Source organism: Pezoporus flaviventris, unplaced genomic scaffold (genome assembly GCF_033815535.1).
Source record: "Pezoporus flaviventris isolate CSIRO_AGI_PZ_B2104156 unplaced genomic scaffold, CSIRO_AGI_Pfla_v1 ptg000006l, whole genome shotgun sequence".
NCBI lineage: Eukaryota > Metazoa > Chordata > Aves > Psittaciformes > Psittacidae > Pezoporus > Pezoporus flaviventris.
The window spans coordinates 1,159,959-1,229,719 of record NW_026892554.1 but is presented as its reverse complement, the minus strand read 5'-3'; the positions used below and the strand labels follow the sequence as shown (position 1 = coordinate 1,229,719).

General features: G+C 56.3%; 1 protein-coding gene across 9 annotated transcripts; it reads right to left on the bottom strand.

The window, feature by feature from the left end:
- Positions 1-42,395: 42,395 nt before the first annotated feature.
- TLE3 (TLE family member 3, transcriptional corepressor) lies at positions 42,396-66,896 on the bottom strand. Of its 9 annotated transcripts, none has more exons than XM_061446500.1 (21): positions 66,749-66,896; positions 66,228-66,379; positions 66,020-66,120; positions 65,873-65,936; positions 64,939-64,983; positions 57,329-57,391; positions 56,835-56,939; positions 51,515-51,719; positions 50,536-50,552; positions 48,348-48,467; positions 48,102-48,152; positions 47,776-47,931; positions 47,554-47,686; positions 46,985-47,181; positions 46,314-46,390; positions 45,906-46,155; positions 45,518-45,765; positions 45,051-45,198; positions 44,402-44,552; positions 43,722-43,798; positions 42,396-43,516 (listed from the first exon to the last, which is right to left on the bottom strand). In XM_061446500.1, exons 2-21 carry the CDS (start codon positions 66,249-66,251, stop codon positions 43,409-43,411), a joined length of 2,340 nt encoding a protein of 779 aa, XP_061302484.1. In that variant the 5' UTR covers positions 66,252-66,379; positions 66,749-66,896; the 3' UTR covers positions 42,396-43,408. The 9 variants fall into 9 exon arrangements, with proteins under 9 accessions (XP_061302484.1, XP_061302486.1, XP_061302485.1 ...); XM_061446502.1 differs by having other exon boundaries at positions 47,000-47,181; XM_061446501.1 differs by having other exon boundaries at positions 51,515-51,716.
- Positions 66,897-69,761: the final 2,865 nt, after the last annotated feature.

Here is a 69,761-nt window from a genome sequence, read left to right as displayed (position 1 = left end):
ATGGAAATCCAGGAAGGCTGAGGATGCTGGTATCAGAGTGGGCATATTACATCTGAATGTGTGACCACTTCACCAGAGGATGGAGGACCTGGGGAAAGGGCTGCTCTGGGATAACTGGTGGCAAAGGATGGAAGAAAGCTAACAGTGCTTGCTGAGCAGTGCACAGCTTGGGTTGGTACAGTCCCCAGATGATCCAGAGCTGGAATGAATGGGAAAGAGGTGTTTGTACAGGAAGAGCAGTAGTCAGAAAGTCATTATTACATGAGTATAGGGGAAAGTTACTCACATCAGCTGGGTGATGGGACAGCAGCCATGGTGTGTGAATAAGGAGGTTGTATGTGAGCTTTGGACAAGGAGAGCTCAGTTTCCATGGCTGTAAGTCCTGGAAAAATTCACCCCAAGGCAAAACAAAAGTGCCTGTTTGTGTTTGGGATGGATTACGCACACCCAGAGGGAGAAGGGTGCTGGGGCTTTGTAGGCTTGGGCTTTTTGATTGTGTGTTTTGGGGCTCGAGCTTGGCAAGGGAAAACCCTGACCATCATCAATGAGAGAGAGAAGGGGAAAAGCTCCCCCAGAGACGGCACCCTCCAAGGTATCTCTTGCTCCCCAGGCAGAAGGAAGCCTTGCACAGAAACTCACCCTTGGAGCGGAGGTTGGAGCCCTTCCTGCTGCTCCTTAAGGACCTCTGTGCTCCAGGGAAGCCCTCCTCATCCGAGCCAGCTCCATTGAGAGCATGACACCACCTTCAGCAAAACCATTCCTGGAAAAAGGCTGGTTCTCCCGCACCGCTCCATCCGCATCCCTACGGCTCCTCCTTCGCTGTCCCAGAGCCAGCCCCGGTGTTATTGCCAAGGCAGGAAAGTCTGACAATGAAAGGAGTCCATCATCACCCGCACACACGTTTCCTAAGGCTTGTTTTAATGCCTGAACATCTGGGAGAGATGCATGTTACGCTCCCAGAGTCATTTGCTTTGGCTGCACGGAGGCAGTTGGAGCGGCGGGGGGAGGCAGAGCCTGTGTGGGCCAGGGCTGTGCAGAGGCTGGAAGGGGGGAGAATGATTTTAGAAGTGCATGACAAGTCATTAACAGCTTCCTGAGAACCAGAGCTGGTTGAAAACGTTACTGGAGGGTTTTTTTTCCCCAAAGAAAAACGGCTTTGTGAGAAATGAATTCGTTCTCCTGCTGAGGATTTGGGAGGTTTTCCTAAAACACTGGGGTTTTTTGGTGGCTGGAAAAACCTCTTCCTCAGCCTGAGATTTTCTGCTTTTGGGAGATGATAGACAAGCCCAAGGGGGTGGAAAGTAAACGGAAGGGCGATGCTGACAAAGGCAGGGCAAGGCAGGTTGTTGATGTGAAGGGATGAAGGCATCCCCTCCCACAGCATCGCCCTCACTGCCCACTGATGCTCGTGTGTGCAGGGAGAGCCCGTCCACATCCAGCAGCTATGGAGAACCAACGGCAGGAATGGTTCTGGTAAATTCAATTATATTGGAAACAATTAGACTCCATAGCTAATTAACAGCAACCTTAGGGTGAGGGCTTCATTAGAGGTTATTGGCAGGGGTGATGGTGGATGTGTCTTCACCCTGCTGTGCAGCTGGGGGACATCAAGGCATTGGGGGAGGACCTGTGGGATGGCACTTCCAGATCCGGCTGTCAGGATGCTCATAGTCGGCTTTCTCTCGTTCTCTGTTAATTATTTGCACTCCCTAGGTGTCTTCAATCCATTAGTTACACTGGCAGGGATCGTGGCGGGCAGTCAACCCTCTGCTCCGCCAAGGGCTCCTGCACCATCTTTCTTAGGATCATCCCCCCCGAGCTAACGTTTATCATGCAATTGAAGCAATCCGTACCCGACCCCATCCCTCCGCCAGCTGCAGCCCGAGCCCTGCATCCCGGCTCCCCCGGGGCCGTGCCTGCCGAGCCATGATAAGGGAATCGGCTTTTCGCGGCGACGCCAGAGGTGAAATCCAAAGATCCCGAATATTTAGCGCTGTTTACCCACAGTAATCAGCTTCTCAAATAGATGTCACCGGGAAAGCTCGCGCTACATTGATTGCGCCGCTCCCCGCTCTCTGCCCAGGGGCAAACAGCTCTGATTAATATTTCACAACACTTCTTTCCCCCCCTCTCCTTCCCTTCCTTCTTTTCTGTGCTCCGAGAGCCTTGATAGAGAGGCACAGAATATTTTACCATCTCTCTTGTTTGCCCGCTCCAGTAATCATTGGATTCAATCACTCTCGCAATGTTTTTATGAATTAATAACAGGCACTTTGGAGGGCTGGCGGGGAGATGGGAAATGCAATCTGTACAACCCTAATGAGCACCGTGGGGACCCGGTGCCGTGGCTGCTGAAATCCTCGCTCCGTGCTTGGCTCGAATGCATCGTCTCCGAGCTGACCTGCTCCTGGCCGGCTCTGCGCAGCTCCCGTTGGGTGGGTGAGCGCTTCTGCCTCCTGCTGCGCCCGTCCTCGCGTGGCGAGGGCTCCGTTGGAAGCTGTCCCCGTTAATTCCTCGGTGTTAGTTAGGTGTTTGCTCGTTCAGGTTGTGCTTTCAGGACAGCTTGCCTTTGCTGCCTCCTCAGTGTTTGCTCTGCCCCAGCCGCCACCAGCACCGCGGGATGGATGAGCGCGCAGCAAATTCGCTCCCATTCTCCGCCAATGAACTTGAGAATGAAGTGGTTCGGAGCATTTTGCTCTGCGATTCCACAGGGCAGATGGACTTGGGTGTTGCTACGGCTCCGGTTGCTGCTGTGAAGCAGGGGTAAGCAGGGCAGGGCATGGTGGAGACCCCAGTGCAGTGAGTGCAGGGGCTCGGTGGGACGAGCATCTCAACACCCATCAGCCTCGATGTGTGACTGCACATCTCAGAGCTGTCTGAGTGGAAATGTGGCCAGAGGCAGCACAGTTGTGTTTCAGGCTTTAAACCAAGTGGAGTCATTAAAGCATACGCTGGATCCCTCTGGAGGAAGAGCAGTGGTTGATAGGGCATCGTTTTACAGCAGGAGTGCTGGGTTAGTGTTTGCATGAGTTCATCTCGGTGCATGGAGAGTCTTGTGCTGGGTCCATAGGAAGAAGAAGCCTTGGAAAGTGGCTGGGAGCCATGGGGAGAGCTGGGTGCCCCCTGAGGGAAGGACAAACAGAGCTGCTTGGTGCACTGGCTTACTAATGCCATCTCCAGGAGCCTGGATGCTCCTAGGGTCTTTAGGAAGTGATGCTTCCTCCTGTGGGTCATCAGCTGGTGGCTCAGCTGTGATGGGGGGGTAGTGCTGGTGGGGCCTCATGTGAGGGCTTGCTTGAGGCTGGTGGGTTTGTAGGGCTGGGGATTGGGGTGTCCCCGAGTTCCTGGCAGCATCCTGCAGGAAACCTGGAGAGGGGCTTGGGACAAGGGCCTGTAGGGACAGGCCAAGGGGAATGGCTTTAACCTGCCTGAGGGGAGACTGAGATGAGCTCTTAGGCAGAAGCTCTTCCCTGGGAGGGTGCTGAGGCGCTGGCACAGGGTGCCCAGAGAAGCTGTGGCTGCCCCATCCCTGGCAGTGCTCAAGGCCAGGTTGAACACGGGCTGGAGCAAGCTGCTCCAGTGGAAGGGGTCCCTGCCCGTGGCAGGGGTTGGAGCTGGAGGAGCTTGGAGGTCCCTTCAACCCAAACCATTCCATGATTCTGTGATCCATAGCTCCAGGTGCTCCCCACACTGGTGCAGGTACCTCGCGGTACTTTTGATTGAGGACTGAGGACATGCAAGAAGCAGAAACAGGCCCCCAAAGGCTGGTTCTGGACACATCTCTTCCTCCCAGGCAGGCTTTTTGCTGCCCTGAGACCCAGCTCTGCCTTCTCAGGGCACGGAGCCATTCCTTGCTGCAGAGCCCAGGGACATCCAGCCCAGGGAATGACAACCGCAGCTCCCTGAGCTCTTCACAAGAGCTCTGATTTATTCCACCCCCCTCAACAGGGAAGTGCACAGCGTTTATGACCGGACCCAGCAGAGCTCCCACTGGAGATGTTTCCATTCCCACCCTGTTCTGTTCGCTTCCTGGGTCTTTTTTTCTTGCCTTTTAGGAGCCTGCTCTCAGCCTGCAGCTGTTTGTGAGCTGTGGGACGGGGATCTCGGGCTCGGTGACTTAAGGAGTAATTTATAGAGCCTCCCACATTTGTGCCGGCCAGGCGGGCGTTACGGGGTGCAGATGGGTCGGGGCACGCGCATTTGAGCAGCACCTCCTGGCCTCTAACCGGCTTAGAGCAGGGGGGGATTGCAACAGGGGGACAGATGGGTCGGCCGGGATGCAGGGAGCGTGGCCCTGGGTGAGGGATGCTCTGCTCTGGATGCAGCAGTGCTGGGGGCACACAAAGTGCGCTGGCAATGTAGGGGCACGGCGCGGGTGCTTTTGCCAGGGGAGCTCATGTTCAAAGCATTTCCTCCCAAAACAAGGCCTGGCTGCACACCGGGCACTGCTTCCCTCTGATTTATGGTGTGTGGGGCAGGTCTGGAGCAGAGCAGCCGGCTCCCCGCTGGTGCGGGGTGCTGAGGCGGGCAGGATGTGCTCCTCTTTGCTTGATGGGGCTGTTGTAAAAGGCCTGAACAATAGCCTGCATTTATCCGGAGCCACCAGCCTGCCAGCTGGCAGCAGATCCCCCTTCTCATCCCCTTCCAGCGCTCTTAAAGACAACCGGCCCCAGAAGTGGGGGGTGCTTTGCTCTCAGAAGTCCCTGCTCTCTTAAATGCCTGGGCACTGATACAATTAATGTTTAGCACGGCATTCTTGTTTCCTGGTTGCCATTCTCTGTGAAACAATGGGCTGTTTTGCCCATGAAATTGCTGTTCTGATTAGGAGGAATATGTCCGTCATTAGACTTTCAAATGCGGTCCTCGTGCAGCGCAGCGCCGGCAGCCCGGCCCCGATCGCTCCGCTGATATCGCTGTTCCTGGAGGAAGCAGCAAGTGCAAATAGGGCAATTTTATACACTTAGGGGAAGGGGATTTGCGGGGATGGATGCTGGGGTGTTCACGGCAACTGCAGCTGGGGCCAGGGCACGCACAGGCTCTACCAGGACATGGCAAAGGCTGCAGCTCGTGCTGTCTCTGTATATATCATAGAACCAGGGAATGGTTTGGGTTGGAAGGGGTCTTAAAGCTCCTCCAGCTCCAGCCCCTGCCACGGGCAGGGACCTCTTCCACCGGAGCAGCTTGCTCCAAGCCCCTGTGTCCAACCTGGCCTTGAGCACTGCCAGGGATGGGGCAGCCACAGCTTCTCTTGGGCTGCCTCCATAGCAGAGATACTTGTTCCCTGTCAAGACAGGGAGGACCAGAGGTGCAGGTCTCAGGCTGCAGTGTGGGGTACACGTGATGGAGCAGCTCGGTGTGGGGTGTCCCGAAACACCACAGCACCCTGAGGTGTCTGGGGCTTCCCATTCCAAAGAGGTGGCTCTGCCAGCGAAGGGAAGGTGCTGTGTTGGTGGGGTTGTGCATCACCCTTCATGCCTCTGTGGGGTCTTGCAGTGGCTCTGCAGGGCTGGTTTTCCTGCAGGAAGGGGCTCAGAGGGAGCCCCAACAGGGCTGTTGGGGTCACCCCATGTCTCCTTCTCCTACCCCATCTGAGCCTCTCTTGCTGATGAAGTGCCCCTTCCTGAGCCTCGGAGAGGTTTATTCCCGAGTTCAGTCAATACAAATTCCCACTGGAGAGGTCGGGGCTGGCAATCAGCTTACTCATTCTTGGCTTAGCATCACAAACCTCTGACCTTCAAACAGGGCTGGTGCGGTGCAGGCCGAGCAAACTGGAATCCAAACAGACTGGGATCCACCAGCACTTCCTTAGTGCTGCATGGACCCTCCCTGCCACGCCACATCCCACCCCAAGGACCCCCACAGGGATACCATGCATCCAGGTGACCCCCAACTGGTCATACATGGGGCTGGTCCCATGGGTGGCCAGAGCCCACAGGCCACCAGTCGTGGAGCTTGTGTCTGATTCCCCTCTGCGCTGCAGGGTTGGGTTTTGATGGATGCTGGTGGTTGGGTTTGGCTCCATCACCCCCCAAAGAGCCACCTCGGGTCCTCCCAAGCCATGGGTGACCTGGCTGCACCCGCTCCATGGCGTTTCCCACGCAGATCCAGGGCAAAAAAGGGGGAAGCTGTGGGATAGAGGTGATGTTCCTGCCCCTGCCCCAGCAGGGATGTGGGTGAGGCAACTGGTGTGCCACTGGGAACGGAGGAATGCGGCAGAATGGGAAAGGAAGGGGGGGGGGGGATTAATAATGATCTAAGCCGCACCCCTATCACTGCTCATCAGAATGTGCCCGTGCTTCATCCCGGGCTCCTTTCTTCTGTTGCCTCCAGTAAGTGCTTTAACATCCTTTTTAAAAATTAAAGGGGGAGGGTTATGGAACAGATAAGAGATAATTGCTTCGCTTTGACTCTTCTATTGATGTGAAAATAGGATTGGAATTACTCACTCTGGTTGAAAGGTTAGTTGAAGGTTATTACAGGAAAATTGTTATTCATACATTTTTTTCTCTGCTGCTGGATAGCCTCAAAGATTAAATTCACAGAGTGCATAATGACCCATCACAACGGACAATGGTGGGAATAATCTCCAGGGACTCCCGATAACAGAACAGAGACTTCTTTGAATAATTCATGGTTCCGCAGACATCTCTCACTAACAGATTACATGTGAGGTTTCATTAGAAAGGAGATAATTTAAAGTAGCTTTAAAAATAACCGGGATTTGGGACGGAAGTGGAATTACCATAAACATCTCTGCAGTTTGTTTATGCTTTCATAAATCTACTTCCCTCCTGACCTTCGTGCCATGGGAACAAAACACAGAGGGATAAAGAAAGTCATTGTTTGTGACATCCCCTCTGTCCCCGTGAGCATCGGTTTCACTTCAGCCTCGCACTTGACCGCCTTTTACATTCGGGATGGAGGATGGAGCAGTGCTCCCGGCTCAGGGATGCTCAGGACATTCCGGACCACCCGGCGCCGGGAGGGGATGCTGATGGAGGTGCAGGGATGTCATTTCTCAGCCCCTCCGCTGCTCGGCTCCCTCACCCACCCTTGAAATCCCGCCCCGGCTCTGGCTAATCGTCTCATGTCACCTCCTGCACTGGCTATTACGCTTGAAAAGCGGATTGTTTGTTAAAGGATGTATTTATTACGGTTTAAGGGAGGCCTGATACACATCTACGGCATTGTTGTGAGCTGCGACAAATAGATCTGCAACCATTAATTGATATTTAGTAAACATATCACCGTTATCCTCTCCAATCTAAATTAAATCCTAATTAAAGCTATTTAAATCACTGCTGCAGGCTGCTTAGATCGCAACTTTTCCAACACAGGGGGGGGTGCAGCCCCGCGGTGGGGGTTTGGAGGTTTCATCTCTGCTTTTGGATGTTGGGATCCTGCCGGGGCAAGGCTGGGATCAGGGACAAGCTGCAGGTCCCGAGGGCAAAGTGCATGACGGAAGCTGTAGTCCGGGTGCTGCTGCTTCATCATTTCCAGGCTTCGCTGCCTGTCGTGGCTTTGATGCTCCAAGTACTCCCGGCATAGAAGTGGTGGGGAGCGGTGATTGCAGGGTAAGGTAAGATAAAGCAAATATTTGCAGGGTGATTCATGCCCGGCGTCGCCGAGCGATGCACGAGCATTCCTGCGGGACAGCGCCAGCCCGGGAAGTGTTTACCTTCTCCCACCGGGTGGGTTGGTGGGGAGGGACTGTTGAGTGATGGAGCACGGAGCTGCTGAGCAGGCGGCTGGCGCACGCGAAGCCTCCTGCCTGCAGAGCATGCATAGGGCACGCCAGGCTTGGCCCTAAAACCGCTGTGGAAAAGGAGCATGGAGCAACTTCGCTGCCGTCAGCGGCATTGCCGTGGACTCTCCCGGTGTTTCCAAGAGCAGGCGCGGTGGGGAATCATAGCATCCCAGGCTGGTTTGGGTTGAAGGGACCTCAAAGCTCGTCCAGCTCCACCCCGCTGCCACGGGCAGGGACGCCTTCCACTAGAGCAGGGTGCTCGCGGCTTCACTTCGATTTGGGGATGCTGAGGGCAATGGGAAGCCCTGTGGGCAGGAGGGGCTTTGGCAGGACCCGGTCTTCCCCATCTCCACCAGTGTTAGGTCACACTGGTGCAGACTGGATGACTCCCAAAGGCCTCTCCCAGCCTTGGAGACGCAAAGTTGAGGTTTTAACATCATCAAGTACCGCAGCGCGCGGCTGCTGTCCCAGGGGGTTACGTGCTGCGTGCTCTCAAGGACACTCAAAGCCTCCTTCACAGTGGCACGCAGCAGTGTTATTTATCATCCCCTCCTTCCCTCCCTGCCCCTTTCCCTCCCCAGCTCAAGGTATTCCTGCCCTTAGCTGGCCCAGCTGGGCTGTGCAGCAGCCTCCAGTGATGCAGGGAGCTGAGATGCTTGGGTTTGCCTCTGCTAAGCAAAGGAAACCCTGTGATGAAGTGAGAGACTGAAGCGATTCCTCAGGTCCTATCCCGCCTGAGAATTAACTGAGGAGGATTTATCCCCATGGGGGAAGTGGAGCAGGGACAGAGACTTTATTCTCACTCCACCCCTCTAGGTATAAGGGCTTGTTTAAATAATCCTTGAGCCTGAAGGATGTGAATGAGGACTTTGAGAGATTTAACATGAAACTCTAACATCTTCTTCCACTGAAGCTTATGTCAATAAATCATTTTTTAATTATAAGCTTAAATTATCAGCTAAGCATGTCTAAATGATCTCTGGAGTGATTTCTGCCTTCACAGCAATGTTAAGGAGGCCTGAGAAGAAAGCTCTCCTTCCTTTTAAAATGCTCTCTTTTTTTCCCCAGCTCCTGGAAAACCAGCCACCCAATGCATATGTGTCAATGGTATGAATGAAACTCAACCCACCCCTAAATTAGGGACTGCACAAAACCATTACCTAAATGTTTTGGCTCAGTTCTACCTCTGATGTACAACGCGAGCTGTGGCTTTGATTTAGTGCTGCCTTCTGTGACGAGCTCGAGCAGCAGAGTCTTGGTGCCTTGGGAGTTATTTCCAGGGTGGGAACTGGTGTCACTGCTGGGTGGGGGGTTCCAGGCAGCAGCCCAGGGATCCCATTGGAATCTGCACATCCTTATTTTACCTACAGGAGCACACCTTTCTGAGGTCTGCAATCCACCATCCGGAGCAGGATCCTTCTGATTCTCCAGGGAAATCCTTGAAGCCCAAAGGAAGAGGCATGGAAAACAGATGGGTGAGGTGCTGCTGCAGGTATGTTGGTGGTGATGGAGCTGGAGAGGTGCATGTGGGGCATCATCTGCTCTTCTGGGGGCAGGCACAGCCGCACCGAGGCTGTTCCATTCACTGGAAGGGGAGAGCTCCTCATGGCCATGATGTGCTCCTCATCTCACGTGGCCATCAGAGCAGGGCCCTTTGCCCTGCAGATTGCTCCCTGGGCACTCAAAATCAATCCAGGAATGATTTTCCTCCTCACAGGAAGAGATCTGTAGCGTTTCTCACCCCTCATTTTCCCATGTTCCCCTCATTAATGAAGGCTCTGTGGCCCTCTGACCAGGTGTGGGCCGTGCACAGGGATGCAGGCGAGGATGCAGGCAGGAGCTGCACCCAGGGGCTCTGTGAGCTGGCATGAAATGGAGACAATTCCCACCATTTTCTGGTCCTTTTTCTGCTCCTGAAGAGGAGTCTTCCCAGTGGATTGCTGCTGCAGACCCTCACATGCTGCTCCTCCTGTGCAGGAACAGCCAGTCTCTGCGTGGTTTAAGAGGTCTGGAGATGCTCAGATGAGAGGGCTGTTGCTATTCGATGGCAATCCTCCCCGGCTCCTCTTATCCGCCCCAGCTAGGCTCTGATTTCTCACTTTCTTTTCCTCTGCCCCGATTAATCTTATTTCATGGATTCCATGACAACATAAAGCATCTGAGGATCTCGCTCTTCAGACTGTTATTGAATTACGTGCAGGGAGATGGGGCTTGCTCAGCCCCTGAGCCACATTAACCAGATTATGCTATGAAGGTCGAATGCAGGAATTAACCGGAGTTTGAGCAGCACATCATTTTGCAAGGAGGGGCAGTGGCTCCTTGTGCTGTAATATAACCTCAGCTCTCTGGATTGCCCTGGGGAGGAGGATTTGATCTCTCCTTGCACCATTCTTCCATGCAAAAAGAGGCAGGAGCCCACCCAAGCCCCTCTGTGGGGGTCTGGGTTGGTGAGCAGGCTCACAGCACAATGATGCTGGAGGGTGGTATCCTTGTCCCATCTTTGTGACCACTAGAGCCATTGCTAGTTTATTCTACCTGCTAAGTATGAGAAATGAGAAACTGCCCCTCTAAGGAAGCTGGGAGCATCCTGGCTCCCCTTTCCCCAGCCATGAACGCTGGCTTTCAATGGAAGGGAGCCTGCAGCCGGGGAGGGATGAGAGGAGTGATGGATTAGAGGATGGATAGTGATGAGAGAAGGAAGGATGCGGGGCTGGTGGGCCCAGGGGAGTGATGTTGGTTTTTCTGGGTCTGCCTCCCTTTCAGCCCTGTTCTGCTAATAGGTTTCAGTGTCACAACAGGCAGTGGTGACAGGATCAGGGTCAGCTCAGCCCCATGTGGCTCCTATGGATGAGATTGCTCCAGGATGCTCCACTCATCACCAGGCCTCCAGCATCATGTGGCCACCCTGGGTCTGCATTCATGGGGGGCTTAGGTCTGTGCCCACCTGCATCCTGCCCCATTCCAGCCAGGTGTGTATTCATGGGCAGCTTAGTTCTGTCTCCCCCCTCCACCCCAGCCAGGCTGTGAATCCCCTGCCCCAGCCTGGTTAAAGGCTTTTGTCCGTGCTTAATGATCTGGCTGCAAATTTACCCTTGAGGAGGTAGGAGCTGTAAATAATGTTGTTTTTTAGAGAGAGAAAAAGAGCCTTTTGAATGGGATGCTGTTAACCCCGAGCTTTCCAGAAGGGCTGTTCCTGTGAGGTGCTGGGGCATCACGGGCAGCTCAGCACCCACAAGGATGGGGTCTGATTGTGCCCCTTCAGTGCAAAACATCAGATGGGCTGCATGATTAGAGGGGGGGAGGACACAGAGCTGGGGGATGCATAGAGGTGGGAAGGATGCATGGAGTCAATGGGATGCACTGGTCCAGGAGTTGCTCCTCCTGTCCCTGAGAGCCTGGAGGGTGGGAGCAGGTCTGGACTGATGTTTGCAGTCACTGAATCAATACAGCGAGGCTGCAGGAACTGCATCATCTGAATTCATCATAGAACTGTGGTCTGGGTTGAAGGGACCTCAAAGCTTATCCAGCTCCAACCCTTGCCCTTCCACTGGAGCGGGTTGCTCCGAGCCCTGTCCAACCTGGCCCTTAAGGTCCCTTCCAACATAAACCAGTCTAGGTCCCTATGAAATGTAGAGCCTTTGACATCCAACCCCCTGCTCGGTACCGGTCCACATTTCCCCTTCCTCCTTCCCCTGAACACATGCAGCCCTCAACAGGTTGCTTTGTAATTTCCTGGGTACCTGCAGGGCCCCCTCCTCCATCTGCAGAGCTTCCCTTGGCCAAACAGAGCCTCCTCCTGCGCGTTTGCTTTGGGGATCGAGAGGATTTGGGAAAAGGAGGGGTTTGCTCTCATTCAAACAGGAGCTTCCCCTCTGCACCGCTGACATTTGCTCTGGGACCACCGGAGCACTCGCTGACTCCCACCCAGGGCATCTCCTGCATCCCTCCCCGGGGGGGGGGGGGGGTGTGGCATTTCGAGCTGCCCACCCTCGCTTTAAAGGGTGCGTATCCAAAAATCCCCTTGGGAACCGTAAAGCACCGGAGCTCCTGCGCCTTGAGGGGCTGCAGGTCTCCGGGGTAGATCGCAGGCTGCAGGATGGGGTTAGGAGGGTTTTCCCAAGCCAGGTCCAGTGTCAGCTCTGAGCCACCCCTGTCACCCATCATAAACAGCCCCTGCATTGTGTTTTGTCCTCCCTATTTCAATGCAGGGCAGCTTTGGACAGTTTCAAGGCACCTTTCCCTTTGCCAAGGAGCTCTCTAAAAGGAACAGAAATAGGGCAGTGGGAATGGAGCCTGCCAGCAGCAATCTGAGCATCCAGGTAAGAGCATTTTATGTGTTTGCTTTCATCTCGTCTGGCCGTGCTGCTCTGAACATCCCAAAGCCTGGGGGTAGGAGCACATAGGCCGTGCCTTTTCTATGGCCAGCCCTCCAAAGCCATAGGATCACAGAATGGTTTGGGTTGGAAGGGGCCTAGTTCCAGCCCTAGGGACAGAAATACCCTCACAGCCCTTTAATAAGGAAGAAAGCAGATGATGCACGAGGCTGTGAGCGCTCCTGTGTCACTGCTCAGGAGGTTATGAAAGAGAATGGGATTAGTGGCCTGGAAGCAGAGCAGTTTCCTTGGGGCGCTGAAGTCAAGGTGCTGGGAATGGAGGAACCCTGTTTTGGGGGACACCTGGGGCTTGTTTGGCACCAGGACCTGCTGAGAAGCATTTCCAACCTTACCAAGTGACCAGCCAGCTCTGCCTGGTGCCACTGGCTGTTATTGCACCGTGATGGTGCAGGCTGTGGTCACTGATTGTTGTTGCTCATTCGTTACAGCATCCTCATGCCTGCATCTCCCCGCACCCATCGCTGGCAGAGGGACAGCGAGGCAGGTCCGTGGTGGGTTTTCAGGGCACAGGGAGCTGTGGTGGGTCTGTGTTTGCCCCCTCTCGTGTGCTGAAAGGCCCCTGAGGTGTTGGCTGAAAGGCAGAGCCCTGGAGCCTTTTGGTGCTCTGCTGAGCCCAGTGTTGTGAGCAGCGTCTCGAGCCCCAAGCACCTTGACTGTGTGTAATCAGTAGCACAGCTCTGGGGCTGCATATGCGTGGCTTTCCTCATGCTTCACTCAGGGCTCACAGCTCCAATGGAGGTCTGCACCTGAGGCTCTGTCAGAGGGGCTTCAGAGGAGGTTTCTATATCCAGCCCTCCTAAAGCCAGATTTGGATGCCACATCCTGCAATTATAACATGAGGTCGTGGCTCGTTTCCTTCTCAGTCTCCAAGCTGCTCACCATAGCCTGCAGGCTTGAAAAAGCCACTGATGCTGTGCCTGGTGCTGGGGGCCGTGCGCCCTGCCTGCTGGAAGAGGCATCCTTTCCTTGGCGAGGCATTCATTTGGTATTGTTAATACTCAGGATAGAAAGGGTTATGTTCTTGCAGCCTGGGGACCGTCCCTCTGAGGTCCCACGTGCAGGTAGCTGTGGGGCTGGGAAGAGAGGAGGGGGACCCCTTCTTTTGAGGCACACAGATGTGGGGTGGGAAGAGGTGCGGCTTAAGTGGTGAATAACACAGGCAGGGTAAGGTGCTGATGGGGTCTAGGGACCATCAGCAGGGTGAGCATGGAGTGCACCCCTTGGGCACAGATGCTGTAGGAGGGTTTGGCAGCTCCCAGTCCCCCCTTTCCCAAAAAGCTGGTGTGCTCTCGCCTCCAAGAGGAAGAGGATGTTTTGTTCCTGCCCTCGCCTTGCTTGGGCTCTGAGCTGAAGTTGTATCTCATTCAGAAGCACCAAGTTTTCTGCTCCAGCCCTTGTTTGCCATCTGCTCTAATGGGGAGTGAGGGGCTTTTGCACTGTTTACTATTCCCCTTGTTGCTCTCGGACCAGACCTGGACCCGGGGAGCCTTCAGTGTCAGCATCCACGTGTGTGCCTTTATGCACAGTGCATGCAAATGCTAGGTAATTTGTTCTATAAAGCTATTCTTACGGCAGCTCCCCGTGCTGCTGGTACCAGCTGCGGTGAGAATCACTTGGATGTTGGAGGCTGTTGACAGAACTGCTCCCAGCGGCACGCAGGCACAGCTCCGTGTCTCCCTCCTGGTCGAAATTCGGGGTACCAGGAGGATGGAGGCATCGATGCAGCCGAGCCCTCCAGAGACACACAGGGGTCATGTGGGGACAGGGAGCCTTCAGCAAGCAGCTCCCTGGGTGCAGGTCCGGGGGAGACGTGCTCAGACTGCAGGAGCTGCTCCAGCAGCCTGCCAGGGGATGGGGCAGTGCCGGGCTCATGGGATGGGGAGGATGCGGCTGGACCCAGGGAGCAGCTGAACCTGGCTTTGGGAGAGAAAGGCTGGTTTAGGGAGAGCTTTGCTTTTAATTCATTCCTGCGGAGCGCTGCTCGCCTGCAGGGCATCCCAGAGGCACGGCGGGGCCCTGCTGCTCAGGCTGGGTGCGATGGGGAACATCCAAACACCTGAAGCCCCCAGAGCTGGTGGGGTGGCTGGGCAGGAGCACAGGGGATGAGAGTGGGATGGGGTCCAGAGGGGATTCCGTGGTGATCTGCTGGAGGGAACCTGGCGGGGGAAAGGCTGGAGAGGGGCTTTGGCCAAGGGCCTGTAGGGACAGGCCAAGGGGAATGGCTTTAACCTGCCCGAGGGGAGGCTGAGCTGAGCTCTTAGGCAGAAGCTCTTCCCTGTGAGGGTGCTGAGGCGCTGGCACAGGGTGCCCAGAGAAGCTGTGGCTGCCCCATCCCTGGCAGTGCTCAAGGCCAGGTTGGACACAGGGGCTTGGAGCAAGCTGCTCCAGTGGAAGGGGTCCCAGGGCTGGCTCCAGGATGGCTCCAAGGATGCAGATGGAGGTGCTGGAGATGAGAAGGTTTTGTCGGGGTCCTGTGTGTCTGGAGACGCCCTTTCTGGCAGCGTGGGGCTGCCTGTCCCCACTCCTGCCTGCCCTGTAGCAGCTGTCAGCACAGCTCTCCCCATCCGGCCCGGCTGCTCCGTGGATCAGGGGTGGGAACGCGGTGACAGCCGAGTTCGGGGAGGAGGAGTTAACAAGCCAGGAAAATAGGAGATAAATAGCAAAAGAATGCTCCAGCCCATTCATCCTGGAGCCTTACTAAATGTACCATGAATGATTCCTTACAAAATTGAGCTGTATGTACACTTGCTTGATGGCACTGCAGTGAATTGCTTCTTTAGTAGATCTGTCATGTATGCAGAGACTTTATGGCTCTTCCTTCCCGTCAGAACTGTGCATCTCCTCAGGTCGGATATTCCTTGCCAGGAGCTAAATTAGATCCCAGAGTGTTGTCCAGAGTCCATGGGGTTCCTGCTGGCGGCTGGGGCAGGGATGTTTCTGCTCCAAGGGCATCCAGTGCTTGCCTCGGGTGCTGTGATTTTAGCCGGTCCGCTGTGGTCGTTGTGGCACCCTTCACTCCAGCACCACGATGCAGGAGCCACGGTGACTGGTGGGCTGCGATTGCTGCAGCAGGGCCCCAGGAGCACGCTGTGGTGATGTGCGGGTGCTGTGTCTGGTCCTGAACCCAACCAGGCACCTCTGCAGGGCCATGGACCAGACAGCACCCACCTGAGTGCCATGGAGACCTGGCATGGCTCTGGGTGTCCATCAGTGTGGTCAGTGCTACTCATGTACCCAACTCCATCCAATGTGGAGTCCAGCACACGCAGCTGGCTTGCACATCCAATACATGTACCCAATGCATGCATCCAATGTGTGTGCCCAAAACATACTTCCAATGTGCGCATCCAACACATGCGTCCAACATGTCTCTGACACATGCATCCAATGTGTGTACCCAACACATGTATCCAGCATGTCTCCAGCACATACATCCAGTGTGTGTGTGTCTAGATGTTCATCCAACACACGCATCCCACATGTGTGTCCAACATATGCAGTGGGTCCAGCACTGGGTACAACGTGTGCATCCGATGCAGCACCCCCAGCCAAGGGTCCTGCCGTGAGGTGATGGAGCTGTTCCTGCATCCTCATCCTTGCCCGCGGGGTCACTGCGCGGGTACCATTTGCCGACTGCATCCAGCCTTTTCATGCCCTGAGTTTCTCCTTGGCTGCTTCAGGAGGAAGATTTCTCCTTTCTTCTCGCAGGGTCACCGGCAGGGTAAATGCATTAGCGCAGCTCCTGGATGGATGGTGCTGTTAAAACACAACGGCTCGGTGCTCTTTGGACCATGGATTTTGCTCGGAGGGCTGCCGGAGCCAGCCCTTGCCTCTGTATTTCCACGCTGTGATTCCAGTCCGTGGGACAGGGTGGACATTTTCTCTGGGTTCCTTTCTTTTCCATAAAGAAACTTCGGATTGCAGTATTGACAGAAGCTCTGGTGGAAAAGGGCAGGGAAATATTTCCAAATGGTTTATCTGGCAGCTGTAAATTTCATCTCATGTTGCTTATTGACCTCTAATTGTTTCCAGTAGCAGTGGGAGACAGGAAGATCAATAGGGACAGAGAGATGGTTAATACCCTCCCGGTGCACTTAACCGTAGTCGGGAAACACTGGGCTTCATCTTCCCGGGATTTTTAGCGGGTCTGTAATGGGAACGTTGGGATCTTGGAGTTCTCCGTGCGCTGGGGTCTGGATGCGACATTGATTTCCCTGCTCACCCCTTCTCCTCGCCTGGCCCTGGGGCTCTGAGCAGCCTCGTGGGGTCCCAAATGCCCTGCCCTGGTCAAAGGAGCTTCAGGCCTTCCAGAGATCCCAGTCCAGCTCAAACTCCCCTCCCAAAGAGCCCGACCTCCTCGTGCGCTCCATGGCAGCGCTGTGCTGTGTTTGCTGAGCAGTGAGGACATGGGGTGCCACCGGCTGCACAGCAAACATCCATTCTGCATCTATTTCCAGGCACTTGCCCGTGCTGGCTGCCAAGAGCATTCCAAAGGTCTCCAGAGCCTCATTGCTTCTCTGTTTCTCCTCGTGCTAACCCAACCAAAGCACCTCTCCCCATGCCCAGCAAGCTCAGCAGCTTTTCCATCCAGCCCATGGCACTGCAACCTTCCCGTGCCATAGAGAGATTTATTGCAGTGCTCAGCTTATGACTTTTAATGCCAAGATTAGTGGGATGATTTTTCCATTGCTTTATGAGCTGAAAGATGTGTGTATCCATCCCGGGCACATTGCCTGCCCATGGAGGTCTTGCCTTCCCAATGCTCACATGGAATCATAGCATCATCACGGAATGGTTTGTGTTGGAAGGGACCTTAAAGCTCCTCCAGCTCCAATCCCTGCCACGGACAGGGACCCCTTCCACTGGAGCAGCTTGCTCCAAGCCCCTGTGTCCAACCTGGCCTTGAGCACTGCCAGGGATGGGGCAGCCACAGCTTCTCTGGGCACCCTGTGCCAGAGCCTCAGCACCCTCCCAGGGAAGAGCTTCTGCCTAAGAGCTCAGCTCAATCTGCTCCCTTTCAGTGTTTCTTGCTGTGCTGATGGAACCACTTCATCTCGTCTGGTGAGTGGTGGAGTTGGTCCGTCCAGCGGACCAGAGATGAAGTCCAACCGGGACCTTGGGATGGAGATGGATTCTGGAGGGGGAGCAGCCAGCAGAGGCAGCCGGCTGGCCTGGGCCACCTTCACCTGGGGAAGGAGCGATGCTTGGGGTAATCCTCGGGATGTGATGAGATGGGATGCGATGGGATGCCTTGGGAGGGGGCAATGGGTGGCCGTCAGTTGGCCGGTCCCCTCCCCAGCTACCTGCAGGGCCACCAGTGGTCCCCTGCCTGCGGACGGGCCACAGGGGGATGCCACCGTGGTCCTGGTCCAAAGCCACTGCTGGTCCTGGGGCTGCAGGTGACGGGCTATTGTCTGCCCGGTGAAGCACCACCAGCTCCCAGCTCTGCTGTCACCATGAATCACGGCAGAGCAGTAATCTTTCATTAGAGCATTCAGCACTAATTGCTGGCAAAATGCCACGTGCCTATTTTCTCATTTTAACAAAACATTTATGCATGAAAGATTTAATGCCAGGTATCAAGCATATCATTGTAAATTTACCACTAATTAAGCCTAATTAAAATAATTAAATGGCTGTGGAGTCACATTGTGAATGGAAATCACATTTCCTCTTGTGTGCGCCCCTCTTCCCGCTGCCCTTACTCCGAATCGAAGACACAAATATTTCCCTATTCAGATTCATGAGAAGTGGCTGTGTGGCAGGGGGGATTTCATGGCGAAGATAATGCTGGGATGCGATGGGAAGTTTTTCAGTTTCGGGCCCTCTTGGGATTTGTCTTTATCCGGATGAAGTATGGACAACTTGACAAATCTCTTCTTTGGAGCAGGCGCTGCCGTTTTGCATATTCATTACTCCTTGGGTTTTTAATCAAAGTGGCTGATGGACCCTTTTGCACCACAAATAACTCGGTCATGAATAATGGATGGTGCTGAGCTGCGGCACCACCACATGGCGCTGCAGATGTTCGGGTCTCCCATGTGCACGGCGCATCCAGCCCCGCTCCCAGCCGGAGCCCACGGCGGGAGCGTCCCTCGTGCCATCTGCTTCCCGCCCCATCCCAGCCTCGGGAATGGTGGGAGCAGGGTGGGAACTTCCTGCTGCTGGTGCACGAGGTTTCTCCTTGTTTATTCCTTTGGCTGGGGGGGGGCTGTAGCTGGGATTTCTGCCCTGTTTTTCTAGCCATGGGTGAGCAGGGGCTGCGGAGCAGCATGGGATGCTCTGGTTCGCGTCTCAGTGGTGGTGGGTATCTCTGCTTCCTCCCCCTGGGCTAAGGTGGGAGGATGAGGATGGTCCCCAGGGACATCTCTTCTGGGTGCTGGCTGCGTGTCCAATGTGCCCGGATGCAGGCAGGGTACCAAGGAGTGTCTGATGTGTTTTGGGAACCATCATTACAGGTGCTGGAGTCAGGCAACCCATGGGATGCTCACAGTTGCCTTTCAGAGCCATGGGACATCCCCATCACACCCAAACCACTCACCCCATGGCTGGAGAAACCCCGAGGCTATAAAGCACTGGTGTGGGGTGTGTGCTGGGGGTGTGCAGTGAGACCTGCACCCAGTGGCCCTTCTGCTCCCTGGAGCAGCAGGACAGGACCCCACGTTTCGCAGCCATGCCGCTCTCTTGCCTTGGTTTTGCAGGAGAAGGGATTTGCTGCCTGTTATCCCGCGGAGCTCATTCACACGGGCAGCCTGGCACCGGATCTGACAAGGAGCTTGACAGGGTAAAAGGAAGGGGAGAGGAGGGAGGCTGGCCGGGGCGGTGATGCATTATTTACTGCTGCTCTCACATGTGTGGTCTCCTCCAGGTCTCCGATGCAGCATAATGGATTGCAAAGCCCCTTTGTATGCTCCCTGTGGCCACCGCTATATTTTAGGCTTGAGGCATTCAAGTAAACCCTGGGCAATGCGAGGCAAGGGCTGATTAACCTTTTCTTTCCCAGGAACTGCCTCATTTTCCCTCGCAGCGTGTGGCATCCCTCGTTCAGCACCCTCAGCCCGCCCTGGATGATGGGGTCTGCCCATGGGGCAGGATTGGGGCTGGAGACCCAGTGCAGTGGGGGAGCAGCAGGTCGGTGCTGCGGTTGTCCTGCTAATCCCAAATGAACTCCCCTGTGCTCCTTGGCTGTGCTGCCTGCTGCAGGCAGGGACGTGGTGGTGGCGGCAGGGATGGAGATGATAGTCATGGGGGGGACCAAGCAGGAGCAGGCACTGGTGAAGCAGATCTGGGAGCAGATGCAGAGGGATACAATATCCTGCTCCAGCAGGACTGAGGTTTCCCAGGCTGTAGCATGGGAGGTTCATCCTAACCTGGGAGGAAGAGCCACACATTCAACCCTCCTCCTGCCTCGGGCTGCAGAGAAAAGGGAGGGAGGTGGAGGTTATGGGAGGTGTAAGGGGACAAGCACAAGCCTGTGCCTCCCCCCTTCACCCTGGGAGCTTGCCTGCACCCCCAAGGTGCAAAGTGCAGCCCATTTATCCCCTTCATCTCAGTGGCTCACAAGATGAGGTTCATTTCTCCCTTTATAACCCAGGGAAGAAGTAGTTGGGTTTTTATCAAAAGAAGCAAGCCAGGAGGTGTTGGTGTTCTGAAGGGAGCTGCTGTAATTGTGTCTGTGAAGGTAGATGCTCTGCAAGCCCACAGGGAAAAAGCCCCCCCACACCCCCAGGTCCATAAATAATTCAGCTGCTCTGACACAGGCTGAAAGCACATCGTGGAGTTCCTCTGCTGCACAGAAAGCTGCTGAGCCTTGTTTGGAGCATGGGCTCTGCCATCACCTTCCTGCAGAAGCAGAGAACCTCAGCATCCTCCTCCTCCCAGTGACGGGGGTTTCACAGCAGCTTTGAGCCACCATCCCCGTGAGAAGCATCTGCTGGCCTCCGCTCCTAAGGGCCATGTCACTTTATCACCTCTCCTCTTAATTGTGGGATGAATAATTAACTCCTCTGCTAATGACTCTGGAGTTCTGCATGGTGAAAGGGAGCACCTCTGTTCCCTATTGAAAGTAAAATGTTATGGCACTATCCCCTTGGCCCAGTGGGACAAGCGGTGGGCAGAGCTGCATGCCTTCTGGTGGCTACAGCATCCTTCTGTCACGACAGCGTCCTCCTGCCATGGCAGCATCCTCCTACCACAAGAACATCTTCCAACCACAACAGCATCCTCCTGCCAAGACAGCATCTTCCAACCATGACAGCATCCTCCTGCCACAACAGCATCCTCATACCATGACAGCATCCTCCCTCCACAACAGCATCCTTCAACCATGACAGCATCCATCCTCCTACTGTGACCTTCCTCCTACCACAGCAGCACCCTCCCAGCACTGGAACCATCTGTGCTGTACAGCCCTGAGAGGAGGCACATGTCCTGCAGCCATGGGCAGCTTGTCTTCTTGCTACGGTCCAATCCGCAGCACCCAATGTGCACCATGACAGCATCCTTCTCCTACATCAGCATCCTCCAACTATGAGAGCATCCTCCAGGAGTATTCACCCTTAGCAGCTCCACTGCACCCACAGCCTGCACAGAGATCACCCATGAGTCCCTGATGGGTCTCACTAGCTCCATGGGTGCTATCTGAAAGTAGTTCAAGTTCTGAAAGGCAGGCAGATGGTGAAAACCATCTTTTCCTTGCTTCCTGAGCTGCACAATTCACCACGAGGCTCCATCATCCCGTTGGTTTGCTGGGCACCACCTTCCCCAGGTGATAAAGCCATCCGGAGCCCTTGCACAGACACAGGCAGGATATTGTAAAGGTATCCCAAGTTACTCTCCCCCTTATGGGAGGCACAGAAAAGGTTCCAGTGCTTCAGATGGATGAAGCATTTGCTTTGACTTGGACTCGTTTCTTCTCTCCATGAATATAAACCGTTTTGCATTCCGGAATCCTTGGGCAAACAGAGCAGTTTGTCTTTGTGTTTGCTAATTTAAAAACAAATATTTGCCTGCCAAGCAAATCTAGTCTCTGAGGATGTGCTATTAATAGGATAATTAGGCAGCCGGTAATGAAAAGGATTGCTGGTAATTATGGCAAGATTTGTTTTGGCATTTGAAGGCAGAAAGGGAGGCTGAAGTGCTAAAATCTACCTTGGAGTTAATTACTGCTATTAGAATACACCTGAAAAAATAGGGCAGCTAATGAACACTCCAGGTTGGTTTTAAAGAGGCCACGCAAGGCTTTTCTGCTGCGAGATACCCAACAGAAAGCAAAATCCTCTTTCTTTCAGCTCCCCACCTGATGGAATGGCCAAGGAGCCCCAGAGGCTCAAACCAGGGCGAGTCGGGGGGGTCCCTTCGCAGCCCTGCAGGGGTTGGGGGGCAGGTTGGCTGCAGAGGGGGAGCCTTGCTGCTGTGTAAAGCCTGCCCCTGCTCACAGCTGAGCCTTGTGTGCATTTGGTGGTAGAGAAAAGAAGCGCCGGGGCTGGCCCTGAAATGATTAATTAGGAAATTACATTTATATAACCCTCTAATCTGTGTTTGTGCGTTGCCAAGGGCAGAGGCAGAGGAAGGGGAATTACATCCAGATTAGCTCTGAGCCAGCGAAAACCCAGATCTGAGATCATTTTGAGGGCAGAAATGGTAAAATTGTACCAATTCGGGGAAAAAGAGCCAAAATTAGGGTGGGTTTTGTTGGGTTTTTTTTTTTCCCCTTAATTCTCCCCTCCCAGGATTAAAAACAAGAGAGAAAATGAATGGAGCGAGGTGGTGCCTTTCAGGGGTTACTGGGTAACGGCCCAGGAGCCGGCTCTGAGAAGCGAGAGGTGAGTTGATAGAAAAAGCTTATTTCCAGCTGAACATGGCCTTCGGTTTCCCAAACAAAATTGCTTTTATTCTTCTCAACATGTGTTCCGAAAGATTAAAGAGCTGTAAGCTCGCACAGCTTAATAAGAGTCTGCATTAGAAGCTGAACGGCAGCGCCGAACAAGTCCGCCCCGGTTTGGGGAGGGATTTGAAATCCTGTTTATTGAATTATAAAGAACCTTAAAGGATAAAGGATATTGAAGTAGGGATTTGAATACTTGGTGGTATTTGGGGGAGTTATTCGATCGCAACAAATCATCTGAGAAGTGGTGTGGTGGGGGTTGTTTTGGTGGCGGAGGAGCGGGGCGCAGGATGAAGAGGTAATTGCAGATTGGGACGTGGCTCATTGCTGGATCGATTTGGAGCCTGGTTGTTATAAAGGATATAGGGTTTTGCTTGAATTATATGGTGAAATTAAAGATGAAGCCTAAAGGCTTTGGTAGATGCTCTGTTAATGGGCAGAGTCGAGCAGCAGCAGAGCCCTGTGTGGGTTTTCCTGCGAGGAGGAAGCGTTGGGTTAAGCCAGTTCTGGAGGGCAGAGGGAGGTGAACGCGTGCTGTTAGTGTGTCGGGGTGGTATTTAAACCCTAATGACATCCTAGGGGTGGGCAAATGGCCTGAAAGCACCAAAGGGGCTCAAAGCCCTCAAGTTCTGCTCCAGCCTGGGGATGCTGGGGCTTGACCCAGGCTGCTCCTTGCATCCTCTCCTTCCTCCATCGGGATGCGCTGTGGCAGGAGCGGGATTAACGCGGAGCCCAGGGCTTGGGGTGGTGGCTTTGCAGCCCGAAGCAGCCCTGTTGTCTGTGATAACTTATGCTGTTCTGCTCCCTAAGAGGATTGGGCAGATTAAATGAAATCATGAGACATGCTATGCAAATTACATCCCAAATCTGATTTTCGCTCAGGGATTAGGGTTAAAATGTTGGGAGCTGGGAACTTTTCTCCTGGTCTAGAGGGTGCGCTTCCCAAATGAGCCGGGACCCCAGCTCCGGAGTCCCAGCTGGTTCCGGGGGGTTTCAAACCCAGTGTTTAATAAGAATGTGACTAAAATACCTCTTTAGCCTTCGTATGGAGCCTGGTGGCTCTTGTGCCATCTCCCGTGTCCCACCAATGGAATGATCTCCCTGCAGTGTCCTGGGAGCAGGGCAGGGATGGGAAGAACGGGCAGAGCAGGAGAGAGAGGTGGCACCAAGTGTCTGGGTACATAAATAGATAAATGATAATAAATCGGAATCTTTCCATGACTCAGGTTAATTTTCAATGGAAAAATGGTTTTTTAGGAGTCTCCATAGGGTTTGGCAGCCAGACACGAGAGACTGGGGCTGTCCAGCCTGGAGAGGAGAAGGCTCAGGGAGACCTTATCCCCATGTTCCAGTATCTAAAGGAGGCTACAAAGGTGGAGACTCCCTCTTTACAAGGAGCCACATGGAAGGGGTGAGGAACACAAGTTACTGATGGGGAGATTCCCACTGGGCACAAGGAAGATTTTTCCCAGTGGCAACAACCAGTCCCTGGGGTAATCTCCCCAGGGAAGAGGTGACTCCCCAGCACTGGACACTGTTAAGGCTCAGCTGCACAGGGTACAGCTGGGACACCCACTCTGGGTCATGCTGGGCCTGGAAAGGTTGGACCAGGTGGTCCTTGAGTTCCCTCCCACCCCAGTATTCCATGATTCCATAACAGAGCTGTGCCATAGGAGCGGGGGAACAGACACAGGCACCCTCCCGTTTCCCCAACCACCCCATCCCACTGCTCCCCCCTTTATGTACCTCTGCTCAGGCTGTCTGTGCCTGGAATAACTCTCATACCTGCCAGATCCCTGGCCCCTCCAGACCTCCTCGTGCTCACTGGACTTTGTTTTCTCTTTAAAGAGCCCAGATTGCAGCTTGTTGCAGCGCAGCCAAACGCTTTATGGTGCCTAAGTGTGGGGTTTGCAGGGCTGGAGCCTGGGCTCCTGCAGAGCATCCGTGGCTCCTGGGTCCTTCTCCATTGGAGGTGATTCCCAGGAGTAAAGCTGGGGTTCGCTATGGGGAGAGACGAGGACCAGAGCTGTGGGAAGAGAGGCTCCTCCCCATGGGCTCTGGTGCGCCGGGCTGGGGACCTGCTTTTTGTGCATGTGCCAGGAAGGGACCATCCCTGGGTTGCTCTTCCTGCATCTCAGGCACGGTTTAAGGATGTGTTTGAAGGAAGAGGGGCCCGGCAGGGCAAAGGCAAGAGCCACAGCATCTCCCTGCGTGCACTGTGACGGGGCCGGAGGGCAGGAGGGGTTGGATGTCCCGAGGTCTGGGGTGAGAAGCTGTTCCGTGGAGCACAGGCTGTGCTTTTTGGCTCCGTGTGTTTCTTTTTAAGCATTTCCAGCCTGTTTCAATTTGTTTTCTATTAGCATCAGCTCCGGTGCCTGTGCAGTTCTGTTGATCAAAGCAGAACACGTTGGCTGACATGGAAATGCTTCCAAAATCCAAGGAATGGAGGGGGGGGGGGGGAACATGGCCTCTCCGTGAACTCGCTGGAAAACCAGCCTCACTGTGGGGCTGTTAATGGGATGTTCTGGGAGGTGTTCGGTGGGACCTGGTGCCGTCACTTCATCACAAGCAGCTGAGGCCAAAGCGGGTGCACACGCAGAGCTTTCCCTCTTGCGTGTCCTGCATCCATGTGGAATGGGCTTCAATGGAGAGAGGAGGATTCCCATGGAGGGAGTGTGGGTCTGTCCCATGGGAGAGGTCCCCAGGTCCCTCCCCAGCCCCTTGGCTGTGCTGGCTGGTGGGATTAGGCAACGTTTGTGGCCTCAGTTGAAGGTTTCCAAAGGCAGATGTAGGAGCTGGCATCACCTCGACAGTTTTATTTGGGGTTTTGATCCGTTCCTGGAATGTAAATTAAGGCAGAAGAAAAACATATGGGGCCAAATCCTACTGCTAGGTACATGGGCACCCGTCCTGCTGGCTCCTGCATCAAGGGGGGCTGCACGCGATGCTCTGCCGGCTCTGGCAGTGGCTGCTCGTGGTGGGGAGAGGTTTGGGATCCTGGGAAGTGGATCCCAAAGAGCCTGAACACAGAGTCAGGGCTCCCCCCTCCCCTTGAAGTCAGGAGCCCTGCCTGAGGGGATGTTGGAGGGAGAGGATGTGGGATGGAGGGGATGCGGTACCCAGGGATGCAGGAGGGAAGGGATGCGGTACCCAGAGATGCCACCAGCTCCCTGTTGACCTCAGGTTTCCTCCAGTCATGGATGCCATCAGTCTGTCACCACTGGGAGATTCTTGTTTAGGGTGATGATGCACTGGAAGAGGTTGCCCAAAGAAGGGGTAAATGCTCCATCCTGGCAATTGAGGCTTGGACAGGGCTTGGAGCAGGCTGCTCTAGTGGAAGGTGTCCCTGTCCATAGGTGGGGGCTGGAACTGGGTAAGCTTTAAGGTCCTTTCCAACCCAAACCATTCTGTGGTTCGGCGTTCGAGCACAATAATCCCTGCTCCATCTCCAGCTGCCCAGTTTGCTGGCAAATCCACCCTGGAAAAACCCCCGGCTGGACCACAGGGCAGCCCCTGGCCATGCTGGGCTTCACCCAAAGCAGCGCGCCAGCTCCGTGCATCCTTTGTGTCGTGAGATTTTCCTCTGGAATGAATCTAAACATCCCTTGGAAGTTTTCATTAAGGTCCCATTTAATGTGGTGAAGGGGAGGCCGGGGTGGGACGGTGCCGAAGGGCGCGGGCAGCCAGCAGGACCTTTCATGTGGTTGGAGCTATGCGCGCTCTAATCTTATTAGGCTTAGGGGCTTGAAGTTTAGAAGTTTAATTCAAGCCCCGTTATTATGAGTTACCCTTTAGGCTCCCCTTGCGGTGATTAATCCGTGCAGCTCCAAAAGCCCTCCCCCCATAAATGCACAAGGCACAAAAGAAGCAATAAGCCATTTTCTGCAATGGTTTCAAGTGGGTTTGGAGAGAGGCTTTGCTCCAGCGCTGGGGCACATCAGAGGCGCACACGGGGCGGCCTTGGCTCAAGGCAACCTTTGAATGCAGGCAGTTACATTTTAATCCTGTGTTTGAATAACGTGACCGAGAAAAGATCTTTCCCATTAAAAAACAGAGAGGAACAAAATACTGAGCCCAAGCTGGAGCTCGTGGGGTTGGTGCTGAACCAGTTCAGGGCTTCAGGGAGAGCTTGCAGTGAGGGGAGCCATGGGGACGAGGACCCCAGCTCCTTGTAGGACCCCTGCAGCTCCCTAAGCTAAGAGTAAAGCTCGTTTGGAAACTCACTCTGGAGAAAGCCCAGACATGGGGCTGAGCATCACTGGGGCTGCCCATCCCGTGGGTCTCATACCCATCTGAGACTCAAGCATCTTGTTTCTCTCTTGGAGGTAGGAGATGTAATCCCATTGGCATCCCTGTAGCAGGAGATGGGTCCCCCTGGTCTGTTTAAGCTCCAGGATTTTCCCCTCCAACCCTCCAAATACGTGTTTCTTTTAACCTAGACGCAGAGGCAGCGAAGGAGTTTATGTGCTGTGGTTTTTCTTCCTGTCAAACAGACTAAGGAGATTACTGCGCTGCAAATCTGATATAAAAGATTTCTTTTAAAGTCACTGATGGAGCTCAATAAATAATGAGCTCAGTGTCTGCGACTGCTTCACGGTGATATTAGACTATAAAAAACCTTAAATGGCTGTTACTTACGGCGAGCAGAAGAGAAGTACCAACAGGAAAACAAGCCCCAAAGTGCAGAGTGAGGCACGGGAACAGCACCGGAGGGAGAGGAGGGGAAGTTCTGTCTCCGGGAAAGAAAAACAGTTCAAATTGCCATCCCTTCACACCTGAATGTGTAATGGGCTCGAGCTGCGAGTTTACGTACGTCTGCAGGAGGAAAGGGGGCTTGGAAAGGGAGAACCAAGAGCGTGCGGCTCGTTCGCAGGAGACAAGGAGGAGGTGGCTGAGGGATGGTTTCATGCTGTGGGTCTGATGGCAGGAGACACAACAGCTTCGGGAGCAGCAGGTCTGGGTGGCCAGACCTCCTCCTGGCACGTGCTGTGGCACTGGAGTCCCTCCAAGCAGCCTCCTCCAGCACAGATGGGTATGAACCACGTTTGCCTTCCTTCGAGCCCCAGAGCGCAGCCTCCTGAGGGGGGAACTGTTTTCTTTATGGCTGGGAACTGCCCTTGAAACACTTTCCTATCCCAATATGCAGCTTGGGAACAGCCTTCCCAGTGCAGGAGCTGCAGCGGGGTGGCTTGGAAGGAGTTTTGCCTGAGCTGTGGCAGGCATCCCTCCGTTCCATGGATGGGGGAGCTGCTCCCAGCATCCTTCCGTTCCAAGCGTGCACAATGTGCCCTGCTTGCCATCACCCCATGGCACCCTGGGCCGCAGCACCCAGCGTGGTGGGAGCCACGAGCTGCCAGCACCTCATGCTGTGATGCTGGCTGGTGGGCTGGGGCTGTTTTGGGGTCAGCAGCTGCAGACCAGCTGGGTTTTGGGGAGGCAAAGGAGGCTGTAAGGGTCCAGTCCTCCCTTCCCTTTGCCCTGGGAGCACATGGACTGGCTGAGCCTTTGTGTCAAGATTCCAAATGATGGGGTTTTGGAGGCAGGGTGGCCATGGAGGTTCCCCGAATGCCAGGAACCAGGGGATGCAGGGATGCCCAAGCCATCCCTGCCAGCTTGAGGGCTGCAGCTCCTCCTCAAGCACTGTCAATAGGATTGGCTTTGTGCGGCTGGGAAGTCGATTAGTCCAGCAGCATCCCGGCTGACCAGGGAAATAACTGGAAGTGTAATTAAATGTTTAGAAGGAATGAAACAACACAGAAGGAGAAGCATCTGCGGGGGTAAAGCCTGGCGATCGCCTCGCCTGGCCTTTTATTAAAAGCCTCTTGGTGCTCAGCCAGCTTTAGCTGCAGCAGCAGCGTGGGCTTGTCTGTGTGACCGTGCTCTGCGGCGCTGGGCTCTGCTTTTGGGGCTGTTTCTATGGGGTTTGTGCCATGTCCAGGGCTGGGGCATCAACTGCAGCTTCTCCCCTCATGCGCTGGGAGGGAGATGTTGCTCTGAGAGTTGGGGTCTGCACCCGGCTGCAGCTGGGGCCGTGTCTGTCAGCGCAGAAAGGACTTTCTCCTTGAACAATAGCTGTGTGTCTGTGTGCCAGCAGCAGTGACGCTGCTGGTGTCAACACAGAGCTGCGAAGCTGCTGCTATGGAACAGCACTGAAAGCAAAACCCGGGTTTTCTTTCTGGTTTGGGGCAGCTACGAGGTTATGGGGCGAGGTTTTTCCCTCCTCTTGTTTAATCGGCACCTCGTGTCTGGGAGCCCCAGGCCTGGGGTCCTGCAGCTTGGGGACCTCTGAGAGCATAGAGGAGAAGGAGGAAGAGAAGGGGTAGCAAGGGGACAGCAGAGGGGGGGAGCATCACGGGGCAGAGGAGGAGCCTCTCCCATGGGGAGAGAGGATGGGGCACGCAGCAGGACCAGGGCCACCCAGTTTGGGGCTGGCAACCCCACACTGGTTGCCCAGATCATCAGTATCCTTCCTTCCAGTGTACAGGAAGTGGGGCTTTGTTTTCCTCTTTGTTTTTGCTTTTCCCTGTGAAGGATGCCTGCATTGCAAACCCGTTTTAGCCCGGCCTGCCCCGGGGGATTTATTGCCTCTCCAGTTTTATTGTTGATACAGATCTTTATCTGCCCTGGGCTTATAACTGACATTTAAATTACACTGCAAACAATGAATCAATATTTATGGATTACTGGTCCAATACATTCGCCAAACGAGTTGTTATGGGATTCTGTCTCCCGGCAAACAGGACAATGAGGTCAAGGTCAAGGCTTTGTCTAATGAGAAATAGGCACAGACAGGAGCTGCCAGCCCAATATTGACTGCCTAATCGGAATGCATTTATGTTGGTCATTTAGCCGAGGGTATTGAGCTCTTTGTTAATTTTCCCATTCTTGTCATTTTCCTGCTGATAATTGTTCATAATTTAAAGCCCTGGGCCCGGAGTGTTTCCCCCTGCCCGTAGCAACCCGGGGCTGCAGGAACAAGGGCTGGATGCCAGCATGGGAGCAACGCTCCTTATGCACAGGGTCCCTCTTGGGTTGTCCAGCCTGGCTTTGCGGTGGGAGCAGGACCCCCTGCTCCTGGGGATGGGTGCCAGCATCAGGGGCAATTGGGGTGTCCAACCTTGACTGCAAGAAGCTGGAGGAAATCCGTTCCCATTTTGGGTGCCAGCCTCAGCTGGGAATTGCCCCTTATTCCCCCAGCTGCAAGCAGGAGTCAGGCTGGCAGAACAGAAAGTGGCTTTTTGTTGTTGTTTTCTTAACTTTGTGGGTTGGTTTTTTTGCTCTGTTCCTGTGTAATTCTGGTACATGTTGTGTTTAGGTACCTCCTGCCTTAAAGCAGTGTTAGCACTGTGGCTGCTTGAGCTTCCGTGCCACTTAGGGCTTTATAGACACTGATTTATTATGCTTCATGCAGAAGAAGGGAGGATTATATCAAGAGGGGAGATTTAGACTGCATCTCAGGCAGAAGCTCTTCCCTGTGAGGGTGCTGAGGCGCTGGCACAGGGTGCCCAGAGAAGCTGTGGCTGCCCCATCCCTGGCAGTGCTCAAGGCCAGGTTGGACACAGGGGCTTGGGGCAAGCTGCTCCAGTGGAAGGGGTCCCTGCCCGTGGCAGGGGTTGGAGCTGGAGGAGCTTTGAGGTCCCTTCAACCCAAACCAGACTCTGTTTTCCTAAAGAGAAGGCTAAAATCTGTTAAAATTCAGCTTCTGGCTCCCCAGAGCAAAACCGGGGTCAGGCGCCTGCTTCGCTCTCCCACACAGCTTCCCCAGGCACAAGTGGGTGAGCATCCAAGGGCACGCAGCAGGGAAAAACCATGGCAATGCCCTCCCAGCCCCCTGGGAAGCTGCACCCGGAGTGGGAAGGGGCAGAAGGGGAAAGGAGGGGTTGGAATTTGGGGGGGGGGGAAAGCTGTGTTTATCCCCTTGTTAAACGCCAGATGAAAAGTTTCAGGCCTTAAACGAGTTTTGTCCTCTTCCCTGCGTTTATTTACATTAGAATAATCCCGAGCCTGCGAATTGTGTCAATTATTCTTTCCTCCGGGCGAGCCAAGAATTCTTTGTTCCTCTCTAGTTTACAAAAGTGAAATATAGGTGAGGTTTAGGACCTTTTAATCCTCCGATGTAATTACTGTTCCCTGCAGACACCGCCGCGTTTTACCAGCGCTGCGTGTAGCTGCTGGGCTCAGATTAGACACACAAAGTCCCTTCACTCCATCAAAGGCTTCCTTATCTGCCCAAGACAGCGCAACAACAAACGCTGCCCGAATCTCACAGGACCTGGTGTTTATTTGACCACGGCTGCAATAAATAAATGGGCTGCAGCCAAACAGGCTGGGGCTGGTGGTTTCCCTGAGAACGGGGCTCGGCAGGCGCCTGGGTGGGAATTCTCAAGAGCGTGAAGGGCCGGAGACTACAGTGGGGCTTTTGAAGTGCTTTTTTCCACGTTTTATGAGCCCAAATGAGGATGGGACTAAAATGACACGAAGAAATAATCCCCCATTCAGCCCTGAAAGGATTATTCTAATTACTTTGATTATTAAAGATCAGACAGATTGATTTTTTTCTCCTCCCCCCCCCCCCCCCCCCCCCAGGCTCCGAGCAGGAGTAAACCAACCCCGCAATACAAATCCTCGCTGGGAATTGAGGAACGTCTTAAGTAAACAGCGGGAACAAACGGGCTGTGTGACGGATACCCAGGGTCCAGCAGCCGGGCCGGGGGGGGGGCCCCCTTTGTGCCGGCCTCAATAGGGGCTAAACGCCCCCCGAGACCCCGCTCGGCTCCGAGCGAGGGGCCGCGTCTCGCCCCTTTCAGATGCAAATGCGAGTGGGGTTCGCCTTTATGCCGGCGGTAGGATGGTGGTGTCAAGCTGAGCCTGCATGAATAAACCGGAGAATTTGGGCTTTATTGAGATCTGGGGTGGGTTTTTCTCCTCTCCCCCCCCCCCCCATGCCGAGGAGGGGTGCGCAGATGGTCCCTCCCGACTCCCTATTTATCAGCCCCGATTCCTTTAAGGGCTCTGTTTGTTTCTGCTGATGAGGACTGTTAATTTGCGCAGCGGTCTCATTAGGCCTAAACCACCAATTAATTTCTTTTGTTCTCATTAAACGGCTGATTCCTAAACATTTCTGTAGCCACAATGGATGGCTCCGAGCTGCAGCCTCGGCATCATTCCTGGCAGCCCTGGCATCCATCCCGAGAAATCCCAGCATCCTCCCCAGCATCCCCAGCATCCTCCCTGGCATCTTCACCATCGTTCCCAGCCATGGAGTGGTACCCAAACCACGGATGCACTTGATGCTCTGGGACTGAATCCCAAGCTGCAAACCCAGGCATTAAATGCATTCATCCTGCCAACAGCCTCATCACCAAGCTGCAAAATGAGCATGGAAGGAGTCCTGGAGCAGGGGGGATGCACTTGCTGAGCAGGCAAGCCAAAGCACAGAGCTTTTCCCATCACTTCCACATGGCAGAAATGAGGGTTTGGGGTGGGATTTTTTTGCTCCATTGTGGGTTTATCTGATTACGGGTGCGTTCAAGCCAAGAGGAGCTTGTGGCTTGTGTTTTCCGGCTTGGCCACACAATTTGCAGCCGCATTGAAGAGTCCTTGACCGTCTCTTAACGATTGGCTGCCAGAAAGTGTCAGCTTTTGTCTGGGGGTGATGCTGGGGCAAGCACTTGGCCTCACTTGACGTTTCTGCAGCTCAGGCTGGCTTCGGAGAGTTAAATACCCAAGGCGAGGCTGCAGAACAGCTCCTCTCTTACCAAAAGCCTCGCAGCTCGGTTGGGATGACCTCCTCACAATGGCCTCGCACCAGAACCCGCTGCAGTCTGCAGCAACGGGCTCGCTCGTGCAGCGTTTGCCTGCACCAGGCGCAGCTGCTCTGTTAAAGCCGGGATGCGGCGCAGGCATCACCGGAGGCCGTGGCACGGCGCGGCGCTCAGCCGTGTGCCCACGTGGATCCTGCCGCTTCTCTCTCCCGGTGGCGGTGCCTCTGCGCTTCCCTGCGTCAATATTGCCTTTCCTCTGCTGCGCACACTTTGTGCTTTCCCAGCAGTTCAAAGAGCTGCTGCAGGGAGATAAAACAAAAGCCGAGCAAACACAACCCTCCTCTGTCGCTCCCAAGCCTTGGGTGCGAGCACTGGCTTTGTCCATCAGCCTCGAGTCCTGGCTCTGGGTTTTGATGCTTCTTTGTTAGTCGCTTGGTAGTATCAAAGTCCCACCAGCAGCTCAGCTTCCAGCAGGGTCAGTGGGGAATTTCCTTCTGGAGACCTCTATATTGGGAAAAACGTGCTCCGAAGGACCCTCTGGAAGTATCCCCAGCCGCTTGTGCTGCTGCTGCTGCTTGTCCAACCTCCATCTCCAGCTCTTCTCACAGCTGCTGGGATTGCAGGTGGGTAGAAAGGGCTGTGTGGGTTCCTGCTTGGTGCTGCATGGGCTGTGCTGTTCCTCCATCTGATCCCAAAGGGAAGAGGAGATCCCAAAACCTCCAGCCTGCTTGTCCGCTTGGGGCTATCACTGGCGGTGGCCCCAGTGGAGAGCCCTGGGTGCACGCTGCACCCTGGGGACACCAGTGCCGTTGCTCAGCAGGCAGAGGAACCTCTTCAGCCCATACCCCTTCAGGCTGATGGAAGCAGGCAGGTATTTATTGCTAAAATCAAATTTAGGGGAGGGAAGGTGGGGAAGGAACCTGCGGGAGCAAGGAGGGGAGCAGAGTCCAAGCGGGTGGGCTTGGTCTGAACCAGACCTCGGGTACCAGGGCATCCTCCAAGGGACTCCCATCCAAATGTGTGCCTGGCCCAAAGCAATTAACCTCTTTAACAAAACGATATACTCATGTGGCTGCCCATTACAGTCAATTAAGAAGAGCTGTGGCTACACATAATTACTGCCAGGCCATAAACGGAGCAGGGAGCAGGAAGGGGATGGGGATGGGGGGGTGGCTGGTAGGGTAGCAGAGGGGGGGGGGTCACAGCCTGGGCTTCCCACCACAGAAGATCTCGTGGTGGTTCAAAAGCAGTCGATGCTGTCACACAACAATCCCTCATTGTGTTTGCTGGGTTTGCCTGGATTTATGGTGTCATTGTGGCCCGATGGTGTGAGCAAACAGCTGCTGGGAGAGGCTTGCACGCCCTGGGAGGGAGCAGAAACCTTGTTCTCATCCCACAGGGACCGACACGCAGCCAGGGGTGCCACAGGCAGGGTGATGCCACCTCCACACCAGGGATAACGGAGGTCCCGGGCACCTCCTCTCCTCCTGCTGTTATTGATGTCAATGTTGTGGAAACAGCCTCCTCCCGAGCATCTCCCCAGGTCCCTGTGGGCTGTCTCCAGTGGGCTGCAGAGCCCAGCCCCGGGGTGCCTTTCCCACCTTCGGAGCAGCCTCCATTTGTCTCCATTACCTGGAAGAAAGGCACAATGATCCTTGAAAAGGGCCCCTTGTTGGGCTGCACCACCGCTCCCTGAGCTTCCTGCGCCTAATGAAGATGAATGAACATTATCTTAACCTGTTCCAGCAATTCCTGGTTCCAGCCAGCGCTGGGAGTAACCCTCTGCTTGCTGGGCTGCCTGCATGGGTGCTGCAGAAGGAAGCTGGATGTCCCCATGAGGAGTCCTGGCTCGGTCCCATTTGCACCAAGACCAGGGCTTTGATTAATTGCTTACGAGCTGATTTCTCTTGTTGCCATTGCTGGCTTTGCTGGCAGGCTGGAGCTTCAGCTCCATTCAAATTCCTGCAGCAGAGAAAAGCAATTTGGTCCTTTCCAGAACAACAGTCAAAGCCTTCTCCACAAAACATCAGGAGAGATGGGAAAGGTACTGAACCCGAACCCCCAGATTGCTTAAAACCGATGGATTAAAGGAAAAATGAAGAGATAAAGCTGAGAAGACCTTTAGAGCAGGACATCTTGAGGTGGTGAAGGAATGGAACAGGGTGCCCAGAGGAGCTGTGGCTGCCCCATCCCTGGCAGTGCTCAAGGCCAGGTTGAACAGGGTTTGGAGCAACCTGCTCTAGTGGAAGGGGTCCGGGCTTTAAGACCCCTTCCAGCCCAAACCATTCCATCATTCTATGATCTTGACTGTATCTTCCTGATGTGCAGGAGGAGGATGCGGAAGGGGCAGGGGTGTTCAGTGGCTGTTGGTCGGGTGGCTGGGAGGAAACCAAGGGCTTGGTGATGAAAGGCTCCCCGGCCCCGCAGCAGCTCCCTCGAACGTTAAGCGGTTGCTAAAGCCACGTGTGGAAATCGGCAGCGCTGGTCCAGCCGCAGCCAAGGAGCCTGGTGAGCAGCTGGCCAAGGGGAACGGATGGGCCATTAATGTTGATTTTCAATCAGGCTTTGAGGAGCGGGGTGTTTCCAGCGCTGGGAGGAAGCCGGTGCTGTGCCGGTGCTTTCAAAGGGCAAACAAGATGACCCAGGTAATCACAGGGCTGTCAGGCTGCCATCGATCCCGGGAAAAGTAATGGCACAGCTGATACGGGACTCAATTAATAGGGAGTCAGAGGAGGACAGCGCAATTAGTGCCAATCTGCGTGGATTTATGGGAAGCAGCCCCTGACGAGCTCCTCGGATACCTCCTGGGTGAGATTACTGCATCGGTGAATGAGCATCAGTGTCAAAGTGATGGGTTTCGTGCTGTCCCCAAGTGTTCATGCACCGGGCACCCTAATAGCATGAAGCCCACATGTGTGTGTTTTATCCCAGATGAAATGGTTGGGATGGGGGCCACTGGCTGGAGGGAGGTCAACCCATCCTGGAACAGGTTGAGAGCTTCAAGGCTATACCTTCAGGAGCACCTAACGCTTGCTGCCCCAGGGGGAAACATGGGGCTTCCAGGTTATTTCAGTCTTCTTTCAGCCTTGAAAAGCTCAGTTAATTTTAAGTTTAAAACATTGAAAAACCCCACCGTTTGTAAGGGCAAGGGCTGAATCCCACCTTGGAAATGTCAGAAACAAAACCTTGTAGCATCTTCCAAAGGCAAATGCCTATTCAGGCTTCTATATCCAGGCAGAAGCTCCCAGCAGGGTTTGTTCTGAATCCCAGGGATCGCTGACAACCTTCCCACCCCAGCCCATGGATGTGGCCCGGCTGCTCCTGGCACACAATGCAGGCAGGGATCTTGGAAATGCCCTGGCTCTGCACCTCCTGTGTCCCCCCCCTCCGCGTTAATCTGGTTTGGGGACATGGTGGCAGATGGGCTCCTATAGGACCGGATATTCCTTCCCCTGCTGCCCAGCCTGATTAGCAACAAGATGCTGCTGTGCCCAGCTCCCCACAAGCACTTGGGGGGGACCTTTTATTTCCAGTATTAAGCAGGTTATAAACGTGTCACTGATGATTTGCTCGTGTTTTCTGAGCTGCCAGGGGAAATTTATGGTCGGGACAGAACGCGAGAAGGGGATGGGGGAAAATCAAGCTCGCCCCAACTGCGTGGTTTAAGCTGAGCCCCTCCATAAATTACAGAGCCTTGCTGCTGAGGGTGGTCCGCGGAGCTGCGTGCCACAGTGGTGTGTGTTCAAAGCGGGAGGATCCTGGGGTTAAGTGCTAGGAAAGGGGAGGGGAAAAGCAACTGCTTTAAGAAAGCAGAGCATAAAGCAGGACCCTGGCCTGCCAGGGTGTCTGTGCAGGACCGGGGCCGGGAGCTGCTCCCGGGTGGGGTGGAGGCTGATCCCCATCCCCGCTGCCCGGCCATTGGCATGCAAAGCTGTGGCTCCCGTGAGGAACGTTCCAGCTGCTCTGGGGGTTACAGAGGAACGGCAGCCAGCGGCGGCGGGATGGAGCTGCGGAGGGATGCTCGGTACAGCCCTGCGGAGCAGCACCGGGGATGATCCCACCCTGACCTCAGCACCAGGATGGGCCCTGGGGATTCAGCAGAGGGGACGGGGACCTTTCTAAGGGTACTGTCCCTGGTTTGGATGTCATAGATCATAGAACCAGGGAATGGTTTGGGTTGAAGGGACCTCAAAGCTCCTCCAGCTCCAACCCCTGCCATGGGCAGGGACCCCTTCCACTGGAGCAGCTTGCTCCAAGCCCCTGTGTCCAACCTGGCCTTGAGCACTGCCAGGGATGGGGCAGCCACAGCTTCTCTGGGCACCCTGTGCCAGCGCCTCAGCACCCTCCCAGGGAAGAGCTTCTGCCTAAGAGCTCAGCTCAATTCACCCTGTGAGGGAGCACGAAGCAGGGGCTGCCCCAGATGCTGCTCCCACAGATGTTCTGAGCTCCTGGCCCCTGCACAGAGCAAAGCAGCTGTGGGTGGGATTGAGCCAGTTCCAACAAGGGCTTTGATGCCTACGGACCCACAGCGCTGCCTAGCCTCGGGGCAGCCCCGTGTGTCCCCCAGCCCCATGTGTGTCCCCCCCAGCCCTCCATGGCCACAGCCACCCACCAGGACAGGAGCCACCCCAGGAGGTGATGCTGCAGTTTGACCTCGTGGCTCTGATCCTTGTCCTTCTTTGAAACTCCCTGTTTGCAGGGCAGGCGGACTTCTGCTGTCCTGCGTCCTCCAGAAGAGCAAGCTGAAGGCAGCTGGGGGCTTCATGGTTTGTCCAGCAGTGATGAAGAGGGCACAGCTGGTGCCAGCGTGCCATGCCATGCCATACTGTGCCTGCTGGCCTTGCAAGAGCCAGGCAGGAGCTCCTAGACCTGCACCAGAGGGTCCCCCATCCCTCTCACACAGTCTCTTGTCCTCTTGACCTGGTGAAGCAGATGGACTCAGCCCTCCTTTGGAATTCTGCACCTTTCCATTCCTTTCAATGCCCAAGCTATCAGAGTGACCCAGCTCTGAGGGTGTGCGGTCACCAAGGATGTGTCCCCATCACGCTGGGATCGCAGGCATGAGAGTCCATAAATCCCCATCCCTCAGCACGCCGTGGGCTCGTTGGCTCCCCCATATCAGCTGTGCAAGAGGATAATATATTTATCTGCAAGGAAGGTATAAGGTCACAAGTCCAAAGCTACAAATCCTCACAAGTGAGTATTAATGGATTATGCCTCTGCAATCCACTGCATGTTCGAGTTATACAACAAAAATTGGGATAATAAAACAGCTCTTAGTGTCAAAATGTAATTAAACTGCTTGAGAACAGCACAGCTGCTTTGTGCTGCCATAAAGCATCTGAAAACTGCTGGCCCATTGGCTTGGGTGTCTCAGTGAGAGCTCCGGGCTCCAGGCATGGCTCCTGTGGAGGGGGGGTCACCCTCTCCTGCAGTAAATCAGCCCTGACCTGCCTACAGGTGTAAAGGGGGACCCGGTGTCCCACTGATGGATGCTGTCCCCTGTTACTGGGATCCCTGCATCCCAAAATGTGCACTGGAGGAGCTGCTGCCGCTATCCCTCTGCTGCTGTTATCCCTCTGCAGCCGTTATCCCTCTGCAGCCGCTATCCCTCTGCTGCCATTATCCCTCTGTTGCAGTTACTCCTCTCCTGCAGGTGCCGGTGGGAAGGTAGATGCAGAACAAGCAAGAGCTACCAATAGACTCTTGTTTAGTACTTGTGGGAGATGAATGAACCGTGAATTAACCTCCCAGCAGAAGCAGAACCTGCACGTGTGGAACCCCAGTTACTGCTGTCACAGTGTTTGTCCTCCTCAGCATCCCGCGTGGGTGCCGGGCCCTGGGTCCTGTGGTGTCGCAGAAGCATAGAATCCTGGAATGGTTTGGGTGTAAATCTCCCCTCTGGCAGGTTAAAGCCATTCCCCTTGGCCTGTCCCTACACGCCCTTGTCCCAAGCCCCTCTCCAGGTTTCCTGCAGCCCCTTCAGGCACTGGAGCTGCTCTCAGGTCTCCCCTTCAGGAGCCTTCTCCTCTCCAGGCTGCCCCAGCCCAGCTCTCTCAGCCTGGCTCCAGAGCAGAGCTGCTCCAGCCCTCGTAGCATCTCCACGTCCCTCTCGTGCTGCTGCCCCAGAGCTGGATCAGGACTGCAGGGGGGGTCTCCCCAGAGCGCAGCAGAGGGGCAGGATCCCCTCCCTGAGCTGCTGCTCACGCTCTGGGGGTGCAGCCCAGCACATGAGGGGGGTTCTGGGCTCAAGCGCACACTGCTGGTCATGCCGATGCTCCAGCATCCTGCTGACACTGGGGACCACTGCATGGGAAAAAGGGTTTTTTCCCCATGGCAAGGCCCATCCACATCAGGAATGACAGGAAAATTACACTGGGCTGGGGGGGGGAACCACCCTCAGGCAGTCCGGGGGTGCGGGGGTGCACGTACATGTGTACACGTGTGTTTGTGTGCGCGCACACACGTGCGCCCGTGCATGCAGTCACCTTTATCAGCTCACCCATCTCCTCCCCGGGGGGGTGTTGGACTTCAGTGTGTAACAATCAGAACCTTTCATTGTAGCTGGTGGAAATGAGACGAGTTAATTCCAGGGAATTGTTTCATCTCAGCTCAACAGTAATAATGAATCTTTTCTACAAGATGAACTGGTGAAGGGCCAACTTCCTCCGGGGCAATTCCTGTGTAGCGCTGATCCCGCTGGAATTCACCTTGGGAAGGGGAAAAAAGGGAAAAGAAGAAAGAAAAGGTTTAAAACGATCAAATGCTACTATTCATAACAACGTGTTATTTAGCTCAGCCATTTACTGACAGCGCAAGGATGGAGCCAAGTCCTTCACAGAAAACGCTCACGCAACACTTTGCTCCTAAGCCAGCCACTGCCTCAAAGCAATGCGAGGCACACGCCAGCGCGCTGTTATCTCTGGGAAGCCAGGGAGCACCAATGCAGAGCTGCCTTGGAAAACTAATGGGATCCTGGCCTCTGCCTCAAAAACAGAACCATGGAATGGTTTGGGTTGGAGGGACCCCAAAGCTCCTCCAGCTCCAACCGCTGCCACAGGCAGGGACCCCTTCCACTGGAGCAGCTTGCTCCAAGCCCCTGTGTCCAACCTGGCCTTGAGCACTGCCAGGGATGGGGCAGCCACAGCTTCTCTGGGCAGGGTTGGGATTGTCCCCCCTCACCTGCAGAAGGGAGGCAGGAGGCTCTTGGCCACCCTTTGCCATGGTCCCTGCTCCTCAACCCGGGCTAATGAGGTTTTCCAGGCAGCAGAAGCTCTGCGGGGCTGGGTTCGGGTGTTTGGCTGGTGCGGTGTTTTGCGGCGGGGTTGTTTTGTTCCAGAGGGATTAAGCCAAATGAGTTTTTATCTGTTTCTGCAGTTTTCCACCGGGATTCAGTGAAGCACCAGCGAAGAGAAAAAAACGATAAACATCTAAAGCAGACACTCTGAGTACTGTTTTATCTCTGCCATTTGAAGTGATGACACCCTTCAACCAGATAAACAAAGCAACGAGGAGGGGCATGTTGTTAGCTGGAGTGTGTAACAAACAGAATACTCCCTGCCACATTACAGACAATGGCAATGCACAATCATTCATTATAACTCAATTACAGTAATTAAAACTGGTGGGATGCAGAGGCAGAACAGACGAAGGGAGCAGAGCCAACAGAATTTACACTCCGTGTCATCAGCTAGCGATAACAACAGCTGATGGTGTCCCAGAGCCTCCTCCTGCCATCTGTTCCCGAGCCGGCGAAGACGGATGGCGTTAGGTGCTGCGGCGAAGAGGGGAGGTGATGGGAAGGGGTAGGGAAGGGCCCCCCCAGCCCAGCCGCGGCCCGGGGGGGGGGGGGCGAGTCCTGGCACCCCCAAGGGGGCACAGAGCATGGGGACAGAGCGGGGAAAGGGGAGCCCTGTTATGGCTGTGCCCCGGGGTGCAAAGCGCATGGGTTGGGGCGCAGAGCCTGCAGGGCGCTGCTTTGTTCCTGGGGGGGGCATGGCACAGGATGGCACCGCAGAGCAGGGCAGAGCACGGCACGGCACGGCACGTCGTGGCACAAGGCAACGTGGCACGGCACGGCGTGACAGCACAGCTACACCTGCAGCACTGCCCAACGCTGCCAGGTAGGAACCGAGGACACAGCGTGGGAAAAGGCACTTGGCTCCTCAGCCCAGGCATTCCCAGGGGTCACCGTCCGTCACCCTTGCTCCAAGCCCCTGTGTCCAACCTGGCCTTGAGCACTGCCAGGGATGGGGCAGCCACAGCTTCTCTGGGCACCTGAAATCACTCATGGAAAACGGATAACACAACCCAAAAGGTGCTGGGCCATAGGATGCACCAGCACGGGAGCATCCCAGTGCAACTCACTCCCGACCCACCAGCAAGGTCCCCGCCTTCGCACTCCGGGGAAGCAGCATGGGCCAAGGCTGAGCTAAAAGCATGCTAGCAAAAAGCCCCTATCGGTATATAATGAAACCAAACCCTACTGTGTGAGTCTCCAATACTTCCATTATGGAGCGGGGGAAGGCAACGCGTGGCTGAGAGCATGGATGGGAATCGGCTTCCCCCCCTCCTCCACCAGCACTGGGAAAGGCTTCCATCAACCCCAATGCATTGCAAAGGGCAGCGGGTTGCTGGGAATGGGTGGGAGCAGAACCCGGAGCAGGTCGGGTGCCCGAAGGGGCAGCACCGAACCCTTCCTCTGCCGGCGCTCCGCAGCCCTCCAACAAAGGAGCTCCTGCAATTGTGATCTCTAATGGTCCCCTGTGTAAGCCCCTCATTGCAGCCAAGCTTAAGATGAGGTTTAAATGCCCTCCTCCCCAGTTCCCACTGCACATTATCGGGAAGCAGAGTGGTTAGAGTGCTGCTCCTGCTTTTTATTTCTCCCTCGCAGCAGGCTCTGTCATGTTCAATCCATCACGGGAAGCCCCCGTAGGATGCTACATATGTCCTGGTGCAAGGGAAGTGCTTTGTCTCTGTCAGGAGCACCGAGGTTGAGAGCATAGGATCCCCTACTCCCTTTCCCTGCATCCCTAAACCCTCACTGCAAGGCTGCAGCAGCGAGACAAAGCAGCTGGGTGAGAAGGAAAAATGATGATGGATGGGGTCTGGGGTACCCGCAAGGGCAAGGGGCGGATGCCCAAGGAGGAAAGAGGACATCCCATTCCCCATCCCTCAGCAGCACATCCTGCAGCCCAACCCCAGAGCCATGGGCACAGGGAGAAGCCAAGGGCTGCTCCCATCAATCCCAAGCTCAGTTCTTCCTCCACCATTATCCCCATGGGGAAGGGGGTTCTCCACCCCACAGAACCACATCCCCTCACTTCCTTGCATCAACAACTCGGTGCAGCATTTCAGAGATAAATGGGTTACAGACACTTGGCTTCCACGGCAGCTTCAGTACATTTACTTTTTATTCTTTGTTTTTCTTCTTTTTTCTCCCTTTTTGTACAAAAACCAGGTGCAGTTATTAACAGCTGTACAGATTCTGCTACATACTTTGGTGTGAAGTTGAGAAGTCTGCCTCGGGAGCCCGCCCCCCGCTCCGGTACATGCACTTCCTTCAGCTTTTAGGGGTATTTTTCCTTATTTTGGGGAAAACAAAGCACCAACTTGCAAACCAGGGACCCTGGGGGATGCCAACTGGGGGTGGTCGCACTGCTGAGGGGGTTCACCCCCACCCAGCCCTTCCCAATGCACCCACATCACTGCCCTGGGGTGCAGAGGACCAAGCGCGAGCCCCAAATCACACACAAGGCATCACCATGCCCCTCACCAAGCACCACCACGGGTCCATGGGCACTGGGAGCATTTTCAGAGTCATTTTCTGAGCCAAACCACCCTTAGAACCACTTTCCCTAAGCACAGCTTTAAAGAACTCACTTTTTCCCCCTCTCTGGGTCATTAGCACACAAGATCCATCCCATCTCCATCTCCTGCACAGCCAACACAGCACCAAGGACCCGCACCAAGCAGACACCGTTTGCCTGGGACATTCCCCTTATGCTTTAGAACAGAAAAAAGGCAAAAACAACCCTCAAAAACTTATTTCCATGGGGGGGGGGGAATAAAACACTCATTTCCCACAAGCTATCCTTCCAACCCCAGCTCAGCTCAGAGGGATGCGATGCTGAGTGCGCACCCAATGAGCCGGGTACCAGCCTCCTCCATCCCTCCTCCTCCTGTCGCATCTCCAAACCAGGCAGCTCGGCCCTGACCCCTCAACCCTGTTCTCTTCTTTAGGACCAGATTCAAATAAAAATAATCCATAGAAATGCAGTATAAAAATCCTCTCCATATGCTACAATAGAGGGCGAGCGCTTCTGCTACACAAATACTTTTATTTTTCCCATTATTTCTTCTTTTTTTTTTTTGTCCTTTTGTGTTTTTTAAACCCTTTTAAGTACAAAACGCTGAGACACAGGCCTGGGGGACGGGGGTGCGTCATGGGAACCTACAGACCAGAGACAACAAGACCATAGAATAGCCCACAGGACCCTACCAAAGCGCCAGCCCCTTCCCCCCCCCCCCCCCCCCAACCACACACAAACCCTACTTGTTAGTAAACTTTTGCTTTTAAAAAAACTGTATTTTAAAGGTTATCATCAATTCTAATTCTTTACTTTCATTTGAATACAAAACACAGAAGTTGCTATTCTCTTTCGTGGCTCCCTGAGCTGAATTTTTACTATGCTTTCTTTGAAATCACTCCTCATTGCTTCTGTCCGAAGACCAAGAAGGGCTTGCGCAGACGATCCCGCAGCGTTGGGCTTCCCCTTTGCTTCAAACATACGAGCACAAAAAAGAAGGACCCCCCCCCCCCAAAAAAAAAACCCCAAAATAATAATAAATCCATATATAAAAACCCAAAGGTGATTGTGTTGCTGATGTCCCGTCAGTAGCCGAGGATGCGACCGAGTCCCCCGCGGTCCCAGCAGCGTCCCACCATCACTAACACACCGAACAACGCACGGGGACGACAGTAGGAACAACTTGCACCAGTGGACAGCTCTGCTCAGCCTGGATCCGTGCTGCAGGGCCGAGGCGCATCCCAACGGATGCGGCCCAGGAATGGAAGGGGGGGGGAGTGGGGAAAAGGAGGAGGAAAAAAAAATATATAATAATAAAATTGCCACCACCAAAACCATCAGTGGAATACAATTACAGCAGACGAAAATACACAACTAGTGTACCGGGAGGGGTCCCCCACCCTTCCAATGCTATTTACTAGTCCGGTATTTACACTTTTCACAAGTCTTATGCAGGATGCACCAAAAAGAACCAGGAGGATAAAGTCACAATAAAAAAATGAGTCCTTTATAGTGCCACCAAAGCGCAGACGGAGAGAACCAGAGAACCAAAAAATAGAATCCAAATAAACCCCAAAACCCTCAAAACCAAACCAAAAAGAAATCCGTTTTCGGGCTTCAATGTGTGCCATAGTTGCAGACCTCCAAATAAATCCGGGTGTATTGAACGCCGGGGTCCCCGCGGCAGAGCCGAGCCGGGCCGGAGCGTGGGGCTGCCCCATGGCAGCGCCCCCCCGAGCCCCCCGCCGGCCGCCGAGTCCTGCCCCCGCCGGTGCCGGGAGCTGCCAGCCCTGCTGGGAAATCCACCCTTAGTAGATGACCTCGTAGACTGTGGCCTTCTTGTCACCAGAGCCCGTGACGATGTACTTGTCATCCGCTGAAATGTCACAACTCAGCACGGACGAGGATTCCTTGGACTGGGAGAAGGAGGGGGGAGAAAACCCATCAGTTTGGGTTCCTGGGCAACACAGCATCACCCAGCAGCACCCCTGATGGTGGCAGCACCGCATCCCACGCGCTGGGTACCAAACTGGCCACCTCAAAAGGATCTGCCCCCTCCTCAAGCCCCAAAGCGATGCTGAGAGCCAGCCCTGATGCCCTGCCCTGGAAGCAGCCTCCTACCTGGAAGATGCTCGCCCCGTAGGGCGTCCTCCAGGCGTTGAGCAGGTTGTCTTTTCCAGTACTCACAAACCATTTACCTGTGCATGGGAAACACAGTGTCAGCAGATGGAATCTGGCCCCGGTCAGACCCCATGGCCAACCACCCTTTGCCCTCAGAGGCTTCTGGATGTTTAACCCCAGAAATTGGAGATTTTGGGGAAAACTGGAAAACCTGGAGGGTTTTTTTTTCTCCAGTCCCCGCTCTGTGTTCCAACACTCCAGCAGTTACACTTGGAATGTGCAGAAGAGAAAGAGGGTGGGTTTAGGTGGGATAGGAGGAAGAAATTCTTTACTACGAAGGTGCTGAGGCGCTGGCACAGGGTGCCCAGAGAAGCTGTGGCTGCCCCATCCCAAGGCCAGGTTGGACACAGGGGCTTGGAGCAAGCTGCTCTAGTGGAAGGGGTCCCTGTTGGAGCTGGGAGCTTTAAGGTCCCTTAAACCCAAACCATTCCATGATTCCATGATGTGATGTGGTGATCTAGCCACAACTGGGATCATTTAATGGGGCTAATCTCCATCCATGGGATGGGTCCTGCTGGATACCTCCACGTTCAGCCGCCTATCACCATGCCATGCATCATCCCATCCCATCGCAGTCACCGAAGGACCACTAAAGCCAGTTTGTGGCCGGAGCCTCTTACCGCAGTAGGCGAACTTGAGGGAGAGGACGCAGCTCTCGTGGAGGTGCAGCTGGTACTTGTCTGGTTTCGTGTGGTGCAGCACCTCCACGTTGCTGCTCTCCATGCCCACCGCCAGCCACTCGCCCGTCGGGCAGTACCCCAGGGAGAAGATCTGTGCGGGGACAGTGGGGGGGGGAATCAGGGGGGTTGCACCCATGAGCTCTGCCTGTACCCCCCTTGGTGTCCCAGCAATTCCCATCAGGAAGATGCCAATCACACTGGCACAAGCCCCTCTGGAACAGAGCTTTGGGAGGGTCTGCAGGAGGAGGCAGGAGCCTGGGCAGGGCACCCAGAGCCAGCCTGTACTGCCTGCGTGCATCCCTAGGCAAGCACTGCTTTCCAACGGCAGCAGTCTTGCTGTGGATGAGAAAGCGATGAAAGAGGAGCTGAAACAAGAGCCAGCTCTTATGAATGCTCTTGGGGTACACCTAAAGCAGTGGGGACAGCCACGTACTAACAGTGGCCTGGGAAGACCATTTTCCCAGCTGGAAAAGCCCCCTCCCACAGCCACGCAGCTTCCATGGAGGGATAAACCCATCCGCGGGGTGTCCATGAGGAGCTGCACCGTGAGACCAGGACATTCCCTGCTCCGAGGACACCCTGTGTGTACCTGGGAGGTGAAGTCGTGCTGCTGGAGCTGCCGCCCTTCCCGCAGGTCCCAGGAGCGCACCGTGTTGTCCAGCCCCCCCGTCCACAGCTTCGTACCATCATGGGAGATATCTATGCAGCTGGCGCCGTCCGTGTGGCCTTGGAATTGCCTTCAAACAACAGAACAATGCAGGTCATCAACGGGAACACTGGCCCCGGCACAGGGTGCCCCGAGAAGCTGCAGCTGCCCCATCCCTGGCAGTGCTCAAGGCCAGGTTGGACACAGGGGCTTGGAGCAAGCTGCTCCAGTGGAAGGGGTTGGAACTGGATGAGCTTTAAGGTCCCTTTAACCCAAACCATTCCATGGTTCTGACACTTTGATAACAGCTTTCTTGTTACCATGCCCCAGGTCCTTACACTGAACCACGGCCAGGAGACCCCGATGATGGGAGCAGAGGAACCCCCGGTGCTCACATCCCTCGTGCTCACCTGACGAGTGTCTGGTTGTGCAGGTCCCAGACGGCGATGTTGCCGTCGCTGCAGCAGGAGAAGCAGACTTTGGCATCGGGGCTGATGGCCAGGGCATAGCAGGCGGGGGCAGAGGAGGTGAGCTCGGCCTTGATGCGCGGCGTGGGTGATGCCAGGTCCCAGATGGTGAGGGTGCTGGCCTCCCCTCCCACGATCAGCGTGCGGCCGTCGGGGAGCAGCTTGCAGGAGCGGATGTAGTTATCTCTGTTCTGGAGGGGAACGAGACATTAGGAGGGGGGCAGAGAACGATTCACCACGTTAGGGATGGGAAAGCAGGGAGGATGCGCTTGGGTACCACAAGCATCCCACCGTGGGATGCTGGCTCATGAGGGATGCTCCATGCCCTTACCAAGCAGTCCAGCTGGGAGATGGGGCTCTTGCTGCCCGGCTGGCTGATGTCCCAGATCTTCACGCAGCCCTTGCCGCCGGTGTAGACGTGCCTGGTGGGGTTGCTGATGGTGACGGCACACACCACCTCGCCGTGGCTCAGCGTGTTGATCTGCCGCGCGTGCCGCGGGATGCCGGGACCCGCCAGCGCGTCGTGGGGAAAGGGCACGGGCTGCATCTGCCCGTCGGCGCTCACGTGGAAGGAGTAGGCTCTGATGGGGAGAGCAAACGGGGTGGGGGGTGAGCCCAAAGAGAGAGGTTTGCTGCAAACCCAGCTGCCAGGTCCTGCCTTGCTGGACCCCCCCTGCTCCTCTCCCTCCCAGGAACACTCATCCCCTCCCTGTGCATAAGAAGACCAAGAGTTGCTTACGGCTTCCCTCCAGGGATGGACGCCAGGCTCGAGGGCAGCCCCGGGGCTCTCATGGGCGGGTGTGGGTCAAAGCCAACCTGCCAAGGGCACACAGATGTGGGTGAGGCCGCACAGGAGCTGGGTACCCAACAAACAGGTTCCCAACCCCCCCCCCCGCAAGCCCAGGCTGGTGTGGGGACACTCGGTGGCTCCCCCCCTTTTCTCTTTGTTTGGTATTTTTGCCCTGGCATAAAGGGGATGGACTGGGGATCCTGAGGGTGCTGAGGCACTGGCACAGATTGCCCACAGAACCAAAGGTTTGGGGTCTGCAAGGACCAGCACGGGGCACGCTCACCCTCTCCTGCACTTCCCAAGCCCCCCAAATCCCTGCATTAACGGCAGCATTTTCCTTCTTGTTTTGCCTTAAAACGCACCATTGAGCGTTCAGCAAGCGCCATGGGAAGGGACCGTTCAGGGGTAACTTTGCATGCACGGGTGGGAAGGACAAACCCCAATGCAGTGGGGCACAGGCACCCCAAACCCAGCACCCTTCGGCCAAATGCAGGACGCAGGCAGTGAGGAGCCCCAGTTTCCCAGGTGACACAGGGGAGACCCCCCCCCCCCCCAAAACCCCTTCCAGACCCTCCCCGCACCCCCCGGGAGCCAGAAAAGGAGCTAAAAGTGCTACGTACAGCTCCAAAGCTCACCATTGGCGACCGGCCGTAGGCAGCGGCGGCGGCGGCCGCGGCGCTCATCTGCGGGGGGATGTTGTGGAGCCCCGCGTAGGCGCCGGGGCTGGTGAGCGACCCGTTCATCTCGTGGTGCCCCATCATGGCGAAGGGAGCCGCGTAGGAGCCCGCGATGGAGATGGGCGTCCGCAAGGCCGAGGCTGCGGAGGGATGGGGACCGGGTCAGGGCATGGAGCACATCAGCATCCCCGCAGAGGGAGCAACAGGTGGACCTCCCTCCTCACCCCCTTTCTGGCACAGGGACCACGTGAGCTGTCTGCACCCCATCCTGACCTCAGTTAGGTCCCTGATAACCCTGGAGTCCACCGGCATCCAAACCCGCACACCCCAGAGAAGACAATGCAACAACTGGATCTCCCTCCTCACCCAGCCTCTGGCGTGAGAAGCACCTGGATTAGGTCCCAGATAAGCCTGAACGCCCCCACCAAAGCTGCTGTGCACCCAGTGGAGGACATGGGTGAAGCTGTGCTGAGGTCAATAGCAGAGGGGAGGCACAGGGGTCTGGTACCCACCCAGAGGGTCCATGCCGGTTGGCTTGCCAGGCATTGGCCGCAGCCCCGGGGTGCTGCTCGTCCCCGGGGTGGGAGCATCATTCCTCGGCGTCGGAGTGTTCGACTTGAGCCCGGGCGTCGATGATTTGTCATTCTGGATGGAGAAAGGATGAGAAACAGGAGGGATGAGGAGCAGGCACCGGCACCCGCAGCCCGGCTCCCCCAGCACAGCGAAGGACGTACGTGGCCCAGGTCCTTAGTCTTGGAGGAGGGAGTGCTGCTGGAGGAGGCCACCGAGGCCGGGCTGTTGGGTGCATCCCCCTTCTTCAACCCACGGGCTTTGTCTATGCCGTTCTCCGGGGGGGAATGGGCTGGGCTGACCCGGGGGGTGGCAGGGTCCTGTGAGATAAGAGGAAGCATTGGCACCCGCAGCAGCAGAACAGGCTCCCTCTGGCTCCTTTATCAGCCAGGAATTGGGCTGGTGCTGAGGGGGGGGGGGCCCTAAGGCATCATCCCCAGACCCCCATTGCGCAGTGGGGAGAGCAGACCCCAATGCCCCCATGGCTCACCTCATTGGAGACGTCCACCACCAGGTCATCGCTCTTGTCACCATCGCTGTCCTGAAACACAGCGTGAGTTACAGCCTGCAGAGAGCTGCTGAACGCTCCCCCCCCCCCAGCAGCACAACACAGGTCACGCACAGCCCATGAGGACAACAATCCCCAAAACCCCCTTTATCCAGCCCAAAGCTCTGCCTGCACACACGCCCCGTGCCACCGGCTCCCCAGGTGCTCCAGCCCATTCCTGCCACTCACATATCGGCTCATGCTGTCCTTCTCCTCTGCTTTCCGCTTCTTGGAGTCGATGCCGTAGTCGGTGGAGCTTCGATGCTTCTCGCTGGCTCTCAGGCTCTCCGAGGGTGAAACGGAGTTATTCTGCAGGGACAGAGCCAGCTTTTGAGGTGGAAACAGGAACAGGACCTCATAAGGAGCAGCTCAGGACGTGCCACAAAGAGCTCCCCGCCAGCCCTGCCCCAGCCACCGTGCCAGGGCCCAGCCTGGGCTGGAGGGTGGTCGCCACCAAACAGCATCACTTTGAGCTCATGCGGCTGCTCTGCCCCAGCAAGGCTGCTCCTGAGCCTATTTACAGCAAAGCAGAGCAGGAAAAGGGCAGGTTGAATGGGGTTTGGAGCAAGTTGCTCCAGTGGAAGGTGTCCCTGCCCGTGGCAGGGGCTGGAACTGGATATGCTGTAAGGTCCTTTCCAACACAAACCATGCCATGATTCTATGAAAGAAAGGGAGGAGCTTGCTGTTGTTGTTTAAAAAGGCAGGAAGCTGCCTGCAATTGCAGCAGCTCCTGGGATCCACTGATGGATGCACAGAGGGGGAAAGCTGCACTCCCCCAAACCAGCCCCATCTCCATCATCCCCTGCCCCCCGTAGGGATCACCAAAGCTTCATCCCAGCACTGGCACCCAAAGCAGCTTGTGGGTGCTTCCTCCAGCATCAGCAGAGCTGGGGAGCCTCATCCCTGGCATTCATTAGAGGGGCAAAGGGCACCCAGTGTGGAAAAATCCACCTCCCAGGAGCAGCAGAGCCAGCGCCCGCGTTTCCTGTGCTCACTTCAAGTGACAAAGCCCAGGACGTGCCGTCATTCCGAGGAAAGCCCCTGGCACACTGGGATCAAACACGGCAGCACCGAGCCACCCGGGGCGCACCCAGCCCCGCATCCCAGCCACCAGACACGCCAGCATCACCCCACGTCTCGCAGCAGCGCCTGCCACCCCTGCTAAGCAGGAAGGTCCCTTAAGCTCCTCTGCCTGCCTTTCTTCCCCGGCTGAAAGGAAGAACTAAAGCAGTTCATGTTTCTCCTCGGTACCCAATAAGCAGCTTTGGATAACACCGAGGTCTTTCTTCTCAGGCAGTCATGCTGAAAACCCTCGCAGCTACCAGAGAATCATGTCAAGCATTTAGAGGCATCGATCCATTCAGCCCGCCCTGGCCTGCTGCCAAGCAGCTAAATATTTTTTATTGCACAGGCAAGGGCTAGGAAAATATGAATGACTAACTCTGATTATGGTGCGCATTAAACCTCCGCCGGGAATACCCCGCCGTTTACTTTATGGATCGGGAACCTTCCCATCCCTGACGGCCCCCTTCCCGCTGAAGGAGCAGGTTAATGATGCCCAATTCCCCTCTCCCCCCTCCCCTTAAATAGCACTTTTCTTCCCATCCGCCCCCAGCTCTCAAAAGACCCATTTGTGGGCTCGGGGATGGCAGGAAATCACTGCAAAGCCGCAGCTCAGCCGGGCTTTGTCCTGCCGGCTTTTCCCCGAGACAGGAGCATTGTGTGCGCCGGGTTCAGCTCCCCACCACCCAAAACCAGAGCCACCACCCCCTCCCTCCGGCTCAGAGCCTGCCCCCAGCCGAAACGAGCACCAAATAACCCACCTGGCACTGGGAGCACCAGGCCCTGAGGGACACCACGAAATCACAGCGGTGCTGGAGGTGCCGCTGCCCTCCACCACGGTTATTTAGCTGGTTAGTTAACTGCTTGACCTTCCAAGTCCTACTTAACACAGCGTAATAGCCAAACCCATCCCGCCAGATTAGATGACCCAAGATAATAGAAGAGTGATCAGGAATAAAATAGCTTTCCTAATCACCCGAGGATTTTGTAGCCGCCCAGACTTGACTGCGCTCATTCACAGGGCTTAGGCAACTGAAACCCAAGCTCCAAGCTCTGTGGCAATCAAAAAGGTTTAAACCAAATCTCATAACCAGGCTGGAGGAGGCGGCTCCGCTCGCCCCGCTGCAGCCAACAGCCCAGCAGTGATTCCACTCACGCTAAGGGGGTTTCTTGCCATTGTAGCTCTCTTGAATTCAAAAGGCGCAGTGCAAAAGGCATCGCTGAGCTCACGGCCACGAGCCTTTTCAAGCAATAGATAAAACAAAAGCAAGCAGCCACGAGGAAGCGAGGAAAACCAGGGGGAAATGGCACTTACTGCACTCGAGTCTCGCTCTTTGAGAAGAAGCCGGTGTCAGAGGTTGAGGTCGCAGCCAAAATAAAGAGAAGGCAGAGAAAAAAAGCGAGTCAAAATAAGTCCTAGAACAGAAGAACAACCCCAGAGGCTCCTGGTTGCAGTCTCCTGCCTTAACTCAACTCCTGTCTGGGCTCCCTTTGGCTTTGCTTCCAAATCCCCATCCCCTGCCCCTTCCTTTTTTGCTGATGTGATTTACTTGGGGTTCAGCCATTCCTCTGTCCACAAACAGCCCCATTCTCCCTGGGAAAATGGATGGAATTGGATCATTGCTACCAACAGTTTTCCTCTCACTGGCTTTCATGGGGAGGAAAAGCACCCCAAATCTACCAGCAAAGAGCCCAACAGCTTCAGGAGGCATTGGGTAACTGCCCTGAAAAGGGGTATATTAAGGTATATTAAGGGGAAGGATCTTAGGTCTTCGTGAGTTAATGGGCAGGGGGATTTTGGAGGAGCACCTTCAACACTGCTGGTTTGCAGCTGAACTCATGCCCCATTTTCTGTTCTGAAAGACTGTCTTAGCACTAATAACAAATCAGAAACATCAAGTCTGCTAGTGAACACTGATAGGTTATTTTATATTGATAATATAGATTATACTGCTATATGATTTCCAGACCATAAAGGCCTCTAACAGTGATGGAGAGGAGGAGGAAGGCTGCTTTGCCATTAAGGCATGGCTGAATGGGGATGCGGGATTTGCAGCAAGACTCCCCCAAAGCCTACAGGAGCTCAAGTGCTGACTTAGGGGCAAGCGAGGCAAGCTGGAGCTGGATGAGCTTTAAGGCCCCTTCCAACCCAAACCATTCCCTGATCCCATGACCCCCCAAGAGCAGCAGCAGCACCTCCCTGGCTGCTGAGGCTGATTCGAGGACTTTGAGCATCACCTGGGGAAAGCTGCATCCCTAAGAGCAGAACCCACCCCCTGCTTCCCCTCATTCACCTCTGTGGTCCAGGTCATGGTGGTTCTTCTCGTCCTTGACGGCGAGGTGAGCCTGGCTGCCCAGAGCACCGAGAGCCAGCAGCCCCGAGCTGCTGCCGGTCACCGGCGGGATTCCCGGCGGCTGGAGCCCCGAGGGATGCGGTGGGAGCTGGACCGGGGGCCCATGGGCGGCGTGGGAGAGGTGCTGGGCCTGGAGCTGCTGCTGCTGCAATGAAAGCACCAGTGAGCCGGGGACGGGGCAGCGGGACTGGGGGGATTCAGGCAGGGAGCCATGGGAAGGGGCATCCCGGTGATGCCCCGGGAGCTGCCCCCGCTTGGTGCCTGGAAGGAGAAGCCCCGTTAGCAGGAGGGATGGGGGGTGCCCCGTGCATGGCCCCGGGGGTGATCCCTGCCACAGACACCGATGACACTGCTGGATGGCACCAGTGCCTGGGCCGGACTCTGGGCTCATCGCTAATGCAGGGTAATTCACCCCATCACTGCAGACAAGGCTCGTTTTGCTGTTCAGGAGATGCAAGCTTAAAGAACCCCACACCCAGGACACATCAAGTGGCTCTGGCTGCAGTGCCAGCTCCCAGACCAGATCAGAGAGGGAAACATCCAAAGTACTCAATGGCGAGAAGAAAACTGGCCCCATCCTGCACCCTGCTGCTCCAGGCACAGGGCTCAACAATGGGGGCATCATCCTCTTGCCACCCCTCAGCCCAGCCAGGATGGTGACAGCCCCTGGGGCCCCAGGAGCCCCAGGTATCCCAGCACACACACATCCAGCCATGGGAACTGCCTGCTGAGTCGTAGCTGGAAGAAACCTGAACTACAGCTCTGGAGGGAGGAAAGGGAACCCAACACATCCCCTGCGCTCCTGGTTCAAACACACAAGTGAAGAAAACAAGCTGAGATGTGAGGTGCTATCAATCAACGTCCTGTCCTCATCAGGGTCACTTACAGAGCCCCAGGCCACCATCCCCGCAGCTCCTCCACCACCAACCCAGACAGGAGCATCCCAGAGCTGGTGCTCACGTTTCCAACCCTCCTGCCTGCACCAGCAGCCACCCTGATCAGGATTTCCCCCTCCCTGGTGCCACCAAACACAGTGGAAGTGGCCACCAGAGCAAGGAGCTTTCTAGCCAGCCAGGCTGCGCATGGAGGAGCATCCCATGGGATGGAAAGGACCCACCATGGACCCACATCCCTGCTTGGGGCAAACCAAGGGGCACGGATGGAAGCAAAGCAGGGAAGTGCTTGGAATTCAAGGCCAGATTGGACAGGGCTTGTAGCAACCTGGTGTCTTTGCCTGAGGAACTGGATGAGCTTTAAGGTCCCTTCCAACCCAAACCAGTCTGATCCTATAAAACCTTGAAGGGGCTTGGTCCAGCCCCACAGCCAGGCAGCACAGGGCTGTAGCCACACCATCATAGCACGGCTCAGCCCAAAGCACTGCAGCAGGAATACACCAAAATACCTCCCAGACACGCAGAGCCCTCCATTCCCAACACTTCCATCAAGGAAACTCCCAGCACATCTTCCCCAGTGCTGCAAAGGGATGCCCCAAATCAGGGCTGACCCCAACACAGCCTGACAGGGCAGCACGAATCACTGCAACACGGCCCATAAAACACAGTGGGAAAGCACCAAGAGTGGGTTTCACCCGAGCAATCAATCCCAGTTTGCACTTAAAAAGCTTCCCTGCTGCCCTGGAGCCCCCCAGCAGCCCCCTCAGATGCCCACGGCGCAGCAAGCAGCTCTGCTGCAGGACGCAAGCCAGGCCCAGCTCTGCTGCAGCTCCAGGCAGAGGAGCTGCATTATCTCCAAGCGCAGGTTCTTCTGGGCAGCGCAGAGGTCTCAGCTGGGGCAGAAGCCAAACGGAGAAGGCACTTAGGCCTCTGCAGCGCTGTTATAGGAAAAGCACAAACCATTTCCTCCTCAAAAAGCAGCTCTTTGGCTTGTGTTGGGCTCCTCCATCCACAGGGCAGAGGAGGGGAAGCATCCTCAGGATCTCCATCGCAGGAGGTGTCCTCAGAGCAGCGCACGCAAGGCAGCAGGCGAGGAGACCTCGCTGCCCGGGTAGGGGCGGTTGGTGCCCTTGGCTCCTCGCCATGCACGTGTGCCAAGATCAATCCCTCCAACACCAAAGCGAGAAGAACCAAGCCTCGGCTCCTGCTGAAATCAATGAGGCTCTTTCCAGTCCCACTTTCCTGTGGTTTGCACCCATTTAAGCGAGGGGCAGGGCTGGCTGCTGCATCAGAGCATCACCCCGGGAACAGCTCCTGATGGTTTCCAGCACTGTACACTCCTCTCCTGCAAGCTTTCCAGCAGTGCCCGTTCTTATAGGGCCGGAGCACACCGAGACCCCACGCTTTATCCACAGCAACCTCCAGCTTCCGCAGTGAGCAGAAACATCTGCAACGCAAAACGCTCCTCCAGGAGATTCCCAGCCCGGGATAACGCCCCCCCCACTGCAGCAGCAGGAGCCCAGAAGAGGGGAATGGTCTCACAGGTGCAGGCAGCAACACTGCAGGCCAATGATGCGGATGGGGCCACACCAAGGCGGTGACCCAGGCGACGACGCAGCTCCACCACGAGCAGGGAAGCAGGAAGCATCCTCACCATGAGCCTCCCCCTCCAGTGCAGCAGGAAACAACCGCTTTCTTCCTCGTTTTTAAGCTGCCAGCAAATACATCCAAGGGGTCGATGAGCTGCAGGGTCCGAGCCGCTGGCAGCAGCCGCGCTCCAGCACGGGGCGTGGAAATGAAGACACAAGAAACAACATCCCATCATGGCCAAAAGAACGTTTAAAGGTGTTTATCTCCCCTTTGGCAGGCAGGAACCGGTGAGCAGAATCCATGTGAGAAGCCTCATCCCTCCATCCAGTGTTAGGGCTGGGCTGCCCATAGCTCCACGGGGTAGCAAAGATCCCATCCCAGCGGCGGCGCTCCGTATCTGTATGTCAGCCCAGGAGAGGTCGATGCACATCCCTTGGGAATCACATCCTGGAGACTCCACGGAGGGGGATAAAACCCATCTGGGACTCCACGGCGCAGAGGGATGCAGTGAAGCTCCTCAGCGATGCTGCTTGCTCGGCGTCTTCTCTGCTGGAAAACCCACCCTTCCCTCCCCTGCCCCTTATTCCCTTCCCCGGGGAAGGAAAACTTCACCACCCAAAAACCTTCCTGCAGAAGGGATGGGCGCCCCATGGCTCGGCCAATGGCAGGGACAAAGCAGGGTGTCACCTCTGAGCAGGATCAGGGTCCTGCTCAATGAAGTCACACACACGCACACAGGGCAGCACATGCAAGGACTGGGGCTGCATTCCCAGGGCATGGACCACTGAGGATGCTGCACAGGGGGGCTCTCCTCTGCTGGCAGGACCCCAAACCAGGCTGAGACCCCTGCAGAGCCCAGGACATCAGCCTGGTGCTGCAAAGCCAGCCCTGGGTGACCTGCTGGATGTGCCTTCAGCTCCCTTCCAACCCAAACCATTCCATGATTCCACCCCAGCCTGGGCCAGGCAGGAGGAGGGAGATGGAGATAAGACGGTCACAGGGATGTTTTCCTTCTGGGGTCCCTGAGCAGGTGCCAGCCAGATATGGTGAAGATATGAAGAGGTTACAATCGCCGAGGAGGGCTGGGGAGGAATATCTAGCACGTAGAGTGGTTTTAATTGGATTATGTACATCATGCTTCATGCCTTTGTTAACCGATTTAATGGTTCACCACTTAAGTTCAGCACTTGCGTTAAATTTAGTAAAGTAGTCTAATCATTTCCAGAGCTATAAGCAAATCAAGGGCTCAATTTCACAGGAGCCTGAAGCAGAGGAACTCTGAGACAATGGCCTAGATGCATAAAATTAACAGTTCTTGACCTCAAAAGGGGCAAAAAAAGAGAGGTTTGAGTGATTTGGTGTCGATTCCCTTCACAGACCTGCCCCAAGATGTGGCGTGGGTTATAAATAGAACCACGGATTGGTCTGGGTTGGAAGGGACCTCAAAGCCCATCCAGCTCCAACCCCTGCCACGGGCAGGGACCCCTTCCACTGGAGCAGCTTGCTCCAAGCCCCTGTGTCCACCCTGGCCTTGAGCACTGCCAGGGATGGGGCAGCCACAGCTCCTTGCTGTAGGGCATGGAGGGGACACAGCAGAGCCACGTCCCCCCCCTTGCTCCAGCGCTGACTTCCCATGGGACACAACAACCTGCTGCAGGCACCAAGGGGAGGAATCCCAGCTGCCCCCCTGCCCGTGCTGCCCCGGCTCCCCCCATAACTCCTGCCTGCGGGAAGTTCATCAGGCAAAGCGATTAAATGCCTGGGTGCTTCGTGATGGAGACGACACTCGCTCTGATCCAAGGAAGCAATTACCTTGGAAATGGGGGTCACGGGCCCTCTGCATTCACCTTAATTGAATTCCAATACCTGCTGCAGCTGCCTGGGCTCCTGGGCTGTGACTTGGAGCTCATCAAGCCGAGCATCCCCTCGCTGCCTGCCTCTGCCAGGGGGAACACGCAGGCAGCAGCACAGCGCTGCTTGCCGCCATGCACAGACACGATGGGATGTGCTCCCATACCCACACCGTCTCCCAAAGCCCCACCATGAGGGGAAGGCAAAGCTTTCCTCGGCCCCAAGGGCTGCAGGAGCCCGGAGCAGGATTCTGCACCCGGTGCTACCCATAAACCCAGAAAAATCTTATGTAAAGGCAATAAGTGCAGAGAATCACAGCATCCTGTGGCTTAAGAGAGAAGGGCAAGGAAAGGAAATGAAAACTCAGTGGTTCCTGGAAAACAAGCACCTGAAGGCAGGAGCCCTCCCCAGGATGCTGGCTGGGATCACCCACGGCGCAGGGTGGAGCAGGTTCACCGCAGGACTGAGCCCATCACATCAGTGAGGGGGACAATAAAAACTGTTAAGGCTTAAGGGAACAAAACCCACCCAAAATCTGTGAGGAAGAGCCCGGTAAGACGGGAGAGGGTAAATCAGTGCATGGAACAACAACAACTCCATCAAGTTTACAGCACATTCCACATCAACAGCCCACACAGAGACACGCCTGGGCTCAGGGGGTCCGGGAGGGCTCCGCTCCCCAACCTCATGGAGAACATGGAATTTGGCTGGGGGAGGCTCCTGGGGCTGCATCAACACCCAGGGACAGGGATCCCCCACCTCCCTTGATGCCAAATTGGGGGAGTTTTGGTGTTTTGGGGGGAGTTTTGGTGTTCGGGGGGATGCAGTGGGATAGGGGGGATGCCGTGAGCTGCCCTTTAACCCCGCCTGAGCGCAGGATTGCCTCTGGTTATGGTAAATGATAGGAATAAAAGGGGTATACACACGGTGAGAGGCAGATTGGGAAGTCCACGTACCCCGATGATAGCATTCAACTCCGTCATTGTCACTTGCTTGGCACGCTCAACAGCCTGTGCGACTTGCTGTTGGTGCTGCGGGGACAGAGGTGCACAGCTGGGTCAACAGCTGGCCACGGACCCAAGGGACAACCCCCCAGGGCTGGTCACCCCCTGGTCTGGGTCCATATTCTGCTCCCGAGCAGCAGCCCCATGGATCACAGGGTGCCAGAGCAGCCCGGCGCAGCCTTTTGCGCCCCACAGGCTCAGAGTGGCAGAACAAAGCCCCTCTCAAGGTCCAGCTCTCCCTACCCAAGGGTTTGCAACACACATGCAAGATCTGAGCCCCATTTCTCATGGAGTACCCCCAAAACCTGGGTTTGGGAGTGGGTCTGGGCCTCCTTATAAGACCCCCCCCAAGCACTGCCTTGCTGGGGACTCCCCCCCCAGCAGCATCCCCACCGCTGCTGTGGAAGCATCCTTACCTCTTGTGACAGAAAAGGCATGATCTGGGCTAAAATCGTGTTCAGTCTTTTAGCAATTTCTGTCTGGAAAGAGAAAGAGGAAGAAGAAACAGCAGGAGTCAGCACCGAGGGGGCTCCCGCAGCCAGCACGAGGCTTCCCGGCACCAGCCCGTGCGTCCCCGTCCCCTCCCGGCCATACAAGAGGAAGCGGCAGCTCCCAAAAGAGGCAACGAAACCGCCTTCGTGCATCCTCTGCGGCCACCAGCGCAGGGATGCTTTGACCCCCTTCCCCTCATGGGATGCTTCGATCCCTTGCCCATCGCTGGAGCGAGTGCCACGGGGCACCCCCGGCGGTGTCACACCAGCCTGGACTTCCCTGGCCCCACGGAAACGGAGCCAGGCCCTAACGCAGCTCCGCACCCATGGAGCGGCCGCTGCTTTCCAAAGGGCTGGATCACAAACTCGGTTCCTCACACCCCGCCGGGATCACACACAGGGACAGCTCCTCGCCATCCGCTCCCAGCACTCGGCGTGGACACCGACTTCCTTCCCACGCAGCCCCGGCAAGCGCACGGCACCCGGGAACTGGTGCTGAGCCAACACTGGCTGCTGGCTCTGCCCAGTGCTCTCCCCACCCCAAACCAAAGCCCTTCAGGTTCCTCTCTCCATCCTTACATCACGCTCACGGAAACTCAGCCCACAACCATTGACACCCATCGGCTCCACCGCAAACCCGCGCCGCCCAACTGCCCCTTCTCCAGCGTCTCCATGAACCGGGCACAGCGTTTCCTTGGGGCGAGGACCCCACCCCGGGTGCCCTCTGGACCTTCCCGCCTGGATCCCAAGAGTTAACGGCGGCTGCAGCTGTGAAAACAGCGCCCGGTCCAAGGCAAACAGGGCCGGGGCGGGCGCGCGGATCCAGCACCATAACAATGGCCGGAGCCGAGCCCTGGCGCGGAATCAAACGCCCTGGAATTCCTCCCGCCAGCCCCGCGTTATCGGGCACAGGAGGGATTGATTCCCCGGGTCCTGCTCCAGCCTCCCCAAAATCACCGCATCCCGCGCCCCCAGCCCCACTGCTCTGCCCCACGGTGTCCCCAGGATGCGCCCCACAGCAGCCCCGGTGCTCAGTGCCAGCCCCTGTGGGGAGCTGACACACAGAGAGGGGCTCTCAAATACCATAAGGAAAAACAGCCAAATATCAGAGATTAGAGGGAAAAGAACCAGCAGAGCCTCAGCCCTGGCTGTGGGGAGCTGGGTGGTGGATGGAGCACAAGAACCTTAGCACAACCCCAACCTAACAAGCACAACCAACGCGCCCCATGGTCACCATAAGCAAGGAGATGCCCTGATTTCCCCCAGCTTAGACTCACCCCACGGAGGGACCCACCCTACAAAGACCCCATGGGCACCGGTGCCCAGGGACCTGTTGCGAGGGGTCCCCATGGACCCACAGCACCCCCGCACGGGGATCACCGGGGCCAGCTCCCAGGGATATTTCTGGCCATCGTCTTTCCCGCAGGCACCCGGTGATTGGGTTACACCTGATGCTTTTCTTAGCCCGTGCAGAGGACAGGGGCAGGCACCGCAGCGAGGAGCAGGCATCTGGAAGCGGCTGGGCTTGGGACTCAGCTCCTTTGGCTACAGCTGCCCCAGTGCCGCAGCCACCGGGATTAGCAGGGACCCGAGCACCAGGGATGCTCCGTGCCCGCAGGAAGGGCTCCGGCACCGACAGGACTGGGCTGGAAGATAACGGCCACGGAAACCAGGCCCAGGCACACGGCGCAGGAGCGCGTTTGGCACCGTGCGAGCCACCAACCGCCCCGGCAGAGCCGCTCCGCTTCAAAGCGGCACCAGCAGCACCGATAAGCACCCGGGGCTCACATCAGGCATTGCTCAGCGATAGGTAAACCTCTTGAAAGGCCTTTTTGGCACCGAGGCATCGATCAGATTATATATATAGACTGCAGCGCCATTAAATATTCATTCCTCCAGATGAAGCCTATTGGATTGTGGATGCGACAAGCGCCCGGCGCACTGCTCCTCCAGCACGGCTGCCGCTCCTCCGAGCTCCTTCTTGCCAGCCCCCAAGTTCTAGAACAAATTCAATCCTCATTTGAGGTGCAAACAGCACGAGCAGTCCCCGGGGCCACGCATCACGCAGGCGGTTTAGGTGCAAAGGAACACACGGCAGCATCCAAGCAGGCCGAGGGAGGGAGGGTGCCCAGGTCTCCCCCAGCACCCTCGAACACCAGCACATCCAGGCAGCCACAGCGACGTTTAAATCCATATTTACATCCGCTTCTGCCCAGGCTTCCAACAGAGATCTGGAGAGAAGCTTTGCGCTCTGCAAAAAAGAGAGACTTCCCCACGTGGGATTCCGCGAGCAAGGAGATATTGGATGTCCAAAATATTATGTTTACAAGCACGAGGTTTCCTGTTAACAGGAGATTCAATCATCTTTAAATATTTGTTCACTTCAACTTTTCCCATTCCCCAGCAAATTAAACTCCAGTTGTCCCCATTAAAAGTTTAATCGGGAGCGAAAGGGGATCCTCCGGCGCGCTGGGAACAGGGGAGGGCTTCATGCCTGGAACCTTCCCCGTGACAGGGCTCATTCATCACCTCACCCTGAGCAGTGCAGCCCCCCCGAGCTGCTCCTGCCAAGAAAAACCTCCGTTCCCGACCGCGGGTTGCCATGGCAATCCCAGCCTCTGCATCCCTGCATCCCCTCCTGTGCCCTGCATCTTCACTGGACCATCACCGAGACGAGACAGGGGCTGCAAATGAGCCGTGGGTGAAAGACTGGGGGGGGGCTGCACAGGGCACCCCCATGGGAACCTCCTGGGATGCTCAACCCGAGCAACAGGATCATAGACTGATGGAATGGTTCGGGTTGGAAGGGGACTTAAAGCTCCTCCAGCTCCAACCCCTGCCACGGGCAGGGACCCCTTCCACTGGAGCAGCTTGCTCCAAGCCCCTGTGTCCAACCTGCCCTTGAGCACTGCCAGGGATGGGGCAGCCACAGCTTCTCTGGGCACCCTGTGCCAGCGCCTCAGCACCCTCACAGGGAAGAGCTTCTGCCTAAGAGCTCATCTCAGTCTCCCCTCTGGCAGGTTAAAGCCATTCCCCTTGTCCTGTCCCTACATCCCTTGTCCCAAGCCCCTCTCCAGGTTTCCTGCAGCCCCTTCAGGCACTGGAGCTGCTCTCAGGTCTTCCCTTCAGGAGCCTTCTCTTCTCCAGGCTGCCCCAGCCCAGCTCTCTCAGCCTGGCTCCAGAGCAGAGCTGCTCCAGCCCTCACAGCATCTCCATGTCCCTCTTGTGTTGCTGCCCCAGAGCGGGATGCAGGATGCTGACGACAGTTCCCCATCACTTGTTAGAAAGGGTCAGGAGAAGCTGAAATCCCAACTAATCCCCCCCCCCAGCCCCAGGCAGGAATCTGACCCACTGCTGGGCAAGAAGCACTTCTGAGGCAGCGTTTTGGAGCGGGGAAATCAGAGCAAGCACTTGCAGGGGTTATAAATCAGAGCCCGGCTCCAGGGCCCCAGGCTGCAAGTGCTGTCACCCGCTCTTAAAATGGCCAGAGCTGCGACCAGCACCCAAAGCACTTGAGGGCAGGAGGCGAGAGCAGGACAGGGGCTGTGGCATGGTGATAAATAGCTGCAGGCTGGCTCTGCCCGCAGCCCCGGCTCCCGGCCCCTCATCCCTACACCTGGACAAGGCAGAAGGAAGCTTAAATATAACTCTGCCGGCCGTCACTCATGGGCTATGCGGAGTGGGGCTGAAAGGAGCAGCCTGCAGCTCACACGAGGCCCTGAACCAGGGTGAGGGGCAAAGGGGAGCTGCACCCCGGTGTGATGCCTGCAGCAGAGATGCTCGCTGCGCCCTGCACAAAGCCCGTGCACCCAACACACATCCTCCCCAAACCTATGTGGTTTTCAGGCCAGGCACCCCAAAACACTGGACCAGGCCATCTCTGGTGCAGCCTCAGCAAGGATTTTGGGGCACAGCAAACCAGCCTGCCCTTGCTTACTGATTTAAACAGTGGGATGAAGGCTGAACATGCAGCATCACTCATCCTACCCTTCCTCCTCTGGAAAACCACACCATAAACACTTCCCACCGCAAGCCTGAACCCCCAGAGCAACGGGGCTGCTGATGGTCCATGGGATGCAGCACCAGCATCACCCCCTGCAAGACTCCCAAGCAGAAGCACCCACCGCGAGGCCCCAGCTTTCCCCTTGGCTCCAGAACCACAGGTCCCTCACACGCACCCCCCAGTGATGGTTCTGCACCACCACAACCCTCCTTCAGCCCCCCCAGGTCTCCCCCAGCCCCAGCAGAGGGCAGGCAGAGGAAGGCAAGGAGTAAATCACACCACCGGTGAAGCACCAGAAGCATTTGTTGAAACCAGGATATTGTCTCTTTAAGCACATGAAAATAAGGCCCTTGAGCAGTGCGGTTCTCACTCCGGCGCACAATTATGGGTACTTTCAGCTGTCTACCACTATTTCAAGTGCTCTCTCCAACCAGGCTGTCAATGGCATGTTGAAAGCTATTTGTGGCTGCTATCGTTATTAGCAAAGTGGAGAGCTTTGCTGATGAGAATTAAATTCAGGGAGGGGGTGTGGAGGGGAGGGCCCCAACCCCTCATTACAGAATTAGCACCAGCTCCTGGTGGGGGGGGGGGGGGGGGGGCAGAGCTCACTTGGGACCCCCCAAAACCCACCCAGGAGCCCCAGAAGCCACTCAGGGCTCCCACAAAGCCAAGGGGAAGGAGGGCTTAAGCTGGCTGACAGCTCTTGCCTGCTACCTTAGGAGACCTGTAACATCACACGAACAAATTACTTGGCTTCTCAAGTAGTTAGCAAATTATTACCTGGCACTCCTCGCTAATGAGACTGAGAGAAAGGATATTGTGTTCTTGGAATATTCTGGAAAATAAGAAAGCAGGTCTCTGCTTCCCTGGAAGTGTCAGGAGGGCTTTAGGTTTGTTCCAAGCATTAAGTGCTTGAAACACAAAGTGCTCACGGGGAGGGTTCTCAGCCATAAAAACCCAACAGCACCAAGGAGCGGGATGCGTCCCACTTCCCCACGCTGAATCACTTTTTCCCCCTTGGAATCGTTACTCCGATTGCATCCCGTGGTTATCCACAGGGAACTGGGCAAAACCAATACAGGGATGACAGTTCCTGTTGCAAAAACCAACTAAACTCCAGGGAAAAAGGGGGGTTTTGCTCAGGTTTAGAGGGAAAACTGCAGACCAGGCTGAGGGCTCAGGCCGGTCCATTTGGCAGCAAGGCTGCTTTGAGGAGCGACTTCACCGCCTTCCATGCAACAAAGCGGGGAGTCACTTCCTAAATATTTCCTTTCATATGGAGTTGTTTATGAAGCTACATTTTTCCCTTAACAAGAAACAAAACAAGAAGAAAGGAAAGAAGAAGAAACCACACGCGGCCACATATGCACGCACTTAATATTCAGCGTAGAAGAGATAATCTGTTATATAAGCCCACAGACAGACAATCCCCTTTTGCTTAAAGATGAAGTATCCATCACTGTTTGTCTCGAGCAGATGTAATCACAAGCAGTCAAGTCTGGAGGGCAGGACACCGCATGAATAATTCAGGCACTTGAGTCGACTCGATTGTGTGCAGATAAACACAAGTCAACCACTAAACAGGTCAGCGGATAAACTTGTTTGTTCAGGACTAGCCACCCTCAACCAGGCAGGACCACGCTCTGGGGATGCTGTTTTGGGGCAGCTGAGGGGGGGGATGAACCCACCCCAGCATCCCCCCTTCTCCATCCCTCTCGCCCCGTTTCCGCCTGGAAGCACAGCTCGGGCTGCTTTGTTTTCCCCCAGCACCACGCAACGCTGCTGTCAATTAACCAACGAGACAGCTTCACCTCCCCAAACTTCCCCCCTCAGCCCAGCGCTCGGCACGCAGCATATGTCACCGGGAACAAGGCAGGGATGCTCGGCACAGGCTGCAATCATCCGGCAGGGCTTCATCGGCCGCGGCGTGGGAACCGCCACCGTGCACAACCCAGGGCAGGGCAGGCGGCTCTGCCCGCACCAGCCCCATGGAAAACTGCCCCCCGGGCATCCCGAGGCTCCTCATTACCCTCCGAAACCAGGCACAGACCCCTGGCCTCGCCAAGCACCATGCTACGTGGTCACACCACGAGGCGGGGTGGATGGTGGATGGCTCCATCACACGCCAATGGAGCCAGAATCTCCGCTGGGCTCTCATCGCCCAGCCCCGACCCTCGCTGGTTTGGGGTTTCCACCACGCGCATCTCAGGAAGCATCCAGGGCTTCCAAAGCTTCCACCCCAAGAGGACAAAAAGCAGCTCAATATCTTGCTGCATTATTCCAGCATCTCAACCAGGCGGTCCAGAAGAGGCATTCGCTCTCCCGAGAGCCAGCCGGTACACTCCAGTCCCTCAGCATTCCCACAGGCTCCATGTCCCTCTGGGCAAAGCAGGGACAGAGGCCAAAATCCTGCGCTCAGGAGCATTGCTGAGCACCAAGGCAAACGGTGGCCGAGGTTCTGCCAGGCTGGGATAGGATCCCGGTGCCCGTGCAGCCCCCCAAGGACACCTTCATCCAGGCAGGAGGAAGGAAGAGAAAGCAGTCGGGATTATCTGCATGGAACATGATACTCCTAAAAACCTGAAGACTAAGCAGTAATTATTTTCGTTACCCTGTGACTACATCCCAAGGAGCTGAAGGGAAAGAGGAGAAGAGGCCAATTCCCAGAGATGCTGCTTGGAATTTCATCAGCTGCCTCCCGACACCTTCTGACTTGGAAGGAAGATGCTGCTCCAAAGCAAAACCACACTGGAGCTGGATGGGGCTCATTTGCGAACAGCAAAGTTGATGTCAACTTCTATCTGCCTTAAGGTCTTAATTAGAACTCCTTCTAAAACCAGTAAGCAGCAGCAGCACAAATAATCAGGCCTAATCTCAATAATAACTTTATTCCTTTAAGTTTTACCATCATGTGCCCAGCCTTTAGGCTCTTTAACTATAATCTTATCAAGGGAGCACACCACATTCTGCTCTGGCCTTCCCTATTTTTCCCCTTCAGGCAAGTTACATATTAGAGGAGGCTGAAAAAACCACCCCGAGCAGCACCGAGCATTGCTTCATTTTCCAGATGCAAAGACAAATCCGTGACATTGAGCAACACACCGTTCCATATCGGTATCCCTGCACATAATTCCCTTCTAAGTCTCACGCTACGGCACAGCGAGTATCAGCGGTATGACCTTAGAAACAGCCGCGTTAGACCAACAACAGACCCCGAGCAAGGCGCGGATCACAGTATTCCCGAGCCCTGGGAACACAAGGCAAGGCTCTTCCCACCTCTCCCCATAAACACGCTGCTCAAAACCTCTGCTCTTCCCCAGTACTGGCACAGAAACCCCCCACCACGCTGCCAGGAACCCGCAGCTCACAGCGAACCTGCTGGGTGTGAGATCCCACAGCCCCGAATTCCACACTGATTCCCCATTTAGTGCCATCAAGGCCCGATTTAGGTTAAGAAAAGGGCAACAAGGGCTCAATCAATCCCTCAACCCATGCCTCCATCCATCCCGATTCCCCCCTTTCGATTACTCACCTGTTTGTGCATCTCAATATTCAACCCATAGGACATTTCATAGTACTGGGGATGGGGGGGGATAAAAGAAAAGACACAATAAATAAGATATGAGAGCCAGGAAGAACTGGAATTCATTTACCAGAAGGGATTTGCATAAGGCCATTACCAGAAAGCATCCCAGTCACAACTGCGCTGAAAGCCTGGGTAGCCAAGGCAATTACACCTTGTAGTAAGGCGTGTTTAGGGGTGACTGGCTGCCTCGCACAGGAGGACACTCCTTTCGACTCCTCTTTTCTCCTCCTAAGCTACTCCGGGAACACAAAGAGGCGCAGGGCTGGGTGCAGGCGCCCCGTAGAACAGGTACAGCCCGTCCTGGCCTGAACCCCAGCTTCTCAGCAGAGAAAAGGGGGGTCTGCTCCCCACCCCGGGCTCAGCACTGCTACGGGGGAACACCCCAAGAGCTCAGCACAAGGGCAGAGAGGGGCTGGCTCCCACCTTTAGGCCCCCCAAGCTCTAAATTAGGGCAAAAGAGGGGTTTATGGCTCCAAAAAAGGGACAACTTCCCCTGGGGGGGGAGCTCTCGGATACCCCCCCTCATACCAAGTGCCCCGGGGCTGCAAGAGGGGTGCAGCAAAGAGAAAGGGGCTGCAAAGGAGGGGATGCAGCAAAAGGGGGGGAGTAGCCCGGACCCCCCCAATAACCGCTCGAGCCCGAGGCCGCTGCTCCCACCCCCCCACCCCAGACACCGGCACAACGGGGGTTAACAGGAAACTTGTGCTGGCGCTTCCCGGGTCTCCGGTGCCGGTCCCGGTGGTGGGGATGTCCCCGATGGGGGGGGGCGGTTACGGGGTGCTCCCCCCCCCCCCCCCGTTTCCCCGTTCCCCAGCGCCCGTCTGGGCTGGCAGCTAATGACATTTCCAGGCTGATCTGAAATCTGATTAAAGTCTCTTACCATAACGTAATGGCGCTGCATTTCGGTCTTCTCGTTCGCCAGCTTATCATACTCCACTTTCAGGCTGGGGGGGGGGGGGCAGAAAGAGGGGTTGAGACACGGCGGTTTGAGGGGGGGGTCATGGAAAGGGTTCGGGGGGGGCTTTACCTGTGATACTGGGCCTGCAGGAACTGGAACTCATCCTTGATCCGATCGCAGGACTCGGCCACGGTAAATTTGAAGCCCGGTTGGCCCGGCTGGTGCGGAGCCTGCGGGGAGCGGCGGGGGGGGAGCGCTCAGCACAAGGGGGGTGAACGGGAGCGGGGGAAAGGGAGGGTTCTGGGGTAAAGGGAAGGGGGGGGGAAGCGGGACTCACCGGGTGCCGGCCCTGGGGGTACATGGCCGGGCTGGGGCGCGGTCACTGGAGCCCGCCGCGCCGAGCCTCGCTACGTGCGGTGCTGCTGCTGCTGCTGCTGCTCCCGGTGCTGGTGCCCGCCGGCCACGGAGCGCTCCCGGAGAGGCCGAGAACTGGAACAAAGAGAGGAGAGGAAAGTCCGTGCGGGGGGCGGAGGAGAAGGGAAAGGAAAGGAAGGGAAAAGGGAGGGGGGGGGGAAGCGGGTCCGTCCGTCTCGTCGTTACAACCCCCCCGGCGCAAAGCACCGCGCAGCCGGAGAGGCGCTGCGCGCCCGCGGAGCTCGGCCCGGCCACCGCGGGGACCAGGGAGCGAAGGGACGGGGACCCCCCCCCGCCCCCAACCCCGGGCCGCGGCCTCGCAGGGGAGGGAAGGAAAATAACCCCTAAAAGCAGTGAAAATCAATAAAAAAGAGGGTTGGGGGGGGGGAAAGGGGATGGCTCCTGCTAAGGGGGGGGGGGGGGGAAGCAAAGCCAGGAACTAACGCCGGAGCACGACGGCCATGGAGGAGAGAGGAGAGGGGGGAGAAGGCCGTACACATCCGACTTCCCGGGCGCCGCGGGCATGCGAAGTGCGAGCGGTGCCTCCGCCGCGGCTCCCCCCCCCCTTCCCCGCGCCGGGGGTGGGCGCTCAGGTCCGTGCAGCCCCCATCCCGCGGGCCGTGGCGGTGCCGGGGGGCTCCGGGTGCAGGAGGGCGATGGCGAGGAGGGGTCCGCGGGTCCCGGTCCCGGTCCCGGAGCACGCGGTCCGGCCGCGCCGCCGCCGCCAGAGCGCCCGGGCGAAGCGGGGAGGGAAAGGGAAGGATGGGGGGGGGCGCGAACAAAACCCGGGCGGCCCCTCCGGTTCCAGCCAATGGAGACGCGCCGGGCCCACGTGGGGCGGAGGAAAGCGAGCGCTGATTGGGAGGCGCTGGCGGCGACGTCACAATAACCAGCTTGTGTCTGAAACACTGTCGCGAGGGCCGCCACGCCCCATCGCCACGCCCACCGAATAGGCCGCGCCCTCCGCCAAGCCACGCCCCTCCCGGTGCCGCCCCCCCCCCCCCCCGGTCACCGGGAGCGGAACCGGCGCCTCCCCCCGCCGCGGTACCGGGGAGGGGGGGGGGAGGGGGGGCCCGTGCCCCGAAACACGGTACCGGGGTACCCCGGGCCCCTCCCCCCGCACCGGGAGCAGCTTCACCCCCTCCCCCCCCCCCCGCCTCCCGGGAGAGCGCTCGGTGCCTTTGATGTGCTGGGCCCGGGGAGCACCGGGCGGGGGGAGGGGAACCGGGGGGACCCTTCCGCTCCCGCCACCGGAGCCCTGAGCCCCGCTGCGGGGGGGAGGGGGGGGAACGGGGATGGGGGGGGGGGGGAGGGGCTCGGTCGGCGGCACAAAATGGCTCCTGGCCCCGCACGTCACACGGAGCCTCCCCGCCCCACGTGGGGGCCCCCTCCGAGCCCCACCCTCGCCGACCAATCAAACGCAGGCGGCGGGCGGCTCTCTGCCACGCTATTGGCCCCGCCGCCGCGGGCTGTCAATCAAAGCCACGCGGGGCCGCCGCGCCGATCGAGCCCGGCAATGGCGGATTAATTAGCGCGCGACGGCGCGTCACAACAGCGCCGCGCGGGGGGGAGGGGCGGGAGCAAGGGGGGGGAGGGGGGGCATGAAATGATGAATGGGGGAGGAGGGGAGAAACCCCCCAACCCCCCCCCACAGCCGCTCCCTCTGCCCGCCCCTCCCCCCACTGTGTGTGTTCCCCTCCCCCCACTGTGGAACCCGCGGCTGCCCCAGCCCCACCCCCCACCCCCCCCCCCTCGCCGCTAATTGGGTGCGTTCCGGCTGTTGACGTGACGAGAAGTGTCAGGGCCGGGAGCTGCCCATTGGCCGGCGCCGCCGGCCCCGCCCCGTTCCCACGTGGGGTCCGGCAGAGCGGGAGGGAGCGGCGTGAAACCCGGTGTGGAATCCAAGAGGGGAGCCGGAGTCGAGTCGGGGTGTGCAGTGGGGTGTGCGATGGGGTGTACAATAGGGTGTGCGATGAGATGTACAATGGGGTGTACGATGGGGTGTGCGATGGGGTGTGCTATGAGATGTACAATGGGGTGTACGATGGGGTGTGCGATGGGGTGTGCGATGAGATGTACAATGGGGTGTACGATGGGGTGTGCGATGGGGTGTGCTATGAGATGTACAATGGGGTGTACGATGGGGTGTACAATGGGGTGTGCGATGAGATGTACAATGGGGTGTACGATGGGGTGTACGATGGGGTGTACAATGGGGTGTGCGATGAGATGTACAATGGGGTGTACGATGGGGTGTACGATGGGGTGTACAATGGGGTGTGCGATGAGATGTACAATGGGGTGTGCGGTGGGGTGTGCGATGAGATGTACAATGGGGTGTGCGGTGGGGTGTACGATGGGGTGTGCTGTGGGGTGTACAATCAGGTGTACAATGGGGTGTGTGATGGGGTGTGCTATGGGGTGTGTGATGGGGGTGTGCGATGGGGTGTACAATCAGGTGTACAATGGGGTGTGAGACGGGGTGTATGATGGGGTGTACAATCGGATGTACAATCACGTGTACAATGGGGTGTGCGATGGGATGTGCAATGGGGTATACAATTGGGTGTACAATCGCATGTACAATCAGGCGTACAATGGGGTGTACGATGGGGTGTACGATGGGGTGTGCGATGGGTGTACAATAGTATGTACAATCAGGTGTACAATAGGGTGTACAATGGGGTGTATAATGCGGTGCGGAGCCCCCCCCCCCCCCCCCCGGGACTGCAGCCGCAGGGAGACGGGTACCACATGAGAGCACCCACCCAGGCCAGCACGGAAAGTGCAGGCTCACATTGCTCCGAGGGCCCCCAGGAGATTCCAAAAGGAAGATCCCAAAGGACAGGCAATGGCACCCCAAAATCCACCGGCCCGCTGCCAGGACTGTGGGGATGGGACACACGCTGCCCATCCTCATCACTCTGCCCTTCCTTGCTCCCCAGCACAGCCGCACGCTGCTGGGGCTGTGGAAGCATCCCCCAGGCTGATGGAGCACAGAGGGATCCGTGATAACCCCAAACCGCAGCACTTTGGCCTCAGCACTTGCCCTGGGATTGGAAACATCTGGTAACCGGTCATGGCTGGCGAAGGTTACTGGTAAATGGGGGGATCCCAGTGGTGGGGCTGAGCCCTGGGGCCACATGGACATGGAGCTGTGGGGAAAGGAACAGAAAGCAGCAATTCCCACTGAAAACTCACGTCCTTGCTCAAAATAGAGCACATTAAAGGCGCTGCTGCCCTCCCCCAGGGGTGCTTCTCACCAGTTCTGAGCTTTATTTAATGGTTTCCCCGAAAAGGTTGTAATTTCCTTCACATTCCCATCCAGCTCCAGCTCCCGAGCCGCTGGGCTGAACTCGGATGACCAAGAATGCCTCCTCTTAATTGATATTCCTCACGTTAGGGCCGCACTGAAGTAGCGGATGCTTTATTTGAGCTTATTAAAACTCACCTGGTT

Coding starts and splice junctions, on each gene's coding strand:
- TLE3 (XM_061446500.1), bottom strand. CDS start 66,251: ATGTACCCCCAGGGCCGGCACCCG. Junction 64,984..65,872: donor TGCAGCGCCATTACGTTATG/GTAAGAGACTTT, acceptor CCCCATCCCCAG/TACTATGAAATGTCCTATGG. Junction 47,182..47,553: donor AACCGGCATGGACCCTCTGG/GTGGGTACCAGA, acceptor ATCCCTCCGCAG/CCTCGGCCTTGCGGACGCCC.